Source organism: Telmatherina bonti (assembly GCF_933228915.1).
Source record: "Telmatherina bonti genome assembly, chromosome: 3".
Classification (NCBI taxonomy): domain Eukaryota; kingdom Metazoa; phylum Chordata; class Actinopteri; order Atheriniformes; family Telmatherinidae; genus Telmatherina; species Telmatherina bonti.
In genome coordinates this window covers 36,420,949-36,491,987 of record NC_136621.1, presented here as the reverse complement: position 1 = coordinate 36,491,987, position 71,039 = coordinate 36,420,949, and the positions used below count along the sequence as shown (strand labels likewise).

Below are 71,039 nucleotides of genomic sequence, written 5' to 3'. Positions count from 1 at the left end.
AAACATAAACACAGAAAAACTTGGTTCTCAGCATTTCCAGGTCAGAGAAATTGTACATATTACTGACTAGAACATTGAATGGAGGGTTTCTGTTTATTTTCCTGAGATACACAAATACAGTCAACTTAAAGTAGATACATGGACTAACTTTCTTTCTTCTTCTTTTTTCAATTTCATTATTTTATTTTATTTTATTCTGTTTATAAATGAGGCAAAAAAGCGCTTCTGAGTCTTTTGAAATGTTCTGTCGGGGTGCTCTTTAGGTGTGCAGACTTCTTTATATATTAGATGTAGGACTTCTTGCTTAAACGTTTTACTTTACTTGTAAGAGCAAATAATATACAAAAAAAATTAAAAAATGTTGTTTACTTATTTTCTTTCTGTATTTATTTTGTTTTATATAATTGTATATAAATGTATGCATTAGGCTCTGTGATAGACTGGGGAGCTATCCAGGGTGTACCCTGCCTTTCGCCCTAAAGACAGCTGGGATAGGCTCCAGCTTCCCCGCGACCCTTCATTGGACTAAGCGGTTAGGAAAATGAATGAATGTATGCATTAGAGTTATTGCATAATGCATCAAATTTAATACAAACTGAGACTCACTGCATCACTTTATGGTAAAAACCTACAATCTTCTACTTTTCTTCTGCCCCCCTGGGGGATATCTGCTGCACCACAATAGCTCTGGGATATCCAAGCGGCAACCTGCTACTGTACGGCGGTTAAAAGGAAAGCCTATGCCAGGGGTGTTAAACTCCAGTCCTCGAGGGCCAATGTCCAGCAGGTTTTTGTTGTTTCCTGGCACCAACACACCTGATTCAAATGGATCCAGCAGCTTCTTATCAACCTATTTATGAATTTTGGTCAGGTGTGTTGGAGCATGGAGACAACAAAAACCTGCAGGATACCGGCCCTCGAGGACTGGAGTTCGACACCTATGGCCTATGCAGAAGTGCCAAAAAATGCAGTTCCCCCTTCACCCACTAGGGGCTCCAGAGGCAGGGCCGGATAAAAAGTGCACAGGTCCCGGGGCCCAGAGTGTTCCAGGCATAGACATCATAAATACGTAGACGCCTCATTGAGCGCTGGAGAGTGAACCAGCGTTGCCGCCATATTGGATGGGTCTCCGCTGTCGAGTTTTGCTGCAGCGTCAACGTAGTTTCCCCAAAAAACTCTTTTGTGGAACAACGCGTATATATTACACACTAAAAAAAACACTTTTCTACATAATTGGTTGATAAATAATATTAACACAGTGAATAATCTCCTGAATGCAAGTGAATTGTTAGAATTATTATGATATTATTACTAGAATTATTCCTGCACACCAAGAACCCAGTAGAGGCAACACTGGATTAAAATGTAGAAGTAGAAAAAAAGCGTAGCATATATGAGTAACGAAGCAGAGCGCTGGTGGATTTAATGAACTGCACAAAAGACAATCATGAGACAACAAGTGGGGAGAAGACATTACATTTAGCAAAGAATGAATGAAGAATAAAATAAACCTGAATTAACACTAATACACACACACACACACACACACACACATATATATATATACATATATATATATATATATATATATATATATATATATATATATATATATATATATATATATATACAAATATATATATATGTGTGTATATATATATATATATATATATATATATATATATATATATATATATATATATATATATATATATATATATATATATATATATATATATATACATATATATATATATATATATATATATAATATTCTGAAATATATATGAAATATTCTGATGATTCTGCAGTTGTGGGGTGTATCAGTGATGGACAAGAAGCAGAGTACAGAGAACTGGTCAGTCAGTTTGTGAAATGGTGCGGTGACAATCATCTCATATTAAATACCAGCAAAACAAAAGAGATGATTGTTGACTTCAGGAGGAAGAAGAATAAACAAAGCACTGTTTCCATCCTGGGAGAGGAGGTGGAGGTGGTGGAGGAATACAAGTATCTTGGAGTTCAGCTGGACAACAAACTGGACTGGAAATGCAACACTGACTACATCTACAAGAAAGGTCAGAGCAGACTGTACTTCTTAAGGAAGCTGAGATGGTTTAACGTCTGCACCAAGATGTTGCATATCTTCTATAAGTCTGTTGTGGAGAGTGCAGTCAGCTTTGCAGCCGTCTGCTGGGGTAGTAGCATCAGAACCAGAGACTTGAAGAGAATCAACAAACTGATCCAGAAAGCTGCTTCTGTGCTTGGAGTAACTCTGGAGCCGCTGGAGCTGATTGTCCAAAGAAGAATGCTGCACAAGCTGATGAAGATGATGGAGGATTCTTCACACCTTCTCCACAACACAGTGATGAAACAACAAAGTGTGTTCAGTGAGAGGCTTCTTCAGGTCCGATATAAGACTGAAAGATACAGAAGATCATTCCTGCCAGCAGCCATCAGCCTCCGGAACAAGACCTCCTCAAATCAATTAGTATATACTACAACATTGAATCTCCCTTTAGGATTAATAAAGTACTTTTCATTTCAATATATATATATATATATATATATATATATATATATATATATATATATATATATATATATATATATATATATATATATATATATATATAGTCTATTGTTTATTTCGAACAGTATTTAGATTATAACTCCAACATAATATAAAATGACAAAGCAAACAAAATTAAGAGGTCACACACGTGACACAAAAAAATAAAATACAATATACAAGGGAACAATCTATATGTTCGAAAAGGAGAAAGAAGTGGAAAACTTATTAAATCCTACCCCTTTTTCTGATTGTCAATGTTACACATCATATAATCACACTAACTACACAGCATAAATCCACATGGAAATGCAGAATTACAGCTTCAGACATACTAAATACAATACTAAATAAATGAGTGAAACAATTTACATGACACCCATGTCAATACTTCACACGTGACCCTCATGTTGTCCTGTTTTGTCGCTCAATCACTCCAGTCACTTGTCTGTCTCCTGCCTTGCATCACCTATGTTTCAGTATTGTTGTTTGTTGTTGTTTTCTAATTAAAAATAGAACAAAACAGATTACAAATGGAGATCATGTCTTCCCAATCAGAGTACTTGTCTTCCTTCCATCAGTTTCTGTGAGCACTTACTCTAATCCAGTAAGGATGCTGGTGTCTAAGCCAGTTTGCATTGGGTGAAAGGTGAGGTCCACCTTGGTTGGGTGTCCAGTCCATCACTGTCCTCAAAGATAGGAATCATATAAATCATGCACACTCATACTCATTCCTGGGTGAGTTTAGACAGGTGTTTTTGGATATGAGGAGATGATACTAGCGCCACAGCTTACACAAGAACCAGTACCTTCTTGCTGTGAGGTGATAGTTCCAGCAAAACCATCACATCACCAATCAAACTCAACCTTCGTCTCCGTTGTCTCTTCGCTTGCTGAACTCAGTCACACCACCAAATCTCTTCTGAAAACATTCCTCTTTGTGAAAGCCATCAGCAACATCTAATAGTCGTCACACATCTGATTAATTTGCTCTTAATTTCCCTTAAAAATTAGATTTTTTTTTTGCCCAATCTCAAGCTTGAGCCCAGTAAGGATTTGAAGTTGTTAGTAAGAAATCAAAGCACATCTTTTGAGAAATGCAGAAGACCTTTTATGAACTGTTTTTTTCCCCCCAAAACCTCCAGGTGTTTCAGCAGGTATTATGTAAACTGTAAGACAAGACTGTGGTGTCATGGGAAAGGCGTTAACATTCACAGTCAGAGTTATGTGAAAGTGTCAGGATTACAGGTCAGACTGAAACAGATATGAGTGGAGCTTCCTGCGATACGTGCTTTCATAACTCCAGTGACTGCTAGCTTTGTAAGCGGTGCAGGTTATCCTGCAGAGACGCCTGTGAGGAGACAATATATTCTCCTTAATTTACAGGTTTGGAAATAAGCAGCTTTCTTATTGAGAGCACAAGTATCGGTTGCATCCTCCAGCCTATCGCAGCCAGCCACACAGTTGTCAGGCCCTCAGGTTGTCCATGGGAGATCTGATATGGTATTATTGTTCCTTCTCATCAGGGCCTGTGGTGCTTTGCTTGGAAACCTGACAGGGGAGTATCTATCTAACCTCCATCCGCCACCCCGTCCACTTCCGCTGTTCGTTTTCGAAGACACTCCCCTTTGCTTACGAGTCAGTGGTGTGAGATGCAGCTCCACCCCGCATTTGCCACCTGGCCAATGAGAGGTCAACAACATCTATGTAAATAATGAGGAGAGGCTGTGGATGACAGCCAGCTAGCAGGGGACAGGTGCAACCTGGCTCTCTGGAGTATGTCTTTTACCTCATGGGGGGGTGGAAAGTGATGGAAAAATGAGGCTTATTTCCGATTCACTTTGACCGTAGATGCATTCAAGATCTTATAAAATATTCACACACCAACTGAATGAAACTAGTGGTGCCACTTGGCCTTGTTCAGATGTGATGGGTGTGGAAATGTGGACACTGGAATGTGGAAACTGGTCCTGTTAGACAACATACCACAGTTTCCCGTCCATGAAGGAGGCCTGTTACTGACATTTAACCAAACACAAACTCACATGTCGCTCATTTCATTGAAGAAAGGTTTGTATTTAATCAGGAGTCCACCTTTATGTCTGGGCTATGCCTTGTTTTCACAACTAAAGGTTCTTCACTAATTCAGCCGGTTTTGTTAAAGACAATCCTTTACCCACTGTCTTTTCTGCTGTCAGCTGACGGGATTAAAAACAGATCGTTTGTAAGACAGAAATAGAAACAGAAATGAGTCACTTTGCACTGCAAAGTGCAGCCTTAAAAAGCAAGAAAAAAATGTACAAAAATGAGGTAAATGTTGCTTTAAATAAGATAAATTATCTGCCAACAAAACAAGAAAATTTGGCTTGTCAAGACTTCCCAAAACAAGTAAAAATACTCTTAAACAAGAAGAATTCTGTGGCATAAAAACTAAGAATTATCTTACCTCAAAAGAAATATGCATATGTGTATTAAATTTAAGATTTTTAAGCTTACTTAGATTTTAGTTTTTGCAGTGTGGAGTTGCAAAGGGAAACTTTATACATGCGCTTGTTTGAACAGTCAAATAAAATTTGCCCTTTAATAAAATGTTATTCTAACCCCTCACAGTGACAGTGTGTAAGGGGTTTGGAGTGTCAAAGCCTCATGAAGGAAATCCAGTCTTCCTTTTCTGTGAGGCATTTCATGGATAAATTGAAGCCCATCCTGTTTCTGCGGTGACCACCCAAACCGCTGTGCTCAGCTGGTGCTCTTAATGCAAACAGAGAGAGGAAACATTATTAGATATGAATTATGTAGGAAGGTTATTAGATTAGCGAAAGGAGGTTTTCTGATTGTTTGCTGTTAATGGCAAGTTTTTTTCTTGCTCATGCAACTGAGTAATTGATCCAAATGAAAGTAAAAATTAACTAAACTTGCTGTATTTTGGCCAAATAAAGAAAACACTGAAATAAAAATCTCCCATCTGTTAAAATAGATGATTATTTCAGCACCATGGAAAACGTTTATCTTGTGCATCAGAACATGAAGTTCCCTGTCATGATATCAGATGTTCTCCTACAAAGACAGAGAAATGAGAGTTTTAAGGAGATTACAGACCACCATCATCCCTGTGAGCAGGTTTTATTGTGTTGTAAAAGGAAAATAATGGCAGTGTTTCCAGGCAGCAAAAGATAAACAGTTTTATGGACGTTTAGCTCTGAATCAGAGGAGGATATCCTGTCTGTGCCTACTACTAAATACACATCTGCAGCATAAGGACAGCCTGCAGGGAGAATAAAGGATGTCCTCAAATTATCTGTCATTTTTCAGCGTATAAAAAAAACCTTTCAAAAGGGAAATCAACATGAAATCATTCACTAGTGAGGAATGAAAGAAAAAGCAAACAGAACTCACAGTTGCTGCTCTTCTGGCTCATGAAGTGAAACAAAAACCACACAGCTTTCTGAATCAGAAGCCATCAGATCATCTTTTAAGAGATTAAGAGCCAGACTTGTTGTTTGTTAATGTCATTGAGATGATATGATTTCTCAGGAAAAGTCTGAATGATTCCATGTTTTAGGACAAGATACGTTCTCATCCTAAAACATGGCTTCAACCACAACAAAACTACTCAATATTTCAATGCGCATCTGTGTATTTACTACAGCGGTAATGAGCATTAACTCCTCTGGTCCTTTATCGGACATCAACCCAATACCACCAGTGATGGTGGGATTGGCCAACATTCATCTCTAAAGTCCTGTAAAGAACTGGTGACCTGTCTGGAGAGTATCCCACCGCTCATATGCAAGCAGCTGGGACAGACTCCAGCCCAGAATAATATTAGAAGATGGAAGGAAATCTAGTTTCCTTCCGCCAGTCACAATATAGTCTTCAACATTCACAAACACTGAATCTCAGCCATTTGTTTTTCATTTTATTCCATTCTGTTGCTTTCAGCTTTCTGGTTTTTGACATCCTCATTGGTCAACATGTTCCCTTTTTACATCTTCCCTTTTTGTTTGTCCTGAGCTCAAGCTGAATTGTCTGCCTTAAAAAAGTTGTATGATTCTTACAAAAGTTAGCCGTTGTTACCAAAAACAGCTCTCATGTTGGAGTCAGGGTTCCTGATGATTAGCCAGAGAACAAGTCATTAAAATCTGCAGTAGATTCTTTTGCAGATTATTTTTATTTACTTTTTTTTTTTTTTAGAATAGCAAATCACAAAATGACCGGTATCGTTTCAGTCCTCAAACGCAGGTTTTCCATGCATCCCTGCTCCAACACACCTGACTCAAATTAATCAGTCAATGTACAGAACTTAGTTTGCTGTTGGACTTATTTAATATGTCAGGTGTGTTGGAGCAGGGATACAGTGAAAACCTTCAGGACAGCTGCCTTCGAGGACTGACTCTGCATAACCTTGAATTAGATGCAACTGTGTTTATTTCTTCTTTTTTTTTTTTTAATATCTAGTTGTTTTTCAAAACCAGAATGTTAAGGTGTCAAAGTTTTGTGTTTTTTGCTACAAAATTTACAATTTAATGAAAAATCCCAATTAGTAGCCATGAAGCTGCAAAATTACAAAACTCATCCTCAGTAAGCAGAGAAATAGGTAAATGTTTTAAAATATTTTATTAAAAAAAAAAAAAAATACAACGTGCTCAATTATCAAAGAGGTGTGCAGAAACAATAAGACTACTGTGCATCAACAAAAGCACAGACACACATTTATCCAACTACCTGCATGAAACATCACAGTAAAGCCAAATAAATTATCAGTTATGACTGGAAATAATGTGGATGAACAACCGATATCAACCAATATATATATATATATATATATATATATATATATATATATATATATATATATATATATATATATATATATATATATATATATATATATATATATATATATATGAATATGTTATTACTGTTTACTCCCATCGAGCTGACAACAGTCTAGAACCTTCCATAAATAAATAAATGAAACTACTGTTTCTCTATTAAATTTACAAATGTAAACAAAAACAAACAAGTGAAAAACTCAACAGAACAAACCAGGAAGAGACTTTACAACATATTTACAGAAACTATTTACAGTCTTCAGATAATCAATCAGCTACAATCACTAAATTATCTTCATTAAAAGAAAAGACAAAACATTTTCTTCATTTTGGTTGATGTCAGAGTACTCAGCAGCTTCTTCATGTACAATGTAAAACACTCGTCACTTCACACACTCGCATCTTACGGGAAGATTGGTTAAAACGGCAACAAAATAAGATGCCAAACAAACGTGCAACCCTGATTTCCGAATGTGGAAAGGCCACAGAACTAAGTCACGAAGGCCGTCGCTGCCTGGTTTATGGAAGGCGCAGAGATCAATAAGGCATTTACCGTAAGTGTAACCAGTAAACGTCACCCCCAACAACTGGCATGAAGGCACATACGAGCTGTTAAGATGGTACAGCGCAGGATTTTTTTTTAGGTAAAGCTTGCTGTGTAAACACATTTCAGACAATCAAAGTTTGACGTGCATGTGTCTCTTAGCAAGGACATTCAAAAGAAGGAGTCAAAGCTCTTGGATGAAGAGCGTCATCCTCTAAAGCTAATGCAGTAGTCCTTCATCCTAGAATAGCTACGTGTTCTTGCTGTGGTTATGCTTCATTTTTTGTTGCTGAAGTGTCAGAGGCATGCTCGTCGAGGCTTGGACGGCACAACGCTGAGGTTGGAGACATAAACCTAAAAACAAAACAGGTCACTGGAGGAAGGGAAGGGGGTTGGTCAGCAGCAGAAGGCTAGCGCTCCTCATCTTTAGGTCATGCCATGTCCATGTCGTCCATGCTCACCATTTGCCTCTGCAGGGAAAAAAAAGGTAACGCAGAATTAGCAAAGTTGGAAAGAAATGATGCTCAGCAGCAACGGAGAAGACCTTACCTCAGGATAAACGTAGCCGTCTGAGCTGTTCCTGCAGATGTGCAGCTCGTCCTCGGTGGTTTTCTGGTACACTGGATTATCAAAGTGGATGGTGTTGGTGTTCTTGACGCGCCACTTTCTCCACAGCAACGCTCCTCCAAACACCAGCAGGGCAATGAGCACTGCAGACAAAGAAAGGAATTAAAGGCCAATTTGTTGACAAGTGATTTAAATGAAAGCAGCTCTACTGCTGAAAGTCTATGCAGGAACTTACTGATTGGCAACACAACGTAGAGAGCAATGGGGGGATTCGAAGGGGCTTCCAAGGGCAACCCTGCCTGTTTTTGACCTGAAAATAGCAAAAACACAAAGACTTTTTAATAAATGCGATTCGCACCTCTACAATCTTTGTTAATAGCATGCCAAGGAGGAAAGACATCAGAAATGACTCTATAAAACCAAAGGTTTCATGCAGTTTCTGAGACTTTTTGCATGACTTTATGGTAGAAACTTTGCTCAAACCCTGTTGTACACAATGTGATACTTGTCTTCTGCCACCTCATGGACAGCAGGAAGCAGGAGACTACACACTACAATCATTCTGACCCTTCACATAATAATAAATAGATATTTTTTAAATTCACATTTTGTTAAAAGGCCAAATGAAGACACCAGATTTTTTTTTTAAAAAAAGGAAGTTTTTACAGTTTTTTTTTTTTTTTACCCGGGCTTTAAAGGGTTAATGAGGCAATTCATCGCATTACAATATTTCCTCTCATGTCTATTTTAATAACTTCACTTATTCCTTGCAATTATGCATTGATGATTACCTTGAGCGGTGGCGACAGGTTCCAATGCGGCCCCTGGGGCCTGCGCAGAGGAGGTAGTTGCGAGCTTTTTGCTACCGATGGTAGTGCTAGTACTTGTAGTAGTAGTTGTAGTAGTGGTGGGCATGCTGGGGGAAGTTTGTAGCTCAGTTCTTTTGGGAGGAAGGGGTGGCGAGCCTTTTGGAAAATCAAATGCAAAGGATGTTAGGATGTTATTTACTTTGATTTTTTTTTAAGGATATGTGTAGAAGATGCTCACCTGCCACACACTTCTTCATATCAGGCCCCATGGTTGTGTTGTCAGGACAGGCGCAGGTGTATTTAGGAGAGCGCTGGTTGATCACGGGAGCAGGCAGGCACAGAAACTCGCAGCCTCCGTTCACACTGTTGCTCTCTTTGCACCAGTTGGGACCTAAAAATAGAAAATAAAAAAGAAAAATATTAAGGAAAAAGTGACGCTGCTTGAGCAGATGCTAAGCTCTTCTTTAAACGTGTCTTTACCAACTGGCTGCTTGAGGTTGTGGTAAAGCAAAATGTCCTCCGGCTGTTCCAGATCCGCTGCCAGCTGAGCGACGTCTTGTCCTGTCAGGCGGTTGGCGCTAAAAACTGCACCAGCATTCACATCTGTCCAAAACACTTTCTCCTGTTTGAAGGAAAAGTATCACCGGTTATTGCGAAAGATTGTTAAAAACCTCTTAAAGTTATTATTAATAATGATCCGAATCGATTTTAGTCCCAGAAATCATCCCTGACCTCAAAGACAGCCAGCGAGACGGGGTGCGAGAGCTTTTCCTCTAGTAAAATAACATTGTGTCGGCTGCCTCCGTTCACGTCGATGCTGGAGATTGTTTGCAGCTTGGAGTCCACCCAGTACAGCCGCTGGTTCACCATATCTGCCCAGAACCAAGCCACAGATTTGGTTATTATGGCTCATTACACAGTAAATGGAAATTATTTGTCCTCATGGAGCTGTGTTTACCGAGGGTGATGCCATTGGGCCACACAATGTTGTCCGTTACCAAGGCAACTCGATCGACTCCATTCAGCCCGCACTTCTCGATCTTAGCCTCCTCTCCCCAGTCTGTCCAGTACATGAAGCTGCCAGGATGCAGAACAAAACGGATGTTAAAAGACTGGTTTGATTAAAGCAAGCCGCAGGATGACGGTGGAACCTCAGCGTACTTATGAACTGGGTCCACCGTGATGGCTCTCGGTTTCTGGAGTCCTTCTGCGACGAGAGTCTTCCTCTTACTGCCGTCTGTTGTTGCCACGGAGATTGTCCTCAAACTACTATCGGTCCAGTAGATGTTGCCATGAATCCAATCCAACGCCAAGCCTTCCGGAGCCTCGATCTCGCTGTCGAATATCACGCTGTGGTGGGAGGAGTCACCAGCTACGTCGATCTTGGAACTGCAACAAACATTTGGAGGTTTATTTAAGAGGCAGATGCTGTTTGATCCGTTTTCACATCCTGATGGATTCAACTCTTTCTTACCTGAAGATTTTCTTCAGGGACAAGTCCGACCAGAAGATCATCTTGTTCTGCATGTCCATGTCCAGGGCCACAGCGTTCTTCAGCTGTGGGATGAGCTGGACGTACTCCCTACGGTCCACCGCGATCGTCCTCACCTCATGTCTGTTGGTGAAGACCAGGGTGGGCACTGTGCCTGAGGGAGACAGCAGAGAACAGATTAGGTTGTTTCTTCCTTTTGAGGCACTGGAAAGGAAAACATGCTTTAAGCCTTACCTGATTCGGCCTTGCATGTTTTGCTCACAGGGTCAATCGCGTAGCCATTTTCACAGTCGCACTTGTGGCTGCCGGGAAGGTTGATGCAGATCTGACTGCAAGTGTCGGGCTCAGCGCATTCATCGATGTCTGCAAACAAGTGAGCAGAGAGCTTAGAGAATGGCGTGTTGGGATCACAACGCCCTTATATTTACTAAGGAGGCTTCACTGAGTCTGCAAAAAATGAAAAACAAGCACATCTATTTAACGTAACATCGCGAACAAAAGAATATTAGACTGATCTTCTTTTTTGTTTTTCTTTAAATCAGTTTTTAAGATGATTAGTATCTCATGCTCTCCTCTGCTGATGTTTATTTTTTCCAACAAACAGAAATAAACTAATCTGATTATCTCTGAATCACAACTACCAGAAACAACCTGTGCAGTGTAATGCAATCCCTTTATGTTGTCATGGTAACATGAATGTCACCTGGGTGGTAGAATTATATTCGACCAGTGAGATGGAGACTTCAGAACATTTATAAACCCGTAATTACACACAGTAGGACGACTTCGGCTTGTTTCGGCAGGTGTAGCTAAAAGATCCTAGCTACCAAAGGTTTATCTTCTACAACGATAAACCTGCTATCTTTGGTGTAAAACACTCTTTTATTCAAATACTTGTCAACAATGATCAATTAGAGTGACCTAATGGCAGGAAAACAATATAACAGATGTAACTGTTGTCACAGCCATAAAATTACATGAAGATATGAGTTGTTTTGCTATATTTTACATTAAATGTCACATTTTGTTCATCAATATTCTGTGATTTTCTGAGCCACGATGGTTTGGAGGCAGGTGGGAATTTAGTTAGCTGCAATTTGTGCCATTAGATGCAACCAAATCCCTAAATTTGACCTTACAAAATTAAAAAAAACTTCTATTTTCTAACCTTCACATGTTTTCTGGTCATCCTTCAGCCTGTATCCAGCAGGGCAGGAGCAGTTGTAACCGATCGTCAGGTCATTGCAGACATGGGAACAGCCGCCGTTTGCCGTTGAACACTCATTTCTTCCTGTGAAAAAAGGCAACAGGATCTCTAATAGGATCTGATATCCAAGCCAACCCATTTTATTCATGTAGAACGTCATAAATAAATCACCAATGTGCTGTACATGTGCAAGAACATGTTCCTATTATTACGAACAAGAATACTGTCGACTGTCTGCAGGAGATTCAAACAGTAAATATGTAAATTTTTGTCTGCTTGCAACGTAGAAAGTCCGCCTCGGTGGCTTTTAGAGACACGCAGAGTTGATGCATCCATCCAGTTTATCCTCACCATTTAAAAAAAGCCATTAGGAAAAGAAAAGACTCCCTCCCACCAGCCCCAAACGACCCCAAGACACTGCCTGCAGCCTGCAGAGGTACGACTTCACAGCTACAGGTCGGCTTGCAGGTTTTCTAAGTTCAGGCTTTCATTCTCATTTCTAACTTAAAACAACTGAAATGAACTAAACTTTGAAACATTTTACAGAAAGCATAAACTTTCACAACAACGCAAATAAAACCTTAATATTGAACCCATAAGGACATAAAATCCGTCTGCACACAGCCAGACATTCTGCGCTCCAAAACACATGGAAGGACTCGACAAACAAAATACACTAGTATGTCAGATGTGTACAAAAGTAATCTAAAAACTAAAAAACACTAATTCACATTTAAAATACACTGAAAGAAAAGAAAAAACAATTTAAAAAAACTGAAATACACTAAAAGTAAGTTAAAGATTAAATTGCACTAAAATGAATTATGAGTTGAAAATACAATAAATGGTATAAAAAAGGTAAAATACACTAAAATAAATAAAAAAGAAAAACAATTGAAAGACTAAATGAGACTAAAATAAATGAGGGGTTAAGCCAGACCAAAAGAAATAACCAGACCAACAACAATTTAAAAGACTGTAAAACACTAAAAACACTTTAAAATGACTAAAATGGACTTTAAACCAATCAGCTGACTTAGATACAAATAGCGATTAAAAAGTTAAAATACACTAAAAGAAATAAGAAAACAAAAAACAAATTAAAAGCCTAAAATATTTCATATTTAAGATGCTAAAAGACAAGAGATTTTTAGTGCGGCTGGATTGGTAGCGAGTCAGCAGCTGATATTTAATCACTCACCACACTCAACCGGCTCATCCGACCAGTCGCTGCAGTCTTGCTGCTTGTCACACACTCTGTCACTGCTGATGCACTCCCCGTTGCAACACTTGAACTTGTTTGGGCCTTCACATGCGTTATCTGCGGAAACACACCCATAAAAAGACCTTAAAGCTTTCCAGCAGATGGAAAATATTTCTTCTGCATGCTGTTAGGTTGGTAAATAAAACATTATGCGGTAAAAGGAATCACCTGGGTTGCAGTCAGTCTCGTCACTTCCGTCTCTGCAGTTACGCACTGAGTCACACTGGAGGTTGCCGGGGATACACTCGCCGTCCAGACACTGGAACTCATCGTGGCGGCAAATAGGGTGACCTGGACAAAGAAAGAAAAAAATGGATGAAATGGTTTATCAGGGATCTGATAAACACAACATTTGACTTTAAGAGGAAGGTTACAAAAAGTTTTTTTTAATCGACTTACTGCAGTTGAGCTCATCCGATCTATCCTGGCAGTCAACGCCTCCATCACACCGCCAGTTGCTATGGATACACTGCCCGTTTGCACACTCGAACTCGTGGACGCCACATCGCGGATGCTTCCTGGTCGGCTCCTTCCCCCCGCAGTTTTCCGGCCACTCGTCAGAGCCGTCCAGACAGTCCCGGTCTCCGTCGCATTTCCACAGAGCCGGCACACACACCGAGTTGTTGCACTGGAAGGACCGAGGGTTGCAGGTGGGTTTGGGACAGGACACCTCGTCTGAGCCATCGGAGCAGTCGTTGTCACCGTCGCAGACGAAGAGGGAGGACACGCACTGGCCATTGGTGCAACGAAACTCGCCGTCTTTGCACTGCTTTGCAGCTGCAGGTCAGCAAGAGAGGGAGGAAGCAGAATTACGTGTCTGTCATCAAACCTTTTAAAGTCACTTCGCTCCATTCGTTCTTCGACTTCCACCAGTTTACCCATAAAACACCAGTAAAGTTCACCTCATCTTGACTTAAAAGGAACTAGCCGGACACATTCACTCTTTTAATTATTAACTTTTAACTGATTGCAGTGTTTAAAAGAGATGTAACTGCTTCCTGTTTCTGATGGAGCACGTAAACCCTGTAGGGGTGAGACACTTACTGCAGTTTTTCTCATCGGCCCCGTTGCTGCAGTCCGCTTTGCCGTCACAGTGCCAGCTCTTTGAGATGCACTGGTTCATGGGAGCGCCGCAGTTAAACTGCGACGGCATGCAGGTTTTGGCAGCTGAGGTGAGAAACAGGAAGAAAGATTCATGTCAGAGACACGGCTTGTGATACAGAACTGTAAAACTTTATGCTTTTATGACATACCACACGTTTCAGGTAGTTCATCAGTCGCATCACCACAGTCGTCGGTTCCATCACAAATCCACCTGCGGGTGACGCACTTCCCGTTGCCACATTTAAACTGCGTGGAGCTGCAGGTGAAGGCTGCATCTGTTCACCAAGACATTACAGTGTCACAGCAGGGCAAGATAATTGCACCCAAATGTGCACCTGCTGCAACCTTATCAGCATTTACAGCTCACGTTACAGCCTGCCGATCAAGACAACCGCGTAGTAAAACAAGCACATGTACAACAGATATCATGTAAAGTAAATGTGTGACTGGAAGCTACACACTGGAGAACAGGAACAACTTGATTCCTAGTGAAGTTCAGATAAAGGACAAGTTGAAAACCACAACTTTTATCCTCATTTCACTCAGAGGACATTACGACAGGAACTGTGCTTCCCTGGGTTATGACAGCCATGAAAAGTATTTCAAAAGAGCCGTCGCATCCTTCCTTTTGACTCATAAGCAATTCCAAATTTTCCAAATGTAAGATTGAAAAAAAAAAAAAAAAAAAAAAGATCAAATATGCCCAGGCATGGACAGAAAGTTTCATCAGGCTTGACTTTAACCTCAGATATCTCACACCACACTCACTTTAACGTGCCGAGACGAAATTCTGACCTTCTGCAGAAATATCACGGTTTCCCGGGATACCGCATCCTTACGACTACGCTCTTATATATTGTTTTTTAAACGTTTAGACTTAATTGGGTTGAACAACGCGTTCGCCATCCACCTTTTTGCAGTACTCAAAGTATTTCCATACTGTTTTGTTGGTGGAAGTGGTTCGATGGGTTCAACCCCCCATCCAGCCATCTTCGCTACTCACACGCCACAGCATCCGTGCGTTCTTACTGCACCTGTGCATAATTCCAGCTACACCTGGCCTGATTTATCAGAGAAGAGTTCATTCTGCAGGCACGGTATGACGGTATGATGGAAAATGCAACGCTGCGACTTTTTCATGGTTTCCACTGAAAGCTGAAACGGCACATCCCTTGTCATCATGAAACTATGTCAGGCTCGGTGTGCATCTTCCTCCATCACCTCTCATGTCACCGGTCCCTCCTGCAGCCTGCAGGCTGGGGACGCTGTCAGACTATCTCTTTAAGACAATAGCATGGGAGGAGTCGAACAATCACACCACCACTTGCTGATTGGTCCCTGGACAGCATTCCTTATAACAATATCCCCGCAGTGACCCAACAGTAAAGGCGGAGACTGTAAACACAAGGAAGTTTGTAAGCTGTGGGTGCTGACAGACAGGTCTGACACTAAGATGTGTGAATATCAAAGGATTGTTGAATAAGGATGTCCCACTGAATTGCATCCCTAAATTTTTCTCAAACAGGAGAGAAAAATAGAATCTTATCTCCTTTTTCGCTTTGGAAATTACAGGATAATAAATCTCTGGGTGAAGCTCATACACTTACGCTTCCACAGAAACCACTAACACAGTTCCACATGTGGTGGGAGGAAGCCAAGGAGGGGGTTCCAGGGAAGGACTTTCCAAAGCAAATTCCAGCTATTACTGACGATATACAGTAACTCCAGCATGACCTCCCACGCACTTTCCCCCGTTTAGGACCCACAGAGTGGATGGCTTCCAAAGACAGGCAGCAGAAGCAGGTCAGAGGGTGGTGCTTCCTGATTTTCCAACTCCTGACCTCTTCTCTAGAAACTGCAAACTACTGTCATTTTCCATTTTTTATCATCCTGACTCCTTCAATCTGTCTTACAGTCTCTAAAAAACAGCTAAAAATAGCTTAAATCCTACCCTGAAGAGAAATAAATACACGTTTTTCCATTTATTCTTGGCTGATTGTAGAAAACATTTATTCACTGCCTCCTTCAAACTTCTTCAACTTATTTGCTGTCATTTTGCATTTTTTATGCTGGTTTCCATCACAATAGTGACTTCTAACATTACAAAAGACCACATCAGAACAATGCAAATGCATTCAGAGAGCTGAAGTTAAAATCCCAAACTGCAGCTCATCGACTGCTTTGAATAGGATGTTACAGGCCGAGTGCGCCTAAGCGGAGAAACCTGAGATACCTTTATGTGTACCTAACAACCAACAGACTTCCTTTGGCTAACACCGACATGTGAGGCCGTTTGAGGAATACTTCCAGCACATGCACACTGCTGTGATTCAGCTCCAAATGCATTTGAACTGAAACTTGTTTGACAGCAGGAGCTGGCAGATACTCTCAAGTGGCCTGACGAGCCGTCGCAACGTCGCACGACGACAATTCTCCCCTTCTAATCGCACTTTGTTCCCTTACAATGCGTTTCTGTCTGTTTATGGCACTTCCATGCAAAATACACACACAGTTAACACCTACACAAAGAGATGCATTTAAACCAACGTACACACAGGAGTTAATAAATAAGCAAGGTGTGTGCTCGTCACATGGAGCGTCGCTACAACGGAGTGACTGTACTGTGTGATAAGTTAAAACTGCTGTACTGGTGTGGCTTAATGACAAGCAGAACCTGTCGGACCATCCTAATGGAGAACTTTACCATGAATTCACCCTCTGCAAAAGTATCCAAACCCAGCAGGTTTTCCCCTCATTTTAAGTCTGAAACCTCTGCAGTCACATGAGCCAGCAGGCTACAAAGGTTTCTTTGAATTTGTTGAAGGATGCAAGAGTACAGCTCTTCTTAAATGACTGATAGGTGGAAAATAAAAAGTCTTTGTGACTCATCACAAAAAAAACAAAGCTCGTCTTTTCCGGTAGGAAAACTCCCTTTTGGTTACAACAGATATGCTTCATTTCAGAAGTATGTTAAACACGAGATGACAAGGATTTAAACAACCCAGAGCCAGATCCGTCTCTCTCTCCCTTATTCTCACACACACACATAGACACACACACACACACACACACACTGGAAAATCTGATGACTGGAAATGAACACTATAAACAGAAAGAAAAAAAAAGGAAATGTAGTTTTACCAGAAAAGGCTCTTAAGGGAGAATGAAGCTTATTAGAGGGATTACAGATTCAGCTGGTGGATCTGCAGAACACTGCCGGTCTTACAGGGAATCAGGTTAACTCCTTTGGTACCTAATTTCTAGTCAGAGTTATGCCACAAATGTCTTATAAAGAGTTAAAAGATTTAGTTTTTTACTTAAATCACTAATTTATCAGATAAAACTACCTCAAAGTCTCATATTGAAACTATCATTTGTGTTATTCAGACTTTATTAGGTACACAAGCATACATTTTCTTTTAGCATTTTTATTTCCCTTACAAAGCAATTTCCGGTTCCAAAGGTTGGATAAAGGCACGTTTTGCTTGCTGGTTCACAGCAGGACTTCCTGTTTAATTCATTCTTCAGTCTCTTTAGTAAAACCCTGCAGGAGTTTCTCTAAAAACCTGCAGGTTTGAGTCATTCTTAAAAACGGCTCTGTTGGTGAGAGGATATGCAGCAATGCAGACTTTCCTGCATCCCTTGTCTCGCAACCAGCGGTAAGGTCTAGACCCCCCGTCTTGACAACCGGAGTTTGAGGTTTTGTTGTGCCCAATTGAAACTCGAACCAGACGAATCTGATTGGCTGTTCGTTTGCATTCGACAAAGAAACGAACCAATCAGAGCGGCGTCCGTGACTTCCTTTCATTTCCAGCATCATTAAACAGTTCATTGGGTTATTTCCACTCATTAATCCTCATTACGCTTCTGTCTTTTTACTGGCTTTAACTAACAAATTAGTTGGGGGATTTAAGCTCAAATAAAAGTTTATATATATATAAATATATATCACACACTAAAATAAAGCTTTGGATATTTCTAATGAATTAAAAAAAATTACATAAGATATGCTTGTCATTTGTAAATACACACTAGTATTTCTGCAACAGGCAGATACTGGACATGAGCTTCTTACCTGCCAGCGTCCAGCAGTGAATCAGCACCAGCAGACACCAGCATGTGGACATCCCGATGAGTCCCTTCCTCATCCCTTCCATGTCAGCTCCTGGTTTGTCCCTGACAGCAGCAGAGAGGTCAGCTGTGAGCGCAGGTCTGGAAGTCTGGGAGAAGTTTCCAGCAACGCGTACTGCGCGTAAAAGCGTCCGGATCAGTGGGAACGTCGGAAAACCCGCGGCGGCGCGCACGACAGAGACAAGCTGGCACAATGTTGGAGCTCGTGCTGCATCTGAACGTGGTTTTAAGTGGCTGACAGGAGGGCGGAGCTCGCGCGGTGGTGTGATGTTTGAAATTAGACGAGAGCATCTCAGAGGGAGGAGCCACAATACTGCTGCATCACTGCTTCCATCATCATCCTCATCCCTGCATCTACCAGAGTCTTCCTCCCAAACCCGTGGTTCATGTCTGTGTCCAGGCACTTTAAATAAAATGAAATGAAATTACTATAAAAAAAAAAAAAAAAAAAGAAAACTTATCTTCTTATAACAGCTGAATTAATCTAGTTTAACTTTACATCAGTCTTAGGAAAAATGGAAGGAACTTTACATCAGTAAAACACCCGTATTAGGCCTCTTGAATGAATGAAAATGAATAATTGAAAGAGATTTAGAGAAATTTTGAAGACCATATAGTGATTTTCTCAATAAGTAAAACAAAGTAATAAATTAGTTTCAAACTGCCCAAAAAAGTAATTTAAAAAAAAAGCTAAACTGAACCATTAAGGATGTTGTTCCACCCAGATATATTAAACCGAAACAACAAAATTGTTTAATTCCGAAAGAAACAATTAGTTTGTTTTTAAGTTATTCAGTTTGGGGAGTATTTTACTCAAATACAGCCAACAAGAAGCTAATCTTAATATCTACATGATTTTAAGATTAGCAAATTTCAAGCATGAGCCTTAGCTAATTCTGGGGTGTGTATGACCCAGAATGATGAAGAGGGAAAGGAAACACTGATAAACCTTTGTATGCAAAACTATTTACATAATATATATAGATAGCAGCGTGAGCACGTCTTCTATTTGCAGCTAACCACCAACACAACACTTTGAATTGTCTAGATAGAAGCTATTCTGCACTTTGGTTAGTTCCGTGTTAAACTCACCCTGTGTACTCTTAATTCGTGTCTAGGGTCACAATTCCTATACAAAAGCAAACAAATCATTTGCAAAGCAAAATACCCACCATTTCATACCAATGCAAAATGCATTTGGGAACAAAAACACTACAGAGCTTCTCTGTTTGGACGTGAGATGCCTTTTAGTTTCAATCCTTTTGAAAATGAGATGCATGGTATCTGCTAGAGTCATCCTGTTCCTTCCTATGCGCTGACTTGTGTCATTTCTAAGAGGCAAAATGTCCAGGTACAGCCTAGCAGAGCTCAGCTTGGACTGGAATAAAACCTGACGAGTTTCATTATTATTAAAGGGGAAAGTTCTTAATAAAAGGGGCATCCAAGTTAAATCTCTTGGCCCAACCTGAATTACGATTAAACCCGTCTCCACAGTGAAACACTGGTGAGGAAGAAGAAGGTGTCAGCTGGCTGTTCGTAGAGCTAAGGAATGAGCTGTGGGAGGTATTCCTGGAATGTGGAAATAGCAGCTGGATTACATATTTTGCTACACCCATCATCACAGCTTCAACACACCTAAACACTGAAAAGGGGGTGTGTATGTGTGTGCTGTTACATTTCTAACCCCTCCTGTCACATGTACAGGCTTTAGTAAAATACCCACTTTACTGACAGAGACTCTTTCAAATCAACGCCTCTGTGATTTCTTCCGGAACAAACTGTCCACCTCCTCTATGTACGCTGGCTTTGTGACGACACTGGTTTAAAGTTTAAACAGGACTCGAACAATATCGAAAGAAGGACGCGACAGTAGTCTGGTTTTCCATTAATTATTAAAACAAATGTGAGATTTTTGTTTTAAAATAATGGTTGACCACGTTGTTAATGGTTGCAGTTCAGTAAAAGAAGTAGTTGTCTGTACTGGAAACATACAATGAAGAGGGTTTAAAAAAAAATAAGTGCAGTGGACATCCACAAGAGGAGAGATTTAGTTCAGTAGAATTGTTTGGATCTCTGGAAATATCAGAGACATGATCTCATATCTAATCAGACTTTGCAACGATTCGAATAATCCAGGTTATTTAGACTGTTTCTGTGCTGCTGCTGCATTTGTGGTTGGTTCACCTTCACCTTCACAACGAGAATCACAAACCGCAATGGAAACTAAAGCAAGGAGGTTTCTGAAGGCGCTTGTGGAGTGACAGTTTAAAGATTAATAAAAGACACCTGTGAGCAGTGATACACATTCATCTAAACTAATTCTGTGTTGCTGATTTCTGTTACACAACACAGTAATTACAAAACAAAATTTTGTTTGGCTGTGCACAAATAATCACGTTATGAGTATGTTAATTGTGTTGTTTTGTGCAACTTATGAAGCAGCATGGGGTCCTAAAAAACCAGAAGCTTCCCGACGTTGTCACAGTTTCACTCTTCACACTGCTATCTGTCATAGTTTCTGGACCGCAGCATCACTGTGTGCTGACTGTACGTGCTTCTAATCTGATCGGCAGCCTGATAATCAGCTTTGACCTTCTTTACTTTAGTTTATCATTACTCTAAGTTCCTATATTTAAAATCAGAGGTCTGATACTGAACGGATCCATTTCCCCTCGGTTTGCCAACACGTAAAGGAGAAATGTTAAAGAATAAAATATTATCAGGAGAAAATACTTCTGTGTATGTGAGTCATCCTGTTAAAGAGGGTACAGTAACTGGGTTTTATAGGAGTCAAAGCTTTTTTTTGTGTGTCTTCAGCAAACAGATGAGCAAATGCAGTGAAATATTAATACATTGTATGGAGATAAGATCTTTATTTAGATAAAAAATTCCTTCTTTTTAAACTCTGGGACTGTGGTTTGCAAACTTTTAAGCCACAAATGGAGATTTTTAACATAACAAGTGTTTGCTGTTTATGCATGCATGTGTTTTCACAGACTTATCTCTGCATCAATGCTTTCATTTTGACAGGTAATAATCCCAAATTTATCAGTTAAATGTCTCTCACTCTCTCTCTCTCTCTATATATATATATATATTTTACAATTATCTGGTGACCCCCTAAATGATCTCCCCAGTTTGAGAACCACCTCCTGGCTTAAAAGCTGCAACTTAGACCCTTGTCTCCCTTTTTGTACATGTCATAAACATGCAAAATGCTGTTATTTCATAGCTGCTCTTTTGTAAAAACTCAAATGGTCCTTGCTCATAGCTCCACAGTCAGTCCAAAATATTGCTAATATATCAAAAGCTTAATTTATAAATCCATGTTTTTCTTTATCAAATTCATCCAAGTACCAACGTGGGATGAACTGAACTGAATGAATCTACATCAGGCCTTGATATCAGCTCATCGTAATATTTGGGGCACACCAAACCAGTACAGCATGTGCTCATTTTGAAATCACACATCATCTGAAGTCCAACAAATGTGAAAGGTATGTGTATGTACATCAGCACAAAGAGGCCTGATGAGTGCGATAGCAGCGGTACAGAAGCTGCCGGGTAACAAGAGTCGATAACATTAAAGACAACAAACAGACGCAACATCAGGACATGTTTGATCTTTATGGCTGCAAGGTGAAAGGTCTCGGCGTGAGTCGAGTCTGTTACTTAAAAACCTGCTTTAGAAGCTGTGCATCATGAGCAACATCTCTGCTGCAAACTTCCTTTGTTAGATATTTTATGCACACAATGATGAAGCAGAAGTCTGGTTCTAATGAAGCTGCAGGGGGAACTCAGCCAAGGTGACAGTGATGTGTTCAGGGTCACTTCTCCTTAGAATGACTATAAAACTTCATTTCAAGCTGAATTTCATGAACATTTAAGGGGAAAATGAAGCATAAGCAAAATAAGGAGCCATTAGATTTGTGTTTTCTTTTTCTAAAACTGCAAATGAGGACATTAAACTTGGGGAAAGCGGGATCTTACAAACACAAAACTCTGCTTTGTATCCTAAAAAAGAAAAGGAAGAAAAAAAAATCACATTTATGACTAATTTGAGTAAATGTTTGAACAGTAAAGCTGAGATTAATGAAGTAGTAACTTCTACTACTGGACGTTTTTTTCGGTTCCTGTGAACAGTCGATGCTTCTGTGTTTGTGAGGAAGTTTGAGCATACAGATGGTAGCAAGTGGTTTTTGGTTACTCTGGGGGGGGGGGGGGGGCGTTGTTTCCTAGAAACCAGGAAACTGAATTCATCCCTCGCTCTCTCTTCTCTGTTTGACCTCAAACACTAACCTGCCTGTTGAGGAACGTTTGGCTTTTTTTTTCTCTAAGCCAGTCCACTCTACTTCATGTAAAATGTAAACAAATATAAAAGGGTGCCTGTCAATGTTGTTTATCACGTAAATTCATTTTGTACGGGCAGTTCTTGGTATTAACCTACACAGAAATGACCCTAAGGAACCAAAAACATTACTAAACAGTCAGAAAGAAACACTAATTTGTATCAATATGCTATAAACACTTAAAAATCTGTACATAAAGAAATGGGGATGAAAACACTTCCTATTTCTTTATGAGTGAACGCCTCCTAGCGGTGAAACAGGGTCATTACATCTTACAACACAGGAAAGTTAAATTTACCTTAAATTTAAAGCCAAGTTCATTTAAAGATAAACTTATTTAAATTCTTCTTCTTATTATTATTATTATTACAATAAATAATCTTAATTTCCTCAATTCCTTTAACATTAAAGTCTGGTGAAGCGTCAGGGTCCATAAAACAGATTAATCTGCATTAAAATCATTAATTATTCATCAGATGATTTTTTTCCTGAAATTCAAACACAAATCTTCAAATCTGACATATCAGCATGGTGCCTAACATTACTTTAAAATAATAAAAATACTTTAAATTTCATTTTAAACCACACAACGTCACATTCTCTCAACAATTTATTGTTTTGTTCTGAGTTCAAGCGACAATGACACAACACAACAAAGACAAATTCAGATTATTCAGTGAAGAAAAACATTGATGCTTTGGTTCACTCTAGTTGCCTACTGTAATGAGAAAAAAAAATTACAGTACAGAACTTGCAAGCTGTACATAACGTGCACTGACATTATATTATATAAATACTCTTCACAGTATATCCAACACCATAAAGCCAGGAGGCTGTCACAAGCAGAGAGGAGCCGCTGTCCCTCTGGTCCTTTGTCTTATAAGCAAAAACCTAAAAAAAAAGTGCAGAAAATAAAAGAAACTGCTCTGAAATCCTAAAAAATCACCACATAATGACAAAAAGAGAAGCAATTAAAGCTACAGTTGATCGATGAGCTGCAACCTTATGAGGTTTCAGGCTTGGTCAGCAGGTACAGGTGCTCTGAAGTGGAAGTGAAACCAGTAAGGAGCAGCAAGGTGAGGAGGCTTTAAGCTGTAACTCAGACACAGTACTGGAGAAGTCTCTTCGCTCCAGCTCTGTTAAAGCTTGCTGAAATAACTGTGGTGATGTGCTAAGCAGCTTTGGAGAAGTCTGGAAACACCCTGCGCCCACAGCGGAGTGGATTTCCATCTCTAATAGCGAGACCCAGTCACAAATAATCTATGTGCACACACCTCGGCAACCGTAGCGGCCGACTGTCACAACACGGCTCCAAAGTGAATCAGAGGTGGCTACGAGCTTGTTTTTAGCCATGTGGGAGGTAAAGTAACAGCTCTGACTGCAAACATTTTCACTTTACAATCAGTATTTTTACTTTTCTAAGCTGAGGTTTTTATTCATTATGGAAATTCAGGGTGAATTTTGATAAGTTTATCCCAAAAGTGAGAAAAAAAAAAGCATACTTATCCTCAAATAAACAGTTAGTTTAACTCAGCTAACTTACTGTTAAAGATTGCCTGCTTTTATTCCAATATATTATATCAAACCCCCAATTTATCATTTATAAGCTCCACAAACATCTAATAAAACATATCTAAACACCATAAAGCAGCTGTGTTTATCTACGTATTCCTCACTGAATGCAAATCCTCCTGTTGGCAAACAGACTTGGTGTATAAACAATGCATTGAAATATTGCATCAAAACTAGTTACTGACAAAACCCAACATTAATTGATACTGAGAAGTGTCTCACACTGTATTTGTGCGACTACATATCAATGCCTTGGATGTAATTTCTCTTATTGTTTGCACACAGCTTATAAATGCTAAATATGTAGACTTTGAAAGTTAAGTGATGCTGCAGTTTTTGCTTCAGTTCTGCATTTTTATACTTGGATTTCCATGTGGCTCATACAACTAAACCAAAGATATAAACAACAAAAAAAAAAATCCCTAAAACCACAACATATTATATTTATGTTTTCAAGTTAATTACTTAAATAAGTATAATATCACAAAAAGGCATATCAACATAACGTTACCGACATCTATCCTCAGTTGAATCTACACGAATAGTTTTCAGTAGTTGTAGATCCTTTTCTCTGCCTTCACATTGGTACATTCAGCAGCAGTACGTTACCACAACAGACTTATATTTATGTTTCTTTTGGACTGTTGTTGTTTTTCCAGTGACTTCCTTTATAAATGTAAGCAGATAAGGTCGCATTTTATGATTCCGTGCTGAATTTTTGTGTACTTTAACAATGATTCTGTAGTTATAAATCTGACTCGGTGGATGTAAACAACTAAAATTAACGGAGTACGTGGACAGAATTCTGCTGTCTGTGTCTGTTTTACCTCTCAGCTGCAGCAGTTGTGAAATCCATTGCTGGTTTTAGTTCTGATTCATTTAAATTTGAATGGTTTAAAGACAAACAATCCAATATAAATACCTTTTCCTGACGTTAGTAGAAGACGAGGCCATCCAGCCAAATCATTCTCAGTGCTAGCCTGGGTCTGGCTATGTAAAACTCACACCTGTACACACTAACAACTTCCTTGTTTCATGTTTCCCAATAATAACGAATGGAGTTGGCTGAGGTTGTAAATATGGTGCTTGTTTTGGTGGAATGTCCCTTTTTTAATGCCTCCCTTTCATCATAAACAGGGCTCAAGACTCCTCATCGGTGCAGCTGGGGGAGCGCTCCTGGAAAACAGGAAACACACGACCACACACGTTGAGAACTAGTTTGAATCAAAGCACATTACAAGATAAACTGGATTAAGTTGAGTCGAGTTGAATTTAAAACAAATTTATTTCTTGATTTTAACCCGTAAAGACACAACCAATGAAAAAATGGGAAGATATCCAATTTTTTGATCAAAACATCTTGATTTGTCCCTTTTTTTTTAGGGATTTTTACCATTTACTACCATGTGATGTATTAAATGTTTTACAGTGTAATAATCTATTTCCTGGGGTTCATTATTATTGGTGTTACTACTGGTGTCCAGAATGTGTTCCACAGGACTTTCAGCAAAGTTGCCACCATAATGTGATGCGAAATGTCTCAGAAACTGTGAGTATCGTATATGTGACGCTGGGTTTTGTGGGTTTCCACCGCTTTGCATGATTTTAGCGCGATGCACACCTCTTCCTGCTCATCCTCAGAGTCATCATCGCTGACGACAGGTTTGGCTCGGGTGCGTCCAGTTCGCCTACTGCGTCCTTTCCCCCGATCTCCTCCTTTATCCTTCCTCCCCAGACGGATTTTCACCTTCACAGAGCGAGCTGAACACACACACACACACACACGTGTTTACAGTACAAATAAGAGCGGGGAATCTCAGTGTTCATCTCTGACCACATGATTTAAAGCTCTTTATTCTATTCTATTCTACAGTCATTTAGCAGAGGCTTTTATCCAAAGCGACTTACATATGAGTGAGAACAACACAAGCAGGAAATCAGACAGTAGAGGACATCGTAGGAAGGTGCTGGTGGACTAACCAGTTAGACGCAGGTCCTTCCTGGAAGTGCTACAGGCTTTTTTTGGTGTGTTTTTTGTCTTTTTTTTTTTTGTTTACTCCCTTCCCCCCCATAATACCACCTATGTTATAACACAAAGAATTAAGAGCATACAGGGACATCCTTACATTCAGACTCAGATCCTTCTTCCTGCTCTTCCTCATCTTCCTCACTGTCCTCTCCCTCGCTTTCCTCCTCTTTCTCGATCTTCTGTCTCAAGCTGGTGAACACAGACTGGAGTACGATGGAGTCTTCGTATATCTACTCACACAATAAAACATACCTCCTTATCATAAACGATGAACAAACAGCCGGTAGCATCAGGTGCAAGTCAGCCACAGATGTTTTCCTGTTTGGCGTCTACGAGTAATTTCATTCACCAATAAATGGGTCAGGGAACAATTATCCAGCTTTTTTTGTCTGAATTTTTTTTTTTTTTTTTTAAGTTTTCCAATGAGGGAAACTGATCATAAATCAGAAGCAACAACATTCATCAGCAAATATGATGCGTGCTGTTGATTATTCCCAGATGTGTAGAATCCAGGTGCCATAAAGTAAAAGTCCTGCCATGTTTTTGGATCTACTGGTGCATTGAAAACAGGTGATTTTGCTAACAGGCTAATTCAGCTTGCAGTAGAGCTGAGCTGGTTAAATTCAGCAGGATTAGTGATGGTTGGAACCGTTGCTGGACAGGAATTTTACTGTATGGATCATACACCTGTTTATTTCTGTCCTGGCTAATAAGTGAGGTGCTTCTCACCAGCGAACCCTCCAGGTTGAAGGTCTGAGCATTCTGGAAAAGCAGCATGACGTCCCGTTCCAGGTCGCCTAGACTGCGGTAGCGATGGCTTCGAATCCTTTCCTACAGCGAAGATACAAAGCACACACAACGTAAGAGAGAACAACATCTCAGGTTGTTACTGCAACTGCAGAGAAGTGCTTCTGGAATTAAAAATGCAACCTTGATCTTCCTGAAGTCCACCGGCTTGCGGATAAGTTCGTAATACTCTGGCAGCTCTTTTCGAGACGGCAGCTGGATGAAGACCTCGCTCAGCTGACGCCCGCTGGCGCTGCAGGACACGGCAACGTTAGAAAACAGTTTTAACTGATGAAGATTTACGTTTCTGTGTAGAGAAACCTGTACAAACTATCAGGTTATCTCTTCTTTTTCTCCACTTTAATATCACTCTTTTATTTTTCCCATCTTTTAATTTGACCTGAAACTACAGCAGCAAATGACGAGAGAGAAACATCTAGAAATAAAGTTATATTCTACCACAAATTGTTGTGATGAAATCGTTTTGTCAAACATAATGTCATGCATAAGTTTTACTGCTACAAACGTTTCTTCTGAACCAGTAAAACTTTATTTCTAGAGCCCTTTAACACAACGCCAGCTGCAACGAAGAAGTAAAACAATAAAAACATGCAGTGAGATCTGAAGAGTAGAAGTTTAAGGAATAAAATATAAAACAACAAAAAAGCAATCAAAAGTAAAATGAAAAACATTAAAAACAATCAATAGAAGAGAATAAGAAGCGTCTCATACTGGATGAAATGCCGGGTCGTAAAAATGGGTCTTTGGTCGGGTTTTATAAATGCACTGCAAAAACTGAAATCTAAGTAAGATTAAAAATCTTAAATTGATACACATATGCTTTTTTATTTTTTAAAGGTAAGATAATTCTTAGTTTTTATGCCAGAGAATTCCTCGTTTTAATAGTATTTTTACTCGTTTTTGGGAAGTCTTGACAAGCCAAATTTTCTTGTTCTGTTGGCAGATAATTTATCTTATTTAAGCAACATTTACCTCATTTTTGTATATTTTTTTCTTGTTTTTTGCAGCGTGGGCAGCGATGTTGCTTCTCTAACCTGTAGCGGCAAATATTCTGTCCCTTCTGAGCTTCTGGACCTCGGTGCCTCCAGAAGGAGCTGATCTGAGGCACCGGGCTGATGAGTACGCGGTAAGCAGCTCAGAGAGGTACAGAGGACCCAGACCACGTAGGGATGTAAAAACAAATAAAAGAACATTAAAATGAACTCTAAAATGTGCAGGAAGCCAGCGAAGCGATGCTAAAATAGGAGTAATGTGATCTGTCCTATGTGCTCCAACCAAAAGACGAGCAGCAGCATTTTGGACGAGTTGGAGATGTGAGAGAGACGAATGGCCGACACCAGGATAAAAGGGGCTACAGTGATCCAGCCGGGAGGCGATGAAGGCAGAGATGCAGGTTAAACGAAGGTTAAAAAAGCTCGACTTCACCACCGATTTAATCTGTACATCCAGTTTAAAACCCAAATTAATGACAGCAGGTTTTAAAAAAAAGCTGGAAAAGGGACTCGAATAAACCGAGGAGGAGCCACTGGAGCCATTTGGTTCAAATACTACAACCTCTGTTCTTTTCTCAGTAAAATCCAACAACCTCAAGGCCATGCAGTCCTTGGTGTCATGCAGGCATGGCAGTAGCGGCGAGAGGGTAGATATGGGTAGATATATCTACACTAAATGACTTTAGAACAGAATAGAATATCTGGCTGTCATCATGACTGAAACACTATAGTTATTTATTAAATCATGTATGTTTTACTCATTCAGCGAAACAGGTCAGCAGAACTTGTGGTGCCGTTAATAAGCACCACATTAATAATCTGTAATAACTTTATCTGTGTCTAAATCCAGTTTGCACCACCTGTCTTTGTATTTGATGACTGCATCCACAATTTTCTTCATCTTCTTTGTGAGGGGAGGAGGATTGGGGGAGAGTTTCTCAACAGGCGGCCGCCCCCTCTTCCTCTGCCGCTTTCCATCCTCATCTTTGTCTCCTCGTCCACGGCTCCCACAGGAGGAGGACGGGCCGGGGAGATCCAGGTCGCGGTCCCGTTTCCTTTTACGGGTGGTCTTTTTGTGGCGCACTTCTTCCTCCATCTCCTCGAGCGTGCCCTCCTCGATTGCCTGCAGAGAAGGCAGGACCGTTAGAGCAAATGTATCCAATCACGGAGGAGGAATTAAGACGATACGTTGTTTTCTAATGCAGTTTATATCGTGGAGGTTTTCTTTTCTTTTCTAAAACAACCTTGAGCCACTGCTTCTCAGTCAGCGAGTCGCTGTAGTCCACCTCCTTTCGCTGCCGAGAGCCTCGCCCAAACATTTTCTCCTCCTCTTCCTCGCAGGTAAGCCGCTCAACCTCGGCGTCGTCCTTCATGATCCACGTGGGAAGCTCGTCTTCCTCCATCAGGCGAGGTTTTCGGCGGGGGTTACGGGCCTCCTCACGACGTCGGTCCAGGTCCATTCGCTGAAGGTCGGAAAATAGTCATAAAAACAAAAACAGAAACAAAGATGGTGGGAGAATGGATTTGCTACATTTGGATTGTGTTCAAAAATATAAATAAAAACATAAAGATTCACCATAAACTGGTCAAACTCTTCCTCACTCCTGGCAATCATCTGGTTGACCGTCTCGTCATCTGGCACCTCATCTTCCTCCTGAATACAGCAAACATACATTGGCAAACAGAGCACATAAGAGCAAAGTCTGTAAATGCTGTGTTGCTGGTGCACGCACACACGTTCATGCGTAGACACACTTCTTGACCCCAGACCTCATCTTGCTCCTCGTGCTCCAGGATGGCCTGTAGGAAGGCCCTGCGCTCGTGGCTGGAAGATTTCTGGTCAAACATGCCTGCCTGGATGACTTTCTGGTCCACGTTCAGTTTGTATTTGGCAGCTGCCAGGATTTTTTCTTCCACGCTGTTGACGGTGCAGAGACGCAGCACACGCACCTCATTCTGCTGGCCAATGCGGTGGGCTCGGTCCTGAGCCTGGAGGTCCTGGAGAGAAGATGAGGGTGGATAAAGACAAAATAACGCATGTAAGACTAACTATTTTACAGTCAAAATGAGTGTGTTCGCTTGAACTCCATTTCTTGCCAAAGTAATGAAACGCATGAGGCGGTAAAATGATGTGAAATTACTATTTTCTATTCATTTATCTTAAAACAAACAATTTACACCACGGGAAAAACATTCTTATTTTATTTCTTTCCAGTATTTTCTTTAAGAAAACCCAAGAAAATTCTTCATCTTCATTTTCAGCCGCTTATCCGGGGTCGGGTCGCGGGGGCAGCAGCCTAAGCAGGGAAGCCCAGACTTCCCTCTCCCCAGCCACATTTGCCAACTCTGCGGGGGGGGGGGGATCCCGAGGCGTTCCCAGGCCAGTCAAGAGATATAATCCCTCCAGCGTGTCCTGGGTCTTCCCTGGGGTCTCCTCCCAGAGGGACGTGACTGGAACACCTCACCAGGGAGGTCCAGGAGGCATCCTCACCAGATGCCCGAGCCACCTCAACTGGTTCCTCTCGATGCGGAGGAGCAGCGGCTCTACTCTGATCTCCTCCAGGATGACCGAGCTCCTCACCCTATCTCTAAGGGAGAGCCCGGCCACCCTGCGGAGGAAACTCATTTCAGCCGCCTGTATACGAGATCTATTCAAGAAAATTCTATTATTTTCATTAGACCAGGATTAAAAATCTACTTCTTTTAGTTAAAATGGTTCAAATTTGAGTCAGTAATGAAAAAACCAACACTTACTTTTGGTTTCACGGATCCAAACCAGTAGAGCAGATTTATTTCCACTATTTGTAAATAAAATTCATTACGATCGCTGAAAAATTGCTGTAGAAACCAGAAAAGCAGGCTGTTAATGTCACAACAAAATACCTGATGTGGGTTCCAGTCGGAGTCAAAAATGACCACAGTGTCAGCGGACTGCAGGTTGAGGCCGAGGCCTCCGGCTCTTGTACTCAGTAGAAAGATGAAATACTCGGACTCGGGATCATTGAAGGTCTTCAGCAGCATTCCTCTGTCTTCAGCCTTCGTGGTGCCTAACATGCAGGGAAAGTGGAAAAGAGACGACGTAAAGCCACTTAGGGTAGAAATAAAGCAAGACATACAGAAGTGGATAAACGTATCAACAGCCTCACCATCCAGACGGAGATACTTAAAGTTGCGGTAGGCAAAATAATCCTCCATGATGGTCATGAGTGACGTCATCTGACAAAAAAGCAGCACTTTGTGGTTTGTAGCTCTCAGCTTTGGAAGGATTCGATCCAGCACTTCAAACTTTCCCGAAGCCCGATATAGGTCAGGACTGAGAGACACACAGGTGGATGTGGTTACAAAGGAGGCAGCTTATGTGTGTGATCTAAATGCGATGATGAATAGAAGTGCTTACCCCTGGACTATCCCACCAGAGAAACCTAAATGTTCAGAGAATGATTCCTGCAACAGCAGTTTAAATGTGATTAATAAGGACTGTTTGTTTAGACTCAACCTGTGACGTGTATTTTTGTCAGTCTTACCTCAATCTGCTGGAACATGTACGGATGGTTACAGATCTTCCTCAGCTGCATGATGGTGTTCATCAGAGTCTTTGTGCCTCCTTTACCCTGGTTAGCATCCAGAAAACATAACGGTAACTGACATGAAGAGGACGCTCCCTTCACTATGTTTTTGTGAGTTGCAAGCGAAATAAATAGAAGTCAATCAAAATTTATATAAAAATTGGTAAAAAAAAAAATCTTTAAAAGCTTCTTTTTAGTTAAATAGTTTTCATGTACTGTCAAAGCAACATGGATTCATTATTAGAAACAGTTAAAATAAACTAGAGATGTACCAGTATTATCGGTAATAAAATGTAGTATCAGAAATAACCGATATTGGTTTTTACTTTTTAAATTACACAACCTTTAGACAATATGCACATATTATATTCCCACATCGCGACCCTGAATTGGAATTAAGCGGTTCGGAAAATGAATGAATGAATGAATGAATGAATATTCCCACATATAAATATTAGGGGTGGAAAAATTGAATCAAAACATTGAAAAGTGGGATTTTTTGCTTCAAAATTTTAAAATTAATTTATCTGCTAAAAGAATCTACTTTAAAAATAAAAAATAAAAAAATAAAATAATCCATTTTGAAACTTTTATTGTTTTTATTGATCTTTTTATTTGTCTTCTTGGTCATTATAGCAGTAGAATGATGGTCTGGCTACTGTGTTTTTTCCTTATTGAAATCAAGAAAAATGACGTGCAGAAAAAAGTTTTATACATTTTTTGTTGTTTATAGTCGACAAAAATCAGTAATATTGAAGAATTATGAGAATTGCAATTTAAATTGAATCGCCACCCAAAAAATCTGCATTGAATTGGGACAAAAGTGTATTGCTAAAGCCTATTATATATATATATATATATATATATATATATATATATATATATATATATATATATATATATATATATATATATACATATGTATACATATATATATATATATATATACATATGTATACTATATATATATATATATATATATATATATATATATATATATATATGTATATATAGTTTGGTCTACTTTTGGAGAAGTTGTACTAGAATGAATTCTGTTGTGCCGGGATGCTGGCTCAATGACAATAAATCTAATTATAATTGTAAATATCAAACTATTCAGCTAGTCCTCTAACTCAAAATGACAAAATTTGAATGTATGTTTACTTTTCCAGCTGTTGTATGTTTGGCACAACTCACTTAAAAAATGTATCAGCTGATATCAGAAATTAAGAGTTGAACAAAATCAGAATGTCAGTACAGAAGCCAACGTCAAACATCCCTGAAATAAACTTTTTATAAAATGGAATATATACTGTGTTGAAGCTGCATGTTTAATGTTTGTTTGTTTCTGCTTTCACCTTCTTGTCTTTCTCTGATCCATCAGTGAGCAGGACCCCCTTGGCTTGCATGTGCCTGTACAGGACCCTCTGAAGAGATGACATGTCACACTTGATGACATATTCCACCTGATAAGAGAAGCAAAAGATTGTCTATCAGGCAGACATAGGACCTTCTTTTGTATTCATGCTTCAGTGTAATTCAAAGGCAAACAAACAGTATTGTCTATGGTGAAGAACCTTAATCAAACAAAAACCTGATGTATTAATCATTAAGAATACATTTTCAGTAAGAATTTTCTTCTCTACTGCTGCATGCTCAGCACAGAAGCTGAACTGAGTTATTGGATGTAAACAATAGTTCCTTAAACATGACATATTTTTATGACTCAGCACTAAATGAATACCATTAAAATAAATAAGACTAAACTGGATACAATTAAACTGAAATGAAACGTACTGGATTAATATCATATTCTAATAAATAACCCAAAGGAAATGAACTAATAATTGGGCGTAATTTATTTAGAATTGATGAAAAAAAATGAAATTGTTTTGAACATGACTTGATATTTTAATTTATAAAGTACCCTGAAATAATGGTTGTTTTGCATTGGTAGTATGAAAATAAACTAATCTGAAGTGAATTAATTAGATATGATTGTTTTATCACCTCAAAGCTGCAAATTTGCCACATTATCCTGACAGAAATCTTCAGAAAAATCCCTGCAATCTATTACAAAAGTGTAAACCAGTTATAAATAAGGGTAATTGGTCAAACTGATCAAACATATTTCAAAGCAGAAGTCGTTGAATACCTTGTTTACTTTGAGTGTGCATGTCTCCTCTTATTTATTTTTCAAGATAAAGCTCGCTATCATGTCAATTTTCCATCAGACAGGTAAGCAAGGCTGTTTGTGTTGATCAGGAAATAAACGTAAACATCCTGCTGTGCCATGAGTCCATTTTACACCCAAGCCACTCTTATTTTGGAAAAATAGTCCATAAAATAAACAATGTAAAAACACCAGACGTGCTGAAATGGAGCTTTCTTTCCCGTCGTGTGGATCTAGAACGTTTGTGTTTGTGTGCCGAAGTGAGCCATGCCTTCTCTGGAAGCTGGGCCTCCACTTCCTTCTTTAATCTTCGTAAGAGGAAGGGTCGCAGCACTTTATGCAGACGACGAATAATCAGGATGGTCTCCTCTTCATTGAGGTCCACCTCGAGAGGAAGACAAAGAAATTTCTCATAAATACTTGGCAATAAAAACGTTAGCTGTTTGGATGCTTTCTGCTAATCCTGCACACCTTCTCTCCAGTCATGGCAAAAGGAGCGTTGAACCATTGCTCAAAGGTGCTGCAGCTCTTGAAAATGGTGGGCAAAAGGAAGTTGAGAAGCGCCCACAGCTCAGGTAGTTTGTTCTGCAGTGGCGTTCCAGTCAGCAACACTCGCCTTGGAGCGAGGTAGTGGGTGTTCAGGACCTGGGTGAGTTTACAGTGATGGTTCTTCATACGGTGGCCTTCGTCCACAATCATGTACTTCCAACGGATCTGCAGCCGAGAAGAAAGATACAACTCACGTACGCTCCAATGTTGCTGTTGTGCTGCACTGCAACCAACCAAATAAAATGCATAAAAGGGGGATTTCTTGTCCACTTTGTCTTCACGACAGCAGGCTAAGTCCTGAGCCCGAACTCCTGCCTGACCCACCTGTCAGCACAGTCGGGAACCCTACAAGACAACATAAGTGCATAGCAGCATGATGGACAGTGGGAGACGTGGTTTACGAGTCAACGTGTTGCAGGACCCAGGAGAGAGCACAGGGTGGGGAGATCAGGTTGGAAAGACTCAGACAAGACTCAGAGAATGTCAGGGGATTTTGGGAGCCAGTAAGCAAAAAAATAAAAATAAACCAGCAGCAGTAAAAGCTTTTCATATGAAGACATGTAGAGAGAGAGAGAGAGAGAGAGAGAGAGAGAGAGAGAGAGATATTATGGCTGCTGTGGGGAGTTTGAGTGTTAGCCAGCTTACCTTGGCCAGGATTTGTTTGTCTTTGATGATGTACTCATAAGTGGTGAGTAAAACGTTAAATTTGCCACTACGAAGTTGGGGCACAAAGGCTCTTCTAGCAGCAGGAGACCCCTAAAAATAAATAAATTATGAATAAGAAAAAAAACAGCTTATGGTTCAAGAAAGAAATAAAGGAAACAAACCTTGTAGGACACTTTCACAACTGATGGTGCCCACTTGTCAAACTCATATACCCAGTTAGACAGAGTCCTTTTAAAAAGAAACATTTTAGTTTTAATTTAACATATTTTAAACCAATTATCTTTATGTTGACATGTGAAGAAGTGTTTGCTTATAAGGGATAAACTCTCACGAGAGGGGCACAATGATGAGGTAGGGTCCATTGAGCCGTTTGTGCTCCATGAGGTATGTGATGAGCGCGATAGTCTGGATGGTTTTTCCCAAACCCATTTCATCAGCGAGGATCCCGTTTAGATTGTTGTTGTACAGCGACACTAGCCACTCTAGACCTTTAATCTGGAAGAGAAATGAGGCAGGTCTCTAATGCAATACAGTATTAATTATCTGCAAGGTGTGAGTATGCACTGTACACATAAGAAACATCTGAACTGGAATTGATATCCAAACAAACTAGAGCTGCTCGATTATGACAAAAATTATAATCACGATTTTGACTGAAACTGAGATCACGATTATTTAACACAATTATCCAGTATTTTTAAACAATGCTGCGCGTCGTAGTGTTCTCCACTCCGTGTCGCGCATAATAACCGTCTAATGCACGGTTCCGAGTTGTTTAATCTGCTTTTACCGCTTATATAGGAACTATTTTATTTTGGCCTCGATGTACGTTTTATGCCAAACAACCGCTGTCAGGCTGCAGCGCATTTTTCTCATTCACCTGTTAAAAGACGGCTGATCTGAACCAGCTGGTTAACGCGTTGCTATGGTAACGCCCTGTAACGGAGGGATATTACAGTGTTTAACTCACCGAACTATGTATATGAAAATAATGCAGCCAGTTCACACTGACAATGGTATAAACTATGTTTAGGTGAACTTCCACAACCTACTGCAGTTATTCTACATCGACCTGCAGCCGGAGCCGACTGAGACTGGCCGCCTGGGAGGGCTTTAGGACGGGAGAGGCTCCCGCTGCTCCTTCCTTACAGTAACTGCAGAACAATATGTGCCTTCAAGTCAGTCGCCAAAACACCAGAAAAGTCTCTCTGGCGCTTTTAACAAAAAAAGTCGCCAGATTTAGCAAGAAAGTGGCCAAGTTGGCAACAGTGTCTGAATGAAAGCAAAGCGGCTGTGGGAGGAGTTTACAGCACAGCGCTGCAACGCCAGATTAGCAGCCGAAGACAGCAGGAGAGCAAACTGAAAAGAGAAAAATAATCTCACCCTTTTATTTTTATGATAGTTGAAAACCCAGATCGTAACTGAGATTAAAATCCGATTAATCGCCCAGCCCTAATACAAACCACAGATGGAAGTAGAACTAGTGTAGACAGATGAACAAATTCTAGTTGCTTAAAGTTGAGCATTTCTGTGCAAATGTGTCCTTACCTGATACTGTTTGAGCTGTCCGTTTATCAGCAAACTAGATTGTTTCTCCACCTTCTCTGTGACAGCATGAGCCACAGAGTAATACGACTGGAGTCCTCGAGCGAATGCTGCCCCGCTGTACTCGTCGTCCACATCCTGCTTAGCGTTCCTGCACACAAAACATCAGAACTTTTATTTCACCTTAAAGTTGGCCAAGTTCAATTGGTTCCAGCAGTTTGATAATGAGCTTACTCTATGATGTGTTGGACATCCACTTCGGACACGTCTTCACTGTCAGGGTCTGTAATCTTCTTCTTTTCCTCTACTGGAGCTGATGAAGGCTGAGGCTCCTCTTCTTCCTCCTGATACATAAAGTAGCTTGTCAGTTATAAGTTGCTTTATCTCCTTATGGAAAAGTGACTATTAAGTTGGCTTAAAATATGACTCACAATATAACCCACCTCTTCCTCTTCCTCCTCCTCACTGTCTTCACTATCGGAGCGTGGCGCCACCTCATAACTACACAAAAACATGCACGAATACTTCAATAATAAACACTGAAAAAGAGTTATCAGGTATCCTACAGTTCACATTTTGACATTTGTTTTATTCGTTGTCTTGAAAATGACTAGCAGGGAGAAAATTTACAGTGAAGCCTTGAATAACCATGTCGGTACATTCATTCCTAGCCAGTAATCCCAGTTGCAACTCAGTCTTTTTCGGTTTAAACTCTTTCAGGTGTATTTAAGTTCAGTGAGTGCTTGTTAGCATGTTAACATGTACTTTTAATATGTTAACTGACACTGCCGAGTAATTTAACAATTACCAGCAACAGTATAATGATTGTTTACATCCAATATTCTGCTTGTTAACAAACTTATGTATAAAAGTTACCATACCAATAAGTAGCATGCTTTGCTTCTTAACAACTGGGAAACCCTACAAATTAATTTTCAATTAATATGTTTGTCCAAACCTTTTTCTTACATGATGCATTGCAATTTTACATTTAGTATTTTAGCTCCCTTCTATACTTTGCACAGTGCAATTAAATAAATAAGCCTGTGTTAGTCAGCGAATTCACAACCAGTTAGCGCATTAGCTCGCATCATAGGAGGAACTTGAAGGGAAATATCCAAAAATCTAGAATTTCAAGTATAATATATAAGTATACTTAAACTAGTCAGGCAAATATAAGTTTAATATTATAATATAAGTATAAGTATAATTTATAAGTATACTTTCTATAAGTATAATTTTGATGTTAGCTTGGCAAGTTGGCAGGTTTCAGCTAGCATCATAGGAAATGCTTAGCGAACGACTAAGTAAAAGCTAGCTAGTAAAAAGGTAGTATGTTAAACGACATTTACTACTTGTAAACAGTATGTTAACTTCCCAGCATTAAGTTAACATGTTGGTTTATACCTAACACACAATCATATGGATAAGAATATTAGCTATTGGATGTTTAAGTGCGTTTCTAGTATGATAGTTATTTAACTTTCTAAATTAAACACTGAATTGCCAACATGGTAACAGTTGGGAAGTCAAAGAAAGGCTTTTGTATTTATTTATTAATCCATAATAAATGATTCTTCCACATTTTATTTTTTCTCTCCAGTTCTCCTCTGCAGTATGCATGCATCTGTTCTCACCCAGGGTTCATCTCCAGCCAGGTGTCCAGCTGTCCAGCTTTAGGAGCATCCACACCTGTCAGGATATTCCCACTGTCCACATGGATGACTTTTACAGGTAGATCACTCATCTGACTGGTCTCATCCAGCGGCTGCAGGAAGAGGAGGCAAGTTAGCACTCATTTACCTACTTCGTCAATTTAAGATGATGATGTCTTGCATCAAGACAGCCATGTTGTGTTATAAACATATAATAAAGGAGGTTTTGCTCACTATGACTGCTGGAGTAGGGTGTGGTGCATCCAGCATGTGTGTTGGCTGCTATTTAAATGTACAAACTCCATCTACCAGTACTTGAAATGCTGTTTTAAAGTAGAAAATGGTGTGGCTAAAATGTATAACAAATCTTTGTGGAAGGGTTGAAAAAATCATTAAAATGAATAAAGAACACACATAAAGTGACAAAATCCTGACGTTTAGCACACACACTTTACACGGATCGTGTTCCAGCACTTCATGCATATTCTCACAGCTCTGTTATTTTTCACACTACAATTTGTCCTCTTTGCCAGGCTCCACATTGTTGGCATGCTGAACCCACTTAGTGGTGGTGACGGGTCTGGGATGTGCTCACTGCACAGCTGCTTGCAGAGCTCAACAATAATGAATACACATCGGGTCATTCTGGCATTGATGCAGCTCCAGTAGAGGACCCGTGCATTCAGTGCAGCGATGTCCAAAATGTTTTAAAACACCACAAGAGTTGCAGCTCAAGATGAACACTGCTTTGGGATCTTGTCAAGGATGTGTACTCCTAACTTGGTCCTATTGTAGTAAGAGGAGCTGATTATTTCCTCCCTACCAGATTTTTTTCTCATTAATTTGTTGGAGTATAGTCAAACCTAGCTCTGCATTCATTCTGCTGCTTCTGTTTATCACCTCAGTCAAAGTGCTGGTTATGTGTTTGCCGCTGGGGGTTTCTCTGTCTGTCTGTCTGATGGCAACATAACTCAAAAGGTTATGGTTTTTAATTTAATCTTTTTAAGAAATTTTAGATATGGAATAAGGAACAAATGACATGGATCACCGCCTGGATCCAGGAATTTTTTTAAAGGATTGTTTATGATGAGAAGATAGGAATCATTTTGCCTTGAGAGCTTCTTAGTCAGAAATAATACATACAATCATTAGCAAATTTATTTTTTACAGTGGCTTGGCAGGGGTCTGCGCTCTTTGAGTGCTTTTATTTTCTCTTATAATCACCTAATAACTTCTAACTACATTCTGAAGGCTACATTTGTTCACCTCTCCATCAGGTCCCAAGGCAGGTGTCTGTCCCTCTGCATTCTCCATCTGCAACAAAAGCAAAAGTTCTTAAACCAGAAGGAGATCATGTGCACATTTCAGGTGTAAAACAGTCACAGACAACAGCATACAGATCAGAAAAGTCACTGGTAGTTAAACATTACAACAAGACAAGAAGATGTGTGTGATTCCAGTATTCCACACCTTCTTCTTCTTCTTCTTTTTCTTTTTCTTCTCCTTGAGGGCCTGTGCAGCTTTGTGGGCTCTGACCAGCTCTGTTAGGTTGGCTACATACTCATCAGTTTGCTGCAGCAGGTAGGCCAGTCGCTTATCCTTCTTCTGGTCAATCAGTTTACGGTAGCCCTCCTCATCCTCAGCCTGTGAAAACACAAGGACACATTTATAGGAGGACATCTAGATTGTTAAATATTTGTTGTGCAAACAGTGATAGCATCTTTTTTTTACCATAAGCCTCCTCATCCTCTCTTTTTCAATGCGCTCATTCTCCTTCTTCTGCTCCCTCTCGGTGTTGGCGTGGTAGGTAGCCACGGCTTTGGTCAGTTTCTGAATTTTGCCAGTGATTGAACGATGATACTCCTTGAAGTCTTTGGCGTGCTGCAGAATGCTGTTGAGGTACTCCTGCAAGTTGATTGGGCAAAAAAAAAAAAAGAGAAAAGTTAATAAAAAAAAAAAAAAAGAAAGACATTTAAGAAGTATTTCAGGTAACTTTAAAGTTTGTCGTCTACCTGATGTTTTTGCCTGCGTTTGCGCTCTTGCTCAATCTTCTGTTGTTTCTCTAGTTTCTCAGTGATGCGGGCCTCTCTCAGAGACTGGCGCTTGCTTCGCTTGTAGGCCTTGGCATCAAGTGCAGTCTCTAGGGCCGTGTCGCGGCGCATGCACACCACTACCTCTTGACGTAGCTATGTTCACACAGAAACATGAATCACCATCGCTGGACAAACACAAGCCTTGAAAGTGACCTCAAAAGATTAATTTAAAAAAAAAAGAAAAAAGAAAAAAAAGCAGTCTACGCTGACGCGTCTACCTGTCTCTGGAAGTTTAGCAGTCGGAGGGCTTTGAGCTCTATTGTAGCTTTGGTACGTAAATCACCAGCCAGAGACCCCGGCAGGTTCTCTAATTCAGCAATACGATGAGTGATACGAGCTTGCAACCTGAACCAGAAAACAACATCAGGTTTTTTATTCAGTTATGCTTTACGCCTTTTCTTCTAAATGTATCTGGTGGTATGCAAGAAGGATTTATGCTGCTTTTTTAAAAGTTTAAATCACTATATTGCTGGTAACACAGTTTACAGTAGATCAGCTTGAGTTTAACACTAGAACCGCCAAGAAGGGTCATTTTTACCACCCCCTGCTGCAACAGCGCAAGTAACGCAAAGATTCTTTGAAGTTGTTTGATTCCATTTATTATGTTGATAGTTATAATTGAGACTTAAAAAAAAACTAGCTAAACAGTAAAAACATAGTATATTAAATAGCAAAATAACATATTTCAATATTCTAATTAATTTTACAGTAAGATAAATAAACGCTGCTCTTCAACTTATTTTTCATTCACTCGCATACAAACATGACGTGTGATGTGGCGATGTGTGATCAGCTCCTCTCACTCACTAGATGACTCGTTATCAGGTAAAAGAGACGGATCATGACTTTCTCCAACTACTGATTCCTCCACCGTCTCGTCAGAATCCTCCACCGCCATCCAGAGCTAGTTCTCCGTCACTCAGTTCTTGAAATAATAACCAAGCTTCTTTGGCATTCATATATCTCTTGTATTCATCCATTTCTCAAATTCAGCAATCATAAAACCCTCTTACTCAATCTTTGACAGCTGTCAAACTCACGTGCGTTACGAAGCAACCAGGAGTGGCGTGAATGGGCGTGGCGCGAAAAACATCTGACAGATGAAAACAATGCATTTCATTAGGCGGGAGAAGTTACCCCGTTGACGGTTCTAGATATTTATGCTCAGCTTTCTTTTTGTTGTGATCACACGCTCACCAAAATTCACAATAAGTTCACTGAACCCATTTCAGGAAAAGTGATGAATTTGGAGAAATAGGGATTTTATTTTAACAGAGATATAAGTGTTTGAAGAGCCAAGGAGGTAAAAATGACCCGCTTGGCGGTTCTAGTGTTAAGCTTCTTTGAGGAAAAGTGCATCCCAGAGGGCTGTGGTGTACCTGTACTCCCTCTCCTGTAGTATCTCCACTGGATCGAGGCCACAGGGTTTCTGAATGGGAGTGATCCGGTTCTGCTTGGCGTGGTAAGGCATCATGGGAGTAGGCTGGGCCGGCTGACCGGGGGACTGGGTCTGAGGGGGCATTACGGGGGAAGCAGCAGGAGGGACTGAAGGGGGAGCAGGAGATGGTCTACCAGTGGGTTGAGGGGGGATGAGTTTTTGGGGTGCATTGGAGGGGGCTGCTGCGTTCACCATTGGGCCTGGAGGAAGATAAAGTGGAGGAAGGAAGAAATAAACACAGTTCTTTGTGATAATCATGAATTTTAATGTTCAGGAAAGTATGATCTTCTGTCAAGTTGGAGCAGTAAAAGCACAAATGTGAGTTAAATCATTATTTATGTTTTTTTCTTACATTAGTTGGATTATAAATACTTTTATCCTTCACTAACACACAGTCTATGCTGAGTTTTAACAGAAGTGCTGTAAACAACACAATAGGCAGCTGGGTTTTATCGGGTCTAACAACAGCAAGGCCACAAACCTTCAGGCCAGGACTTGGGTGGTCCATTCGGATTTGGTCCTTGCATTCCAACTGGAGTACCTGATGGACCCGGAGGTGGCATGTTGGGGCCCATCATTCCTAAAATACAAACAATATTCAGCTTAGTGCTCCATTTGTAGTGAATGTAATATGAAATCAGAGAAAAACACTAAAACTTGAGGAGTTTTCTGGACTTTTCCATCTGATTCAGAGTTAAACAGGTATAAATGTGCCATGACGTGCTCACCATGCGCTCGGCTGTAGCCTGAGCCCATCGGTCCTGGCACTGGTCCTGGTCCTGCTGGACCACCTCCCGACCCTCCTCCAGCACCGGGAACCAGGCTGGGCATGGACTGCTGCTGCTGCATCCCTGGCATTGGCCTCTTTCCTTGCACAGCCATTTGGAGGTGGTCCGGCAGGGCTTGTCCACGAGCGAGCATCTTATAAGCCATGATCTGGGCTCTGAGTTGGTGAAGCTGGTTCTGGTTGAAAGGGGTTGGGCCACCGGGGCCGCCAGGACCTCCAGAACCAGTAGGGCCACTAGTTTCAAGGCTGGAACCGAGGCTGGGGACATTGGGACCAAGACTGGGTCCAGGGCTGGGGCCTGGTCCAGAACTGCTTGGAGGTCCAGAACGGCTATTAGGACCTAAGCTGTGTTGATCTGCACTGGGGCCATCTAAAGGTGCTGAGGCTGGACCGGCAGAGGAAGAAGAGGAGGAAGATGATGGCATCAGAGGCCCAGAAGGGGGACCATTTGAAGCAACAGGACTGGAATGGTCAGAGCCACCTAATGGAGAGTGGTAGCCTGGAAGACCGAAAAAAAAAATCAACTATCAACAAGCTTTGAGTCTTTTTAATTCTCCGTGACAAAATGTTTTCCATCTCCTGCTTTTATTTAACCAGCTGACTTTCAGTAACACAAACATGAGAGCGGTATCATTCTCTTCATATAAATATGGCCGAGCAAGTGAAGAGTATTTCTCAAAATGTCAAAACCGCCCGTGTTCTACCGTCTGCAGCGCCGCCAAACAAAACAAAAATCATTACGTAACCTTAATTTAATCCGACCAGACTGCTATTTCAAAAGGTTTTTAAGACTAATTCACAGTAAGCCAGACTGGCTGTTTTTTTTTTTTTCTTTCCAAGCAGAGCATCTTCCAGCAGGCAGCAGCTACGATCTGACTTCCTGGTACGAGCTAATCTGAGCTGTGGTGTTGTGTGAATTTAATTATTTTAAATCAAAAAGTATTTAAATAGTCTGAAAACCAGGTTTTACACTACATGTTGCTGCTTGTGGCAGAAACGACACTCCCTGTGAGCCAGTCTGACCACATGAGTCACACCACGACGGTTAAACCACACACCAACTGTGCTCTTACACAACATTGGGAAGAAGGGACTTGGTTAAGATAAAGCGGCGTTCCTACCTTGTGAGTGTTGGTCCAGAGGACTGGGTGGGGGACCCATACCGCTGTGGCCGCCCTGTCTCATAGACAGTCCCTTCATCTGACTGAAGCGGCTGTCCTCAGTCAAGCTCTTCTCATGCATGCCCTCCATTGGCTGTAGGAGGAATAAACAACACTGAAATAGAACTATTTGTTTGCAATTACAAGTCATAAAACAGCGTGATTAGGTTAATCTTATCCAGAAATTGACTTAATTACTTCACAGTTGCACAACTTACTGACTTTCTTTATGAAAAATCCTTGTTTTCAAACTGCAGTATTGCTATTTTTAACCTGACAATAACTTTAATTTCTGACTGATCTTTTATTTTACATTAAGATGTTTGATGATCTTGTTCTCGACTACAAATGAGGGATGTAAATAATGCCTGAGATGTTCATACATTCAGGTTCGCAGCTGCAGGAGCTGCTTTCCAAATTCAAACCAAAATAGTTTGGCTCAGTCTAACTCTGACAGCAGGATTAGGACAGAATTAAAGTGACACTGCTGTAAATGAACTACACTAAAAGTTTCTGTGTATCACCAGAAATTGTGCACAATACCACCCACACATATCAGTATCTGTCACCATCTGGTGTCTGGGGGAAGTGTGATTTATCCGGGCATCCCTGGCTTCCAGGGGCACGGGGTCATGAGTGTGTGTTGATGATGTAAGAGAAGCAGCTGCACAAATTATGACGTGCATAAAGGGAAAAGATGTGCAGAGGCTGAGTCAACAATCCGATTTCAGATTAATCTGAACAAAAATCCAAGGAGAGAAGACACAGAAACAACTGAAGATGGCTGCAGCCAAAGCATCTCAAAGATAAAATCGATTGTTTCAAGACCTCAGGCGGACAATAATTGTAAAGGATTATCCTTAAGAAATCATATTTTTATTTGTTGAAATGAAAATATGATGAAAACAAACATTTTTCATCTAAAACTTTGGATGTAAATACCCTCAGGCATCTGCACCTTAAGTATTGTTTGAATTTACACTTGTAGCCTAAAGCGCTCACGGCTTCAGCTGTGTGTCAGCAGCTAAATGTTAATGCTGGATATGATGAGGGTGGCTGCATGTTAGACTATGCTTACAGTCTGAATGTAACAAGTCCACCGTTTCTGCACTAGTTGCAGTAAACACATTCAACTCCAGCACATTGTTGGAGTTTGATGTCCTTACTTTGTGGAGAGGATGCATGCTGTCTGGGGCATATCCAGAGGGCCCTGGCTGGGAGTGTCCAGACGAAGGGGGACCGGGGCTGGGGCCCATCATGCTATGAGAGGACCCTGGGGAGGGCCCGGGGCTAGGTCCCAGCATAGTACCAGGGGATGGACCTGGACCAGGGGAAGGACCAGGGCGAGGCGTGCCCCCCATGGGAGGATCTGGCGTTGACATTGACCTGGATCTCCTGCTCCTAGATGAGCAGCAGGGACCTGGGAGAGAATGGAGAAAATGGAAAAGGAATTTATAGATGCAAACCTCAAAGGAGTGACAATTTCCATACCTGCTTGATTTAATCAAGTTATGGTCCAAATAATAAAAGCTCATGAATGTCTCGATTGGAGGATTTTAAAAGGAAAAAAAAAATACATCAAGACACTCAAGCTGCATATTTGACTTCAGTTGTGGGTGCAAAATGCTTGCAGGAAAGAGTGAATTTTGTCAAACACATGAGATGTAAATTCTCCATTCTGCTACTGCGCTGCACCAAAAACCTCCTCGTGCGCAAATGCAATTCCAGCTGCGGGTTTAACGCCGAGCTGGAGCTGAGCATGTAGGACACACCGTCAATTATGCACATGAGTCCCTGCTGCTGAGAATTTCCTCACTCTGTCCATGAAAGGATGAATTGTTAAATATCAAAAATGGGGGGAATGGCGGACTGTGCTTGTGCGGACCGACCTACCCGCATCAACAGGACAGGCGGTCTAAGCGGAATCTCTGCGCTCCCGAGCTGATTTTTAGGGGAGATGAAAGAAGACACAGCGGTTTTCGCAATTAGTCCACTCACCCTCTTTGTAATCTGCCTTCAAGCGTTGATTTGTTTCACCGACGTGGCTCGAGCGCCCCCCTCCACCGCTCCAATGACCGAATGTCTAGTCACGGCTGTCCAACAGCGCGCATGCGTGCGCAGCGACGCCTTGGCCTCCGCTTCACCGACATAATAATAAAAACCCTCAACAATTATCATTATTAAAGTAATTATTTGAAAAATAACACTGTAGTTTTAAGAAGAAAAAAAAAAGAAAAATGAATAAATTAGGAAAACAAATAATAGCTTTTTTTTTTTTTAAAAATACCATGGCAACCACTTGGACGCTAAAGTCCAAATAACAGTTCATTTAACCGGTCTTTATCTATGTTTACTATTTATAAATGCAACGGGGAAAAAAAAAAGGTAAATATTTTTTAAAATGCAACCAAAATACTCACAGTACAAATACAACAACAGATTGCTTATAAATACTTTACCTAGCACCTGAAATAAACAAACCAAACTGCAGCAAAACCTCCTGATCTTCGTTACATGGCTCCTGTGACACTTATAAAGTCACAAAAGATCTGATCTCACCCTTCAAAGCCACTGCATGTTTAATCCGGTGTAGTTGTCCACACGTGTCTGATTGTTTAATAGTTTCAGGTCCAACATTCTAGTCTGATGAAGACTTGTTTTAATACAGCACATCACTTATTAATCACTGCTTGTGTTTTCATTTTTAGCTTATTTTCTTATAATTTGGTGGGAAAGTGTAATAGTTTAATCAGGAGATATCACTTAGAGCAAATATTTTTTATTGCAAAATGCAGACATACATCATGAAGTGTTAGACATTAAATGAGCAACTGAGGAGTGAAAGAAGGCAAATGATAAGCACTGTAAATCCCGTAGTGTAGATGCTGCTGGTCACAAGATCAGGAGATGGATGAGACAGTTGAGACACACTGGAAAACCCAGAAAAGGAGGAGGAAGTCTGAAAGGAAGAATGACAGAATCATGATTAAGAACAAAGACTTTTGCCTCTGAAAAATGCAAGAAAAAAAAATTTATTAGATGAGAGTAAAGTTTAGGAGATAGACTTGCAGTGCTCTGATAGCTTCAGGGAGCGGAAATGAAAAAAGACACACGCCTAAGTACACTGTAAGGGTAAAAACGATGACAAAAAATGTGGCTACCTTACTGAACTTCAGTTCCCAGCATTGTGCTGTTGTAATAAACTGCAAAACAATGCAATGTTATTAACTCGACAGCTTTTTCTTCTGCCGTTTAGTGAGCCAGTAAGAAGAAAACCTAGTAAAGTTCAGACATAGTACGACACACAAATAAAACGTAACTCCAGTGTTTCAATTTAATCAGGAGAACCAAAACAATAGTAGTGCAAGTTGCAGCAGTAGCAGACATGTAAATAAATAAGCTAACAAAACAGGATGGCATCTGAACAGAAGATAAAGCAAAAAAAAAACAAAAAAACAACAAAACTCTGTTCTTCTTCTTCATATTGTCTTTGTGGTATAACTTTACAAGTTTAACCAACATGTTGCACGTGAATACACAAATATATTTCAGCTTAATTTTGCAAATGTATTCAGATAAAGATGTGGAATCCTGCTTGTTCAGACATGCCACAGCTTAACTGGGGAAGACACGTCCATCTCCAGCAGAAGGGACGTTAAGTAGCAGTAGGAACGACATAATAGCAGATTTCCATACGTGTTTCAGATTCTGAATCATAAATAATGAGGAGAAACTCAAGGTTTGCTGAAATGAGGCCTAATGGTCATGTGTCAAACACTTTGACCCAACTTTTCAAGCTAGAAGAACCAGAAACCTCTGTGAGAAACAATGCTGCTGACTTCTAAATACATCTGTACAAATAAAGACAAACATAAGATTACACTTAACCAGCACTCGCTCACATAAACGCTTTCATAAATCTCATAAATAAATCCAAAGAATAAAAAGATGTACAGCAGATGTCTTGCTATACAGGATCAGTGTCAGGTAGCTGCAACCTCTCCTGCAAGACAGACTCTTTACGAGGCAAATAAAATGGATCAAGAAGACTTCAAGTACTGGAAAAATTCCCCGACCATGATCCATTCTGAAAATCCCCTTCTTCTAGAAAAGCAGCCAAAGCTGCTTTTGTTTGATGACAGCTTCCACCTACGCAAAGGTGACGACTTCATGCACATAAGAGCCACCTTGCAGCTGCATCATCATCATCAGATTCAAGTCCGTCCCTTTCAAAGGAAAGAACATGTCCGTTTCTGCTGCCTACAGACGAGAGGACATCATCCTCAGAGGTTCACAGAAACACAAACTCATCACTGCTTCTTCTGTTGTTGCTCCTGCTCAGTTTGCCTGGAGGCAGGATGTGGGCTGCAGATCCACTGTGGTTACTGCTGGGACCTTCCAGCCCGTAGTCCTGACTGTGCCCCTCCACGAAGGTGAAGATGGGGTACTTCTCCTTAGAGGACGAAAGAGCCTGGAGAGACAACAAACCCCAGTCAAACACAGTCAAACATCACACACTTCAACGTTTAAAGGAATGGTGTGTGAGAATCACTGACATCTAGTGGCGAAGATGGGCATAACAGTGACTTCAAACATCAGCTTTGTGGCCAAAATTAATGTGTTACTTATCCTAAACGGTGCTCTAGCATCCATCCATTTTTTTTGTTGCATCTTTATCCTTCCCCCTTTAGGTGAAGTGTAGAGATACTTTTTTTTTTCCCAGCACCCACCCATCCTTCCTCATGTCACCTTTTCTGCATTTTAAGGCAATGCCGGTTAAAAAACTGGCTGCAGGGCCGAAGTATCAGTCCGTTCTGTAAACTTGTCAAATGTAAATGTCGGTATGTCTAACCTTGGACGAGCTGACTTGAACCTTGAATTTCCCCTCGGGGATAAATAAAGTATCTTTGATTTGATAAAGTTGAGCTGATTCTTCAGTTTTAAAGCTCACTTCATGTACAGAGTTGTTTGACCATTCAAAGGCACTGTAAGGGGAGCTGTAGCTCAGGAGGAGCTGCGTATTTCAACCAATGAATTGGAGGATGGATTCCGGGCTTCACCTGACTACATGCCACATTGAGTGGTAAACATGACCGGTAATACATACATAAGTACAAGTCCACTCACCAGTAAAAGTGGTGGCATAAATATGATATAATGAGATAGAAATGGCTCATTCTGAGAATAAAATCAGCTATTTTAGTAAAGCGGCTAGATACCAAAAGTAACAATATACGTTTTGTCATTGACATATGATTTTTTTTAATACACTGCACCTTTAAAGACACACTACAGGATTTCTGCAGATTTTCTCAGAAAGGCACGGCGAATTCTGCATCAATCTTCCATCCGACTTGCACCCTCAGGTTTCTCCAGCCAGTAAAAGACAAGCTTCACTTGTCTTATCTCTGATCTGTTCTTTTCCCTCTTTATTTTCCTCTTTCTTCTCACTTAATCCTCCCGTTACCCGCTTGCTAGTGTATGACGTGATGCGCAAACTCAGCTACAACATCATGCTGCGTCCTGAAAGAAAAAGTTGTGAAGCAGTTTCTCAGCCTGAGGAAGCAACAATTCCAGGAATGCACATGATAGGCGTCACTGTGTCATCGAACGAGTTGCAAGGTTATATACGGCATCTTAAAATACTTATTGCAAGATATGCTGTGTAGTGTCCATAGTAAAAATATCAGATAAACTATTTAAAGAAGTCCTTAAATAGGTTTTCAAGTAGTTAAGCTTATTATTTCAAATTTTAGATTAATGGAAATGTAAGACTGTAACTTGAGATTCTGTCTCTTAAGAATGCTGTAAACGTAGTAAGAATTATATCAAACTATTGCTGCTGTTGCTGATTGGTTAGTTTTGCTATTGAAGTGTTTTTGTCAGGTTGATTAAAGGGTGGAACTAAAAAAAACTTTAAAAAAAAGAAAAAGAAAAAAAAAAGGTATTCTTTAGTTTTAGACATGTTTGACATTTAAATATACTTTATGATCATTCATGAGAATTTTGCTTTAATGCCTGAAAAAGAGACTCAAACTATCCGTTGGCAGACCAAGAAACATTTTACATTCTTCATAAATAAATAAACAAATAAATAAATAAATGAATAAATATAAATAAATGAATATAAATAAATATCTACTAACCAACAGCCGCCAACGTCTGGCTCGAGTGCAAAGCTACAGTTTCTGAGCGCCCTATCAAATGACTGATGCAGGTTTTAAATAGTCGCAGCTTCAATGGAAATACAACACTCATGTGTGCGGGCTCATTTTCACTGATGATGCTGTTGTCTAGGTAACAAAGAAGGACACAGCTCATTGCCTTGACAGTAACACACATTTATTTAGGACAGAGTATTTTACCATCCCTCCCTGTTGTCATAGCAACTTGATTATCCGCTGGGTAGGGGTGGATATACCGGATCTTTCATACAGCAGGGAAGGCTTTAAAGAAGTTTGTTTTAAACTTTAAAATCATGTTAATAAAAACTTTTTTTTTTTTATGTAGGAACAACCAATCAGATGGCTTGTTTTCACGGTAAACGAAAACATCTGAATCACAAGACTAAACAGTGAAAATGATGATGAAGGAAAAGACAGATTAGTGTATGGAAGCAGAAGCTGCTTTTTCCTGCTCATTTCTAGTATTAAAACTTCATTAGGTGTGAGGATGGTGTAAAAAAAACTCACCATGCCAACTTCACAGCAGAGAGACTCAAAGTCCTTCTTGTTCTTGGCGTAAAAACCAATGGTACAGCTGGGATCCATGCGGTTGAAGGGCATCTTTTTAGGGGAACTACAGTGAAATGACTGCAGAGCAAGAAAAGGAGTTGAGAGTCAAGCAGCAAAAATGTGAACTTAGCTACGCGCGTAAAATGACCATGTTATATTTAATGATCTGTACCAGGGGTGTTACCGGTATCCTGCAGGTTTTTGTTGTTTACCCTTCACCAACACAGCTGCTTCAAATCAAATGGATCCAGCAGCTTCTTGTCAACATATTTATGAATTTCGGTCAGGTGTGTTGAAGCATGGAGACAACAAAATCCTGCAGGATACCGGCCCTCGATGACTGGAGTTTGACACATGAGAACTGTACTGTTGACTTTAAAAAAAACATGTTTTAAGTCCATCATGACGACAGACGTGGAGAAACCTTTAGACCAGGCGTGTCAAACTCCAGTCCTCGAGGACTGGTATCCAGCAAGTTTTTGTTGTTTTTCTGCACCAAAACACCTCATTCAAATCACATGGATCTCGCATCTTCTTGTCAAGCTATTTATTCATTTCGGTCCAGTGTGTTGGAGCATGGAGACAACAGAAACCTGCAGGATACAGACCTCCAAGGACCGGAGTTTGACACCTGTGCTTTAGACAAACAGGAACAAAAGCTATGGAGACATAAAAACATCATAACTCACCTCTAGGGAGAAGTTTGCTTGAGTGACATCGACAACTGGCTGACAGTAGTGAGGGTCTAAATACAGCAGCTGCTCATCTGCAGGACAAAGGAAGGAAATGTCATGTCAACCCTCAGGAGTCATAAGTTGATACAAATTTAAAGCTAAAATCTATCTGCTGGCTCCTGCGGCAAATTTCCAAAAGTAAACGTAAAACTCTTTGAAAGAAAAAAAAGGGAATCTTCTTTTCACCTTGGAAGCCAATGAAGTAGAGCGAATGCTTTGGTTTTCCTCCAATGATTCCAATGCAGCTGTCCAGCTTCAAGATGTTCTGGAAAAGATGCGTTTTCAATGTAAGAAACAAGGCTGAAACCTTTAAAAAGGGTTGAGTTGGATGTGTTGTGTGAAGCAGAATTTACTTTGACACATTGGATGTAAGACGGGTTGAGGGCCTCGCCTCCCAGCCGGACAGGCACCAGTATGATGACAGACTTCCAGGCTTGACTGGAAGGATCAGGAGGACTCTGGCTTGCAGATGGACCACACAGGCGTGCCACTTCCTCTTTGTATACTGAAACACACAGCAAGAAAACAGTTTAAATGTGTCAGAAAGGTAAAAATCTTCAGCAAAGCTTCTCACGAAACGGAACAAGCTAATCTGCCATTTTTACCTGTGCAATCCTGAGCTACATATACAGCCAGGTTTTGCACCACCGAGGTTTTGGCCACTGCTTTCCTGAAAACAAGAAAAATACTTCATAACCTGAAGAATATCTAACCCAGGGAAGCCTGAGATCTACCATCCTGCAGCTTTTAGACGCCACACTTGTCCATCACACCTGAACCAGATGAACGGCTCACTACCAGGCCTCTGCAGAGCTGGATGACATGCAGAAGCGACACGTCCTTAAAGCTGCAGGATGGTACATCTCAAGGACTGGATTTGGGCACCCCTGGTCCAACCACTCCAACGATGTAAATCATTTCACAAAATAACAAACCAGAACAATAAAAGGACACCTTTCACCATGGAGGCCTTACCGTAATATGTGTGCCACTATGGACGGGCCGTACCAGTCGCCGGCCTTCTTCCCTGAACCTTTGCCTATTTCCACCAACTGGTGGACGCCGAAAGGAGCAGGAGGTTGATCCCCAAACCAGGTGAGAAGCTTGTGGTGGATGGGCTCCGATTGAGGGTCTCTTGGAGGCTCTGGCCTTTTCCTCTGGCTGCATCTGGTTGCCTGGCTGCTTGACATCGATTTCTCAGGGGAGTTGGATCCTCGTGGAGAGCCAAATGAGGGGATAGGGACCCCTCCAGCTCGTACGGGGGAACGTGGGCGGAACACCTCAAAGTCCACATCAGTAAGTTGCTGAGCATCTGGCCAGGCCCAATCTACAGAGCAGATAAAAGACGGATAAAGCATTGAAGTAGAAGAAAAAATCTGGCATACTGTGGTTAATCCTGAGTTTACAGCAGTGAAAGCAGACACTAAATCGATCTCTAGTGAAAAATCAACTGGATGCCTTCTTGAGTTCAAAGTACAAGTGTCTGCAGTCAGATCATGTCAGACCAATTACATGCTGCAACTGTAGTGTACCAACAAGACTCAAAATGAGTGAAAAGCCATTTAATGGGGCAAATATAAGACTTTATTGTATTCCTCAAGGTAAATATCCCAAGCCAACATTACTTCTACCTATCTGTGCAGCTTCAGCAGGTGTGGGCTTTAAGACATATTCTATAATTTAGTTATTTCAAACTTCATCCAAGCAGCAGAACTTGTGATAAAAACTTGTGATTTTAGTACAGAAGAACCTGTTCCATAGTTAGAAGTAAAAGCTAAAAGCGCTGTCAGCTTACAGGGCGGGGCGTACTTATCAAGACCGACTATCAGGAACTGTTTATCTAACAGCAGCGTATTATTTACTGTACGTAAGTGTGACTTTCATATCATCACTGTGCACTTGTTTTGCTTTGAGTGTGAGTCTATACAAGTGCTTTGCTTGTTCGTCTGTAGCAGAGGGGGTGTGGCGGGTCTCATCTACATATTCATAGATCTAAGAATACCGCACAAGGCTGAAGTGGATTTGCTCCAGATATAAAACATAAAGGGATTATTTATTAAACAAATGCCTGAATTTGTGCACTATAAATAGAACAAACAGACTATAAAGAAGTTGTACTCCAAGGAACAAAGACAGTGCAGAAGGAAAGAAAGAAATACTAGATAATAAGGGTACAGACAATGTGTGTAAAACAAAAGGACATCTTATCTAAGCAGAGATTAGAAGCTAAACAAACTGACTAGATAAAGTTTTACAGCAGAGATGAAGGAAAGAGCAGCCATGCAAAAGGATATTTCTGGAATTTAACTCAGTCTACTCTGTGTTATGAAAATCTGAAGTGAAAGTTAATTTTTATAGTAAAATAATGAGCCAGTTAGAAGAAACTTACTGGCTTCCACATACTCTCCAATCCATGCACACGAAAATTAGGTGTGGGAAAATCAAATCGAAAAATTGAATATAAGGATTTTTTACTTCACAGTTTTAAAATAGATTTTTTTTTGTTAAATTTTTTCCCCAAATAAATAAAAAATAATCCAATATAATTTTAAAAAAAAAAAAAAAAAAAAAAAAATCATTTTTATTGAACATTTTACTTGTCTTCTTGGGCATTATAGCAGCAGAATGATGTTCTGGATACTGTGTTGTTTTTCCTAATTGAAATTAAGAAAAATAACAAGCAAAAAAAAAGGATTTGCACAATTTTGTTTTGTTTTGTTTTGTTTTTAATCTACAAAAATCACCAATATCGAAGAATTGTGAGAATCACAATTTAAATTGAATCGGCATCCAAAGAAAATCAGGATCAAACCGTGATGAAAGGATTTCGTCACGGCCCTAACAGAAATATAGATCTGTAAATTGAAACAGTAAAAGTTGTAAGACACAAACCTCGGGGCATCAAATGGACCAAAAGTCCCTGAGCCAGCAGCATCTGGCCACTGCGCAGCATGCAGCCCCAGCCACAGTCCGTGGTCCAGGTGGAGCCTTCAAGTTGAGGAAACTCTCTCCTGTAGGTCAGCCAGATCCTGGACACAAAAGCCAGACGGAATCGCTCCACCTCATCTGAGCGAGAGGGAGACAAAGGGACGACAGAGGGGAGAATTTCATTTGAGATGATGTGATGATGTTCATCTCTTCACAAACCAAACAAGCTTGTAAGATTAAGAAGGTTTCCCCGCTCTGGTTAACCCAGAAACACATCAATGAAACGTCGGTTTTCAGCTCTTCTTAATTTTTCTCTCTCTAAAAGAGAAAATAGAGCATCTACCAAGTCAAGTTAAGGTTTATAACAAGCACTGCTCCATTTACCTTCACTGTTTAGCAAATAGGAGTTCCCCAGGACAGTAACAGGTGATATCTTGTTGAAAGAGGTTTTAGACTTTACAGTCCAACCTGCACAGAAAAGAGAAGAGAAAAAGTTTTTCACAAAAGCTTCCCAAAGCATCCATCCATTGCAGCCATCCAGATGTACAGAAATGACACAGTTTCATCTCAGACATACCATATTTGACACTGTTCCAAGCTGACATCAGTTTGGCTTTTAGTTTGTCCATCTCATCAGGTTCGCCGGCTGCCTCTCTGCCGGCATCTGGAATTTGAGGCGGCCGAAGTCCAAAGCTGCCCTGTCGTTCCAGTGGCTGCTGTCTTCGGCTCTCCACCTGCTCATCCAGCACCACTACCCCCACGTACTGCGCTGCGTTGGTGGAAACTGGATTCATGCTTCAGAAGTGGACTGTGGTGCTCCTCATTGCAACACAGAACTAATGCAAGAAAGAAGTGAAGGAAAACAACAAAGTTGGGTAAATAAATAACGACGGATGCATTTTTAGTTGAGTCTAAACGCTTTTCACACACTGCCTGACAATGTTTAACCTTTGAACTCAATACTTGCAAGTGTCTGGAACTAATATTCTACTGTATTTCCACTCTATGTCTATGATGTTTATGATGTTCTTTATGGAGTTCATGAACATCTCTCAAAAATTATTAAGATTATTCTTCTAACTGGGGTTTAAATGTGTCTTCGTCCTCTGCATCTCAGAATTGGATTTGAGCTTTGCTGGAAATATCAACTTTAAATCCTGGCTACGGTGAAATAAGACGAGTTTAACCAGTAAAGACTTGCAAATCTACTGAACAGTTATTTTAAAAACAGAAAATCGATTACTGAGATAGGTGCTGACCAAATTAAGAAGTAATATTAGAAATAAACTTGTGAAGATGATGTTTTTAATGATGTGTTATTGTATAACAACCTAAATTTAAATGAAAATTGTATGAAATCTCTGAAAACAATTTTTAATCTTGTCAAGAAGACAAATACATTTGTTATCAGAAAGAAGAAGACAGTTATTCTGATTATTTCTGCTATATTTATTACAAGAAAAGAAAGAAGCTATTTTATTCCTCAGGTGTTTTTTCTCCTCTATCTGAGAATATTGCTACTTTTTGGCACATTAGGCTTGGTTTTTGGCAAACTGGTTAAAAAAAAGAAAAAAAAAGAAAAAAGGATACTTTCATATCTGCAAATACAATCCTCATGAAATGGTAAGAATAAATGCAACATTAATAAATGGAACAATAATATTTTAGCTACTTATTTCACAATACCTGATTTACACAATGATACTTCCACCCTGCCCTGAAACTGATGAGCAAGAGTTTCAACACGAAACAAGCTACAAAGAATCCACTTATTGTAATGATGAAAACATTTCAGTGAAAGAAGAAGGAAAGAAAAAAATCCCACAGACTGTCCATCATGTGATTCCCATTTGACAACCGGTTTTTTAAGCTTTTTCAGCGCCCAGCAAAGTCACCTGATTACAGTCATTCATCTTAAATGCAATTTCAGTAATTCAGCATAAAATAAAACTACACTGGTTCCTGTAGATTTTTTTTTGTTTGTTTGTTTTTTTTTTGTGGCATTTTTGCAGAACTCTCCCTTTATATCTGTCATTTATATATAACTAACATACTCAGTGCAGCATCAATGGACATGCACACAGTTAGACTTTACCTTTTTTGCTCAGGTATGTTAAGCAGGTCGGTGTCTTGTCGCAGGTTCAAACATTTTGACCATTTCCTCGCAACTTCTCGTGTTAGCTTGCAGGCAAGGCTAACTTTAGCACTAGCCCCGGTGTTAGCGCGACAACATCCACGCTGCTCCGATCAAAACACGGTTGATGTCAGTATGATGCGAGTCTCCCCATTTTACACCCAGTGTAGGTGTACACCTTATTGAAGTAAGAAAAAAAACTACAATGTAGACTTGTTACCCCGGTCAGCTACCGTTTTAGCATCTGGCTGTCAACTTCCTGTTGTCCTTTCCGGCTGGCACATGATTGGCCGAAGTAATTGATTAGAGAAAGCTGATTGGACAATTTCTGTGACGCTTGTCCCTCGTATTTTATTATTGGCTAATATTAACCATGGTCATGTAATATGTACGTAGACTAAAACGAAACCTCTTTTTATTTGATTAAACTTTATTTTTCTATCAATTAAAAAAAAATATTTTCTTTCTTTTTTCGTGTGTTTCTTTCTTTCTTTCTTTCTTCTTTTTTTTTTTTTTTAAACTGAACAGATCATCCCTAATAAATTCTAACTAGCTATGACCAAGGCCGGATCATCCAATGGGCATAATGAGCACACCCATTGGGGGCCCATGTGGAGCCCAGTAGTATACACCAGCCGTTTGGAAATTAAACAAAATATATATAAAAGCCAGATAGTTAGTGTATTGCTACTGGTAACACTGGCTGAGAGATATTAGAAATGTAGTTTCACACTGTATCATTCACAATTTTTACAATGTTATGGTGTGGAATGGGGCCTCTGAAACAGTCTGGGCCAAGGAGCCTGTGCACTTTTAATCCAGCCCTGACTATGATGGGACATGTACACTTTCAGGGTTGTTGAGGTCAGTTGTTTGCCACTGACCCACCTCCCAATTTTGTGGTGTATTTACATCATCAGTCACTTATAAGTTCTTTACCTGCCAGACCAACATGTGAGATGTTTCAGTCTCTTAAGGACTTTGTACTCTAAAATCAATAACTATAATAAATGTTTGATCATTTCAGAATTTGGACTGCTGGGCCGAAAAATCAAGTGAGCGCCTCCTTCACTCAGGGCAATTAAAATAGCCCTTATCAGTATGTGTGATACCTGTAAATCAAATAATCAGACATCCTGAAGCCTGCGTAATTTCACCATTTGCTGCTGTAGAAGTAGCTGATAATGTCAAAATGGACTCATGCTGGTTTAAACTTGATGAAAATGGTAATTCCACATTTTTCTTTCATATTTTCCTCTTGGTTTACACTCAGTTTACTTACAGTGCAACAGAACTTTATGTTCTCGCTGCGACAGTCATATTGGCTCAAACAACTTATACTGTCTGTCAAGCACAGCTGATGGAGAGATGGCTGTTTGGGCTTGTTTTCCTACACAAGGACTTATGCATATCGCATGTATTTATTGTGAGGCCATCTGTCTAGCAGCTAAATCTAGGCTCTAATTGGTTATGCAGCAGAGGAATGTTCCTGAGCACAGCGACAAATCTCCAGCAGGATGACTGGAAATGAAACACAACTTAACCTGAAACGCCATGGTGGACTCTCAGTAGAGCTGTGCATAAAAAATGAAGAAGTTTGAGCGTTAGTTTCTCCAAAATAACGTGAGAAAAAAAAAAAAAAAAAGCCACAATCTCAAGTTGCTGTTAAGGTGGTTGAACAAACTGCTGAGTCATTGAATATACTTAGTTTTCACATACTACTTCTGTATTTTGGCTAATCTTAAATAAATAATGGCACATTGGAATATGTAATGTGTTTTTGATTTTAGGTTTTTTTTTTTTTTTTATCAGCATTTTCAAAAGACAATGTGTATCCACATACTAGGCTCACAGTAGACAAGAAAATATAAAGTAGTCATGGACGCCATTTAAACATTGCTCCATCCATCTTGAATTTAAACAGTTTTGTATTGTCTAATGTGTAGGCAATAATATAATCCTACAAATTTCATTATGGACAAAGTAAAATATTGAATAACAATGCTGATACAATAATAAAATAAAATAAAATAAAAAAACAGACGACAAAAGGGGCAGAAAAAACACACACACGACAGAAACCCCCCTCCCTCACTCGCTCAAAGTACCATAAATGATCATCTACTAAAGATATAAAGGGATGAAAAACACAGTTTTAATATCGATTCCTATTTTTCAGACATGACGGGAAGGATTCCCAAGTTTCATTCAACTAGAACAGCTTATCTAGAATGTGTTTTATCTTTTCTAAGTGGAGGGAATTAATCACCTCCTCTGACACATCCTAAATGTGGGAACAGCTCCGGTTTGCCACATCCTCAAAATGACACAGTAAACAAGTAGGACAGAAAGGGTGACTGTGTTGTCTTTAGTTTTTCAAATGTCTCAGAGACTCCAAGGTCTATTAAGATGGCTCTGGCTTTAAAAGGAGTTTACCTCAGACATAATGAGCCAAATATCTTTCCAAAATCCTTGAATCTTGTGACCGAACTACAGAATTATCCCATTTATCGCGTATAGGAGACATGTCTGGATAGAATATATGTAATTTGGCTTTAGAATAGTGAAGTCTATGGATGATTTTAAATCTAATTAGACAATATCCAGCATTTATGGGACAGTACTTTAAATTTCCCAGACAATTTTCCATTTATCTTCTGGGATTTGTATTCCAAACTCTTCCTCCCATTTGGATTTATATACAGCAGCAGAAGGAGAGCTCAATGATAAGAGGCAATTACATATATTGGACAGTAGCCTTTTCTTGCTAGAGGACAGACGAAGACAGTCGTCTGGAAGTTCTTCACATTTGTACAGGTATTGTCCCATATTTGTAGTTAATGAAAGAAGTAAATGTTTTACTTGAAGTTGTTCAAAGGAAGCAAGTATCCCATTTATACCCACCCCCTCCCCCAACACACACACACACACAAACACACACGTACACACCCTGCATATCTAATTTATTCCAATTTAAAATGTCCCTGTTTGAATTTGAAGGAGCAAAAGTGGAATTTTAGCGACGTATTTATGGGTTTGAGGATATAATGAGCTGGACATGTTATATAAAACTTTAGTTTAAAAGAGGATTTACGTGAATTTGTATTTATTTTTAACTCATTAGCTGTTGGAAAACAGCTATTCTTTGTGCAGTAGCTGTACACCCCACCCTTTCCACATACACACACACATACATCAAAAGCAGTGTATGCTATTTTTCCTGCCACAGAAGAGATGACCTAGTTAATTTTGGTTGTTTATTATTACCGTAATCACAACTCATTCAACATCCAAAACATTAACGGTAACTTTGTGCTACCTGGAGTTTACGGTCAACTAACAGGAATCCCTGTTCGACACACGAACAGGGATTCCTGTCATAAAATAACAAAAAGTTATTTTATGACAAGATGCCTTTTCAAAAATACTTTAAATTGGAATTTATCATTTGCTTTAGTGATGCCACTTGGGAAAGTGCTGTAGTTATACGTTGCTCTATACACTGCAGTACTTTTCAGCAGTTTGTTTTACCTCTGGTGGTCTAAATTTACCCTCCGAAGCATGTCTAGTTTAATAACTGTATTCATCACAACTAAAGAAAAGCTTGGATGAAGCAAATTTAAACAATGTGTGCTTTCGTCTTTACAGTTTTATGTGGTCTACAAATATATTACCTGCTTGTACTTGCAGTCAAATGAAACATCCTTCATTCATTCATTCATTATCCTAACCGCTTAATCCAGTGAAGGGTCGCGGGGAAGCTGGAGCCTATCCCAGCAGTCTTTGGGCGAAAGGCGGGGTACACCCCGGACAGCTCGCCAGTCCATCGCAGCAAATGAAACATTTACTGGTGAATAAATAGTCAGGACAGCAGATGAAAGCAAAAAAAAAAAAAAAAAAAAAAAGACTTTGAGAAACAAGTTTGGAGCAAATCTCAGAAACTTTAATCCACATTCTGCACTTCAGGTGTCTGTGTTTGCGTCACATCTATCACAAATAAAAATACTCCTGTGGTACAACTAAATACACTTGAGTGAATAGAGAAGTGTGGAATGTTTTATACTTGGACTTATGATTGTTTGAAGAATCCATACTTGACAGTAATCGATAACTTAAAAGCAGCACGATTAAATGAAGATCTTTTGCTTTTTAAATAAAGTGCATATATACTACGCTCGTTGTCACCAGAAATAAAAACAAACAAACAAAAAAAAGAAATGTTCAAACATGTAACACCAGACACCACTGAGTGGGAAAAGGCCTGAATGCAGATGCAAGAAGCTGCAAAAAGTTAGTTTTAGTTACTTGGTGATTAGAGCTGACCCGATGACTCCATTTTTACATCAAGATATAAGAAGCACTCCTTCCTGTCAATATTATATATAAGACAGCCTATTTAAAAATGCAATACCTATTTTCAAAGATATAATTAACAGTCACGTGAAGAACACAACAGAAAAAAAATAGTTTCAAGTGTTCTTTCATAATTACTGCAAATATTACGTATTAGAAACATAAATGCATATTCAGTACCCCTATGGCTAAAAACATCCATACTGTAGCAAACCAGTGGTCTCAGCTTCATTTAACAAAATGAATAGAATTTAAAAATGCTCAGCACAGGTCACTGTGAGCCACTAGAGGGCAGTAGAGTACTATGAATGGAACAAAAGAACTGACTGGGTAATGCTTGTAATACATGAGACATGTTTTTTATACAAACAACAAATGAGATGATCACATTGTTTACAGCAAGTATGACAGCTCAGGTAAGACAACAGGAAGCTGCTCCCACCAAAAACTGTACACCGAGTCCCAAATGACGATGGCAAGAGCAAGCTGGAACATAAATGTCAGACGCATGTTGTGCAGGCTGAACCACTGGAGTGAAAATTTTTGGGAATTGACAAACACATTTTAGTTCAATACCTTTCAATTCTAATTTACATGCCTGCCGGAACTGCAGGAGGAATCACATCTGTTGCATTTGTGGAACATGGATTACTTAAAATAAACATATCCCTTACATAAAGTGACATTTAACAAGTAAATCTGGATTAAAGAAACAGTGTGCAACAATTACTGACATCTAACGGTCAAATTGGAGACAACGACCGTCTCAAATGCCGTCTACCTTACACTCTAACAGCAAACTTCATTTGCACGGTAAAAGGCTAATTTAACCGTCAAGCAATGTCAGAAAACTTTGTTTTTAATTAGCAATTTTCAAGCCGCACCATTGTGTTTTGTTTTGTTTTTTTCCCCAAGTTTGCTTCTTTTTGTCCAACCTTAAAGGTACAGTGTGTAAGAATTACTAACAACTGCTGGTATAGATGGAATAGAACTGGTTTCATAAGCCCAGTTGTGAATGGACGATGGCTGTCAGTGGCCAAAATTCTTCCAGACATAAACATATTCTTATCTTGAATCAAATGGCTTCAGCTGCAATGATGACTGCACTACACGCAGAGGTTGACAATCCAAGTGCTATAAAGTAAAAGCCCTGCCATGTTTTTAGATCTACCTGTGCATTTAGAACAGGTGTTTTTACTTACTCGTCTACTTCGCAGTGAAACTGAGCTAATTAAATTCAGCTGGTTTAGCGACTAGTTGGAACAGCTGTCGGACAGGAGTTTTACTTTCTGGACCCGTAATGTCCAGCTTTGACTTAACCACTTCCAAATTTGATGCATGATTTGGCCCCTAGTTTGTTTCATGGATCAAGATACTATATGGCCACTCCTCCTCTTCCATTCTGACCAATCAGGAAAGGTCATCTCCATTCTCTTTACACCGGGGAACACATCCGTAGTCCTTTGCTCTTTGCAATTGCTATTGAAACACTTGCTATAAGGCAGCATCCCTCTTTTTCACCTATGCAGTCCGTTTATGTTGACCACCATGTTTCCCTGTATGCAGACGATATTGTAGTCTTTCTCTCACAGCCTGAACTGCCTGTCTCCATTCCATTGGACCATATAAACTTATATTCCTGGATATACAATCAATTGGCAAGAAAGTGAATTTATGTCTCTTGGAGTCGACCTCAATGCAAACCTTTTGGAGAACAAAGATGAAATTAAGTATTTTGGGATAGTTTTACCAAAAGATCAAAAATCAATCTTTAAACTTATATTCAATACATTCAATTCAATTAAATTCAATTCAACTTCATTTATATAGCGTCAAATCACGGCAATGCCATCTCAAGACGCTTTACAGAAAGGAAAAAAAAACATATGAAAGCCAATTCATAATAGCCTATATAAGGAAACCAACAGATTGAGTTTGAGGCTCCAACTCAATCCTGAGCAAACACACTGGCGACAGTGGGAAGAAAAATTCTTGAAAAGTTGGATAAACTGAAAAGCGATAGATAAACGGTGCTCCCTTCCTCCCTCTCTCTATGGTAGGTCTCATTAATGCTATTAAAATAACATCTCTGCTGAGATTTCTTTGTTTTTTTAAAAAATCTCCCCATTTTCTAAACAAATTGGATACTTTCCCTTTCTGTCTGCCTTGTGAAGCGTTACTTCTCCCGAACGGCGCACTCACATGAATCAAACAAAGTGGGTACTGCAGTTTTAAAGCTCTGAAGACTCTCACTTCATTCAGTTCTTTGTCCATTCAGTCACCAAATTAAAACTGAATGCACAAATATGGGATGCTGTACCGTATGTGAATCGGTACCAATAGAAACACATTTAATGTTATATTTTTGCCATTTAACTTTAATTGTTTTACACACTGCATCTTTAAACCATCATTCCTCTTTATGTTTTGCTTCTTAGCAATGTCGATTCACACTTCTTTTTTTTCCTGCATTACATAATAACTACTGTCCTCCATTTTTAAATATGTGCTCTCAACAACCACCAATTCTTAAAAATACTCTTCTACATGGCATCATGCTATTATGTATGTCCTCTCATGCAGAAGTATCTGCTCACATTCACATAAGAGATTAGATGCCATTTTAATAAATTCTTTTCTAATACAACTCTTTTTAAAAATTGATTTCTGTTTTTGTTACACACTGTAACTTTAAATCAAGGTTCCTTTCTACACATCCATAACCACTCAGCTCAGTGGTTATGGACCAGTAAGAAATGATGACCAAAGAGTGAGGAAGATAATTGTTTCCCTGTGAATATTAATCAGCGGAATGATTGAGGTTATCGGCCCAATCGCCTTTATTATTTGTCAGTCTGAGCTTTATATAAGTCAATCGGATTCACACACTGTACCTAAACTAACTGTACTTTGTTTTTTTTTACAGGTTGGTTGTGATAATCCTTTTCTCTGTGTGCACAACCTACTTTCGCTGTAGAGCCCTTTAACAAATAAATATCTGTTTGCTACATCCATGACTGCCTGCTTCACTTGTTTTGACTGACAACACTCCAGTTTGCTGTACAGTATATGTGCTGTTATGCCTTTCCATTATATACTCACAAAAGCTACCTGCATGTTGATCAAACTGCAATAGATTTCCTTCATGTTAGCAAAATCTACAATTATTACTGGATTTTTAATACAAATTTCCATAATAAACCACGATGGTCCCCTGAATAGATGCAAACATGCTCACAGCCTTCTACATTCTCTCATAATCCTAACTGTGTCCCAATTCATGGAAAACAACAGGCGTGTGGGATTAAAATAAATGGAAATCAGCTGCTGACACTGCTGCCTCCTGTGGCAATTCAAGTGTTTATGAGCGCGCACATTTCTGCAGTCAGAGGCGGTGGGACAAAGGGGCTGTGGCGGTCTTCCTGCGAGAGGGAGATAAGCCTCTAACCAGAGTTCAGGCTTTCTTCTTCAGTGGGATGCAGCTTTCAAGAACCTTCAGACAATCCCGTGGGACAAGCTGAGCTAGACAGGTCCGGATTGAACATCAGCTAACCGAAACCCGGCTTTGTCTTCACCTGGCATAAAGTAAACTGCTGGATAATGAGTAAATAAGCTTCATCCTTCTTCTTTTACATCACAGCCAACCTGGTGCTGTGTGTAGAGTGTTTTACAAACATCACAAATGAACGTTTTCAGTGCCCCAGTTGAAAAGCGGGAAGAAAAACAAGGAGGTCTGGTTGTAAAATAGAGTGACAAGTTTTGGTATTCACAGTATTATTCAGCATGTTTTGATCAGTAAAGCACTTTTTCACCTTCTTGTACCTGTTATACATGTACAGGAGATACCACATGACATGCGTTCACATTGAACCACACATATACATCTGATAAAGTGTTTCACATCACATCATTAAGAGTCTTCTCAATAAATTATTCATAATAGAAAATCAACAGTTAATGCACCTTTATAGTTTTTTTTTAATTTTTTTTTTTTTATTCTAAATCCTGGGTTTAAGTTAGAATCAGTCAATGATTTGAATTAATAAATAACACTTTATAGACTCTGAAACTGGAATGTACATCGTTTGTAAGTGCTTGTCCTCTGTTTCACTGTTTTTCAGTAAAAAAAGGCATCTTTTTCTATTTGACTTTTTTCTATTAAAGTTTAATTTTAAGACCGGTGGGGTCACATTTTTGGAAAGCTGCTACCAGTTGCAGCTTTCTCAAGCGGCGAACCGGCAGGACTTTGCGTGACGACGGCAGCGCCGGAAAGTGCTCGACCTCCAGCAGGAGCGTCAGACTTTCCCGCTGCACCGCCCTGCTTCTCCTCTGATGCCTTAGTCTGCTGGTCTTTGCTCTTTGCCCCCTCCTGAGAACCCAGCTTTATTGGCCCGAGGACATTTTTGGCCACGGTGGTCAGCTGGCTGACAAAGCTGGTCTTGTCGCCAGGGGAGACGGGTCGAGACTTACAGAGGGAAGGTCCGCAGAGGGACGGCGTGACCGCTGTTGGGGAAGGTGAGGGAGATGGTGAATGCTCCTCCACCACCTCCAGGCGACATTTGTCCTCCCAGTCAAGCGTCCCTCGGTAGCAGTTGACAGAGCCCAGGCTCTGCCTCACCTTGCTCAGTGAGATTGGCTGCCCGTGTGGAGGCACCACAGGAGCGAGGACCCGAGCTGGGAGTTTGGGACTTTTTGAGCCGAGGTCTGGAGTCCTTGAGTCATTGCTGTCGACTTTTCTCAGGCTTTCCCCCACGCCTGACGACTTAAAAGCTTTGTTCATGCTCAGATGAGATCCTGTCACTGTGGTGTTGATTCCCGAGGTTTTAGCCGGAGCGGACGTGCTCTTGCAGAAGGCAACACCCTGTACGCCACACCTATTTTTGTTGTCTCCTTCCTGCTTTAGCTCAGGTTTGCCCTCAAACTGCTGCTGCTGCTGCTGGGAGTCCTTACCGTTAGAGGACACATTTTTAGCCGCCTTGGCTTCTAGTTGTCTCGTCGGTATGTCTGCCTGACTCTGGGAGACCTTCTCTTGTCTATTTTGTCCCTCTAAGCCTCCTGTGGTTTTGATAGGTGCGCCGGCGGTTACAGATTTAGTGGTTTCTGAACTCAGTCTGGAGCTTTGCGAGTTCAAGTTAACTTCACTTGCATGAGGTTTCCTTGTTAAGTATGACTGTGATCCTGTTCCTCCGGCTCGGCTCGTACCGGTCTCTCTTTCTGGGTCCCTTCCTCTCTCCCTCTCTCGTCCAGCCAGAAGGGTTTCCCTGCTGAGTGGAGATTCCTGTCTCCCGAGTCTCCTCGCAGGCTTCAGCACGCCGGTCTCTGGGGTAGTGGAGGATGACGGCAGGGGTGGAGGATTCGGAGGCAAATTTTCCCCCTCTGTCTCCAGAAGGCTCTGGAGTCCGAGCTCACAGAGGAAAGCATCCTTACGGTACTCAGAGTGCTGCACCTCCAGACTGTACTTCCTCAGCGGACCCCCAAGCCCTCCTGTAGAACTGGACTGGGTCAAAGGCGAGCCCAGCTTTTCTGCCGACTGCACCCGTTTGAGGAGAGGCGACCGCGGGGGCTCGGCGCTCTTTGGCCTGGGACGGACCACCGGGGGTGAGGAATGAAGCTTGGCAGGGAAGGACTGGGTGGTGTTGGAGCTCCCTACGGTGTGGCCTGGTAAGGGTGGAGGGGAAGACTGGGTGGGTGAGGGAGTGTGGGCTAGCGGGGACAGTGGGATGTTCCCAGCAGACTTACAACGGGCAGAGCGATACTGGCGGTGGAGCTTCGGTGAAAGGCCGTGCAGGGAGCTGGGCCGCATGTGCTGAGAGGGAGACGGGGAGTTTGGAGTGCTGGAAGCTGGAGAGCTGCTCTGAGAAGAAGCACCTGAAGACATCAGAGAGCATCAGCCATCATGTTAGGCAGGAAAAAAAGGATTTTTTTTTTTATTTAAAAGTAAAATAGTTGTCATACCAAACCTGATTAGGTGACATTTTACTTTATCTTTATTTTGTAAATTTTATTTTGCATCATATTGTTTAACTTTCCTCTCATTCAGAATCTATAATGCTGCTGCAATTAGTTAAGTACAAGAATAGTTGATTTCCAGCACCATACCCAGGTATGAGGGTTCTGGGGTGGAGCGGTAGCCCTGCGTTGGGGATCGGGCCGATAAGCTGTGAGTCGGGGATCCGGGCAGACTCTCACTGGAGGACAGAGAGCGATTCAAAGAGGACAGACTGCGGCTGGTGTGGAGCAGGTTGGACTGTTTAGTGATTTTACGGAATAAAGGGCTGCGCTTCTTACTGAAAACAGAAGAAATAAAGGGTTGAAGTGGGAATTCCAAACGCTTAAACAGTTTACATGAATTTATTATAACTGTTTTCATTTTCAAGGTGTGTAAAGTCCCACCTGTCCTGGCTGTCTTTGCCCATTGTCCTCTTGTTTCGTCGGGCCATCTTACACTTATAGCTTGCCTTACGGGCTGGCCCTACTTTAATGGAGGTGTTCTCAAAAGGCGTGGTGGTCACTGTCACCTTGTTGCCACTCTGTACAGAATAAATGCAAAACATTGCATGAACCAATTTATTTACATCCTGCCTTCCTTTGTCAATAAAATGCATAAACAAGTTATTGATGACAGTAATGTCTAAAGCAGATCAATCAGGTCTACTGATGCAAACCTTGAGGATGAGCTCGACCACTTCAGTGTGGACCAGACCATGGACGGGTTCGCCGTTGACGTGAGTGATGAGGTCACCAGCACATAGACCAGCTTCCTGGGCAGGGCCACCTTCTTCCACATGCTGCCAGTGGACACAGAATAGTTATGAAGGACAATACATGATCCTAAACGTCACAAGAACAAGTTTATGATGTACGTTGAGTAAGACATGAAAAGATTGCTGGCTAGTGTTGTGGCAGCGTGCTTGTCACTGCCTTCACATGCCTTCTGGTTAACCCTTACATCTGCATTTTAGTGAGGAAAAACTTCTTCTTTTTACTCTGCTCTACTGGTGGAGCACAGCAGTGATGCTTCTGCCACAAAGAAGATCTGCACAAACAATCTAATTCACAGTCAACTTGGTTACTTTTTTTGGAACAAAGCCCTATTTTCCTGAAATAATTTATCACTTTGATGAAGAATCCAGTTCATGTTGTGTTCTTTTAATACTGCTGAGTTTTTCTTGTTTCTATACCCAGAGCTATGCCTTCATATTTTAGGTTTTTGGACTATTTTTTCCAATGATATGCATCCTCTTCTATAAAAACAAGTTAATTTTAATAATCATGCTCACTGAATTAACAAAAGGTTTACTATATAAACAGAATGATTGCCTCCTTTTCTCAAATTTATCTAAAAATTCATTTTAAGAGCCTGAAACTAAGATTAGTTCACTGGAGCAGTGTTTCAGAATCCTGCTCCTCAGGGACTCCTGCCTTCTTTAACAAACCTGACTCAAATGATTGGCTCATTAACAGACTTGCAAAGAACTTGACAAGGAGTTGAGATAATCTGAATCAGAGGGAACTAAAACATAGTGTAGCGATTCTATATTAATGTTCCTGACAAGTTTAACTGTTCAAATGTTCTCTTAGTTAACGGGCTTTGATGGTGAATATGTGTGGGGTTAAGACAGATGTGTGGTTACAAAGCAAAAAGGGTCGGGTAGGGCAAGACGGAGGGAGGTTCTTCAGGAGTCGGATGTGAACGCTGACGTGGGTGAATGGAGAATTGAGCTAGTTTTTAGGGGGCACCTGTTTTTTTTGTGGTTGTTGCTGGTTATTCAGCAAGGTTACCTCCATTGGCTATATAAAAAGAGATGGACAGAGCCTCTGCTGTGTCACCAATAGGTTTCTAAAGAGCTGAATCGAAGCTCGTGGGCGGTTCCTACCATCGACATCTTGGCAGGGACATGCATGTCGTTTCACCCGGAAAATACAAATTTGGGCAAAGAGGTGGAGCTGAGGGGGGGGGTGAGCGTAATGGGGGATTATTGACATCTAGCGAACTCCGAGCTACCTGTAGCTAAGAGCTAACCGAGCTAACCTGGGGATAACAGGAGCTAATCAGCTAACGGAGGTAAGCGGCTAAAAACTGCGGTTGTTCTATGTTCTTCTTACTTGAAACGGGAGATCTGGTACCTGTCAATCAAAACGACACGCCCCTAAATATGCCGACCTTCGAGATTAAATTACTTTTAAACGGGCGAGTTAGAAAAAAATTCACTCCCCCCCCCACAGTTGTCATGAAGGTAAATCTGACCTATTAAACCTAAAATGGATTTTTGAACCAGGCTGTAAACATGTTTATTTCTGCTGTGAAGTTGGTCTTTTTAACATGGGAGTCTATGGGGATTTGCTCTGTTTTGCAGCCCCTAGTGGATGAAGGGGGGACTGCAGTTTTACGCACTTCCACATAGGCTTCACTTTTAACTGCCGGAATTGCCTGCTTGGTTATGCCCTACAACAGGGGTATCCAAAGTTGGTCCTCGAGGGCCACTGTCCTGCAGGTTTTCCTTGGACAACCAATGACATTCTGCACAATGACTAATTAGTTTGATCCAGGTGTGTTGAAACAGGGATACATGGAAAAACCTGCAGGATTATGGCCCTCAAGGAGCAGAGCTGGAAACCCCTGGCCTGCAATAACCATTAGTAGTTCTTAAAGCTGCTGTTGAAGAAACACGCCTTAATCTATTCTTCAAAACGTTCTACAATGTTTAAACAAAAAAGTACATAAAAACACATATTCTACTGACTTGTCACTGAGAGCTTCTTACCCAAACAATGTGATGCACACTGTAGATGTCACTGTCTCCGATGTAGACCCTGATGGCTCTGAGAGTGAAGCCGTACTTCTTCCCCGAGCGGTGGATGGTGATGGGGGAGCGCAGCACACTGACAGCAGGGAAGAAATCTCTGCTGGGTGACGAGTCACGTGACGATGGATTGGAGGAGAAAGAGTGAGGGGACATGGGGCTGGCCAGAGGAGAAAACCCACCATGTTGTTCCACTGGAAGCAGGGAGAAGGGAAGGATGAAGATTAGATGATTTTTCTTTACTTTCTAAAGCAGGTTTGACCAAAGTCGGGCCTCGAGGGCCGCTGTCCTGCAGGTTTTTAATGTATCCCTGTTCCAACACACCTGGCTTCCATTAAGTGGATCCAACAGTCAATGAAGTTCTGCACAATGACTAATTACTTTGAGTCAGGTGTGTTGGAGCAGTGATACATGGAAAACCTGCAGGACTGTGGCCCTCGAGGACCGGAGCTGGGCACCTCTGATTTAAAGGATTTAACTCTTTTCCAGCCTTCTGCCTCCCACCTGATGGTATGATGACAGACAGGGCCGTGGCTGAGGCTGACTTGATGACTTTGTTGCCTGGTCTGGAGTTCCGCTTCTCTCCATCGCCAGACAAATGGTGGTGGCGCGCCCTGCGGAGGACCAGGTCATTTGTGGCCCGGGGCCCCAGAGGGTCATACAGAGGAGTCATCACATCCCGACTAGCTGCTGCAGGACCTGGAGATAACGTGTTGATGGCTGATGTGACGCTTGCAGTCTCTCCTGGTCGAGGGGATTTGTCTATGAGGAGTTAGAATCATGCAGAAATGACAGATTCTTTCAAAGGGACAGATGTGAGAACTGTCATGCTAGCATTTAGCAGTATCACTCTCATTAGCAGTTACAGACTTTTTGCTTTCAGCACAACCCTCTCATTGATTTCCTCCTAACCTGCTAACTCACCTGCTCCATTGATCTCCCTCAGACTGGCCCTCTGCTCCAGCAGGCTCGGTGAGGGGACGGTGGTCCCATCCAGAGAGGTTCCCCTGACCTTCATGGGGTTCTGGCGAGTCAGGAAATCTGGCTCACCTTCGAGAGGTGAGGCAAAGCGATGCGTGTCCATTAAAGCTGAAAAGCGGCGCCTGGCACCCAGAGGAGGACTCGCGTCTCCTTCAGAGTAGAGAGACTCTGAACAGGACAGGCGCTTCCTGCAGGAGAAGGACCCAAACTTGAAATTATATGCTCACAACATCAAATTCAGTCTAAATTCCACCATGAGATGACTCGACCATAAGGTAAGGGATCATCAGTTATTTAAATTAATCCTAACACAGCTAGATACGGAAAATTTTGTGAAGATTCAGTTTTTAAGAGCTTTCAACGTCTCCGTCAGTCAGTCAGTCCAGACAGCTGTGCAGTTGGCTGCTGCTGGCATGACTAAAAAGATGAGCCATACCTAAGCTGCAAGTGCAGTTAAACAAGTGA

At 40.6% G+C, this 71,039-nt stretch overlaps 4 protein-coding genes across 6 annotated transcripts in view; all 4 read right to left on the bottom strand.

Moving 5' to 3' along the window:
• Positions 1-8,047: 8,047 nt before the first annotated feature.
• On the bottom strand, positions 8,048-18,556 carry ldlrb (low density lipoprotein receptor b). Its single transcript, XM_079264030.1, has 18 exons — positions 18,470-18,556; positions 14,544-14,669; positions 14,335-14,457; positions 13,690-14,067; positions 13,459-13,581; positions 13,228-13,347; positions 11,988-12,110; positions 11,054-11,182; positions 10,802-10,973; positions 10,489-10,716; positions 10,286-10,404; positions 10,060-10,199; positions 9,808-9,949; positions 9,566-9,718; positions 9,310-9,483; positions 8,754-8,828; positions 8,501-8,661; positions 8,048-8,421 (listed from the first exon to the last, which is right to left on the bottom strand). The coding sequence occupies exons 1-18, from the start codon at positions 18,549-18,551 to the stop codon at positions 8,383-8,385; spliced, it is 2,607 nt and encodes an 868-aa protein (XP_079120156.1). The 5' UTR covers positions 18,552-18,556; the 3' UTR covers positions 8,048-8,382.
• A 5,154-nt stretch (positions 18,557-23,710) lies between these two features.
• Positions 23,711-45,970, bottom strand: smarca4b (SWI/SNF related BAF chromatin remodeling complex subunit ATPase 4b). Of its 3 annotated transcripts, none has more exons than XM_079262189.1 (34): positions 45,905-45,970; positions 45,073-45,326; positions 43,868-44,000; positions 42,688-43,245; positions 42,441-42,539; positions 41,901-42,159; positions 40,740-40,866; positions 40,441-40,614; positions 40,160-40,333; positions 39,899-40,072; positions 39,695-39,742; positions 38,411-38,541; positions 37,205-37,274; positions 37,008-37,117; positions 36,777-36,924; positions 35,560-35,723; positions 35,390-35,456; positions 35,208-35,318; positions 34,485-34,727; positions 34,285-34,398; positions 33,199-33,306; positions 31,799-31,885; positions 31,672-31,718; positions 31,421-31,587; positions 31,158-31,321; positions 30,012-30,272; positions 29,851-29,928; positions 29,519-29,737; positions 29,135-29,397; positions 27,406-27,514; positions 27,205-27,306; positions 26,573-26,705; positions 26,068-26,207; positions 23,711-25,622 (listed from the first exon to the last, which is right to left on the bottom strand). In XM_079262189.1, exons 2-34 carry the CDS (start codon positions 45,286-45,288, stop codon positions 25,587-25,589), a joined length of 5,034 nt encoding a protein of 1,677 aa, XP_079118315.1. In that variant the 5' UTR covers positions 45,289-45,326; positions 45,905-45,970; the 3' UTR covers positions 23,711-25,586. The 3 variants fall into 3 exon arrangements, with proteins under 3 accessions (XP_079118315.1, XP_079118316.1, XP_079118317.1); XM_079262190.1 differs by having other exon boundaries at positions 37,217-37,274; XM_079262191.1 differs by lacking the exons at positions 23,711-25,622; positions 26,068-26,207; positions 26,573-26,705; ... (1 more) ...; positions 27,406-27,514; positions 29,135-29,397 and having other exon boundaries at positions 29,548-29,928.
• Positions 45,971-47,169: 1,199 nt separating this feature from the next.
• On the bottom strand, positions 47,170-56,691 carry atg4da (autophagy related 4D, cysteine peptidase a). Its single transcript, XM_079264917.1, has 11 exons — positions 56,398-56,691; positions 54,880-55,138; positions 54,687-54,770; positions 54,267-54,440; positions 52,350-52,701; positions 51,980-52,044; positions 51,728-51,879; positions 51,561-51,639; positions 51,330-51,406; positions 50,599-50,718; positions 47,170-48,377 (listed from the first exon to the last, which is right to left on the bottom strand). Exons 2-11 carry the CDS (start codon positions 55,094-55,096, stop codon positions 48,198-48,200), a joined length of 1,500 nt encoding a protein of 499 aa, XP_079121043.1. The 5' UTR covers positions 55,097-55,138; positions 56,398-56,691; the 3' UTR covers positions 47,170-48,197.
• Positions 56,692-64,975: 8,284 nt separating this feature from the next.
• The window catches only part of mast1a (microtubule associated serine/threonine kinase 1a), a gene marked incomplete at both ends in the record, with an annotated part of 116,637 nt that continues 110,573 nt past the window's right edge, over positions 64,976-71,039 (bottom strand). Inside the window, 7 exons of the mRNA XM_079264581.1 lie at positions 64,976-66,657; positions 66,889-67,076; positions 67,183-67,319; positions 67,455-67,577; positions 69,555-69,787; positions 70,098-70,355; positions 70,518-70,762. Coding sequence (XP_079120707.1) covers positions 64,976-66,657; positions 66,889-67,076; positions 67,183-67,319; positions 67,455-67,577; positions 69,555-69,787; positions 70,098-70,355; positions 70,518-70,762 — 2,866 coding nt within the window. The remainder of the gene's footprint in view (positions 66,658-66,888; positions 67,077-67,182; positions 67,320-67,454; positions 67,578-69,554; positions 69,788-70,097; positions 70,356-70,517; positions 70,763-71,039) is intronic.

Coding starts and splice junctions, on each gene's coding strand:
- smarca4b (XM_079262189.1), bottom strand. CDS start 45,288: ATGTCAACGCCAGATCCTCCCATGGGGGGCACGCCTCGCCCTGGTCCT. Junction 37,275..38,410: donor TGGCTGGAGATGAACCCTGG/GTGAGAACAGAT, acceptor GTTTTTGTGTAG/TTATGAGGTGGCGCCACGCT. Junction 35,457..35,559: donor CTCATCATTGTGCCCCTCTC/GTGAGAGTTTAT, acceptor TCTTTTTAAAAG/GACTCTGTCTAACTGGGTAT.
- ldlrb (XM_079264030.1), bottom strand. CDS start 18,551: ATGGAAGGGATGAGGAAGGGACTCATCGGGATGTCCACATGCTGGTGT. Junction 11,183..11,987: donor TGACCAGAAAACATGTGAAG/GTTAGAAAATAG, acceptor ACTTGTTTGCAG/ACATCGATGAATGCGCTGAG. Junction 10,405..10,488: donor ACGGTGGACCCAGTTCATAA/GTACGCTGAGGT, acceptor GCATCCTGGCAG/CTTCATGTACTGGACAGACT.
- atg4da (XM_079264917.1), bottom strand. CDS start 55,096: ATGAATCCAGTTTCCACCAACGCAGCGCAGTACGTGGGGGTAGTGGTG. Junction 54,441..54,686: donor CTATTTGCTAAACAGTGAAG/GTAAATGGAGCA, acceptor CCTCTCGCTCAG/ATGAGGTGGAGCGATTCCGT. Junction 52,702..54,266: donor GGTCCATTTGATGCCCCGAG/GTTTGTGTCTTA, acceptor TCTGCTCTGTAG/ATTGGGCCTGGCCAGATGCT.